Source organism: Oncorhynchus keta, chromosome 15 (genome assembly GCF_023373465.1).
Source record: "Oncorhynchus keta strain PuntledgeMale-10-30-2019 chromosome 15, Oket_V2, whole genome shotgun sequence".
Classification (NCBI taxonomy): Eukaryota; Metazoa; Chordata; class Actinopteri; order Salmoniformes; family Salmonidae; genus Oncorhynchus; species Oncorhynchus keta.
In genome coordinates, this window is record NC_068435.1 from 37,819,279 (window position 1) to 37,891,367 (window position 72,089).

Here is a 72,089-nt window from a genome sequence, read left to right on the forward strand (position 1 = left end):
TTCATACAGTATGCCATTTAGGTCAAGTCACCAAAAGTGGCAAAATGTTGTATGCATGAAAAGAGTTATAGCAGCGGAAAAATGTTTTGAGTAGATGGTGCTCAGTGCCGGGTCAGATTTTAAAAAAATCCTAATGTGATGAGTGGTTTAAGCATAGGACATGATTAGGTAACAGCTTAAAGTAAATTGAAATACATTTGCTAAAATTATAAAGTTACTGTATACAAAATCAATACAAGTCATTCATAATGCTTCACCAGAGATCATTATTAAGCCACAGAGGATCATTAGGTTCTTGTAAAGCTTCAAATCACAAGCATGTAGACCTCCCCCTCTCTGTTTTCTTTTGTAAATACTTTCTTAACACTTATTTTTCTTAAACTACATTGTTGGTTAAGGGCTTGTAAGTAAGCATTTCACTGTAAGGTCTAGCTAGACCTGTTGTATTCAGCACATGTGACAAATCAAATTTGATTGGATTTATTTTCAATTTGGGCAGCACGGGTGGCAATAGGCCTAGCTGATTATTGACTGAAAAGCAATGCATGTCAAATATGTGTGAAGATCATTTATTGTGTATAATTTTAAATGTTGAGACAAGAACAAGGGGAGGAGTGTGTGGTGAAGATATTGGCATGTTTTCTTTTCAGCGCTTAGCTCTCCCTAATATGCTCAGCTGTCTCACGCCAATTCTTGCAGATTCATTGTTTTATTGTACTAATTGTTTGCCCATTGATCCTTTATTTTGATCAACTCCCCATTACATTTGTCACCAGTAGTAGTACATTTACCATTAATTCCCATAATTTGGTTATGTACATTTCTGTTCATGCTTGGATTAATTAGGCCTGCAGTCATTTATGTTCTCATTCTCTGAGAGGATAAGTTGGTTGCAGAGTTCACAACCTGCTACACTTGTGAGAAACAAGTTTTGGTTTATTTCCTACCATCATTTTTTTATTTAGTCCATTTTGTCATTGTATTTTGTTTGAAGGACCCCATGTGAGCAATGAACATGTCTGGTTTCTCTGTCCTCTTAATGTTGACGGGGAGCACGCGCATGAGCACGCATGCAGGTAGGCTAACTGACCTGCTGCACGTATCACCACCACTAATAAACTGAGCTTCATTTTTTATTCACCTCACACAATAAGACAACACAATATTTTTTTGTATTCCATGTGAATGATAATAGTTCCTCACAGTAGCCTATTTGAAAGATCTTTCCAACACTCCTCCTCGATAATCAGCGGGCCTCGGCTTATTTTTTTGGTGGGGATGCTTGTTTTGCATGTTATTTTAACATTGATGCGTGTAACATACCAGCTTGCAAACATTGTTAAAAAATATATGTTTAAAAAGCCACATACAAACTTCGTCTCTTTTTTGCTTTCTTGCATATGGTAGCTCCAAAATGCAGGTGTTTCAGCCAAGCTCAGTCAGCCAGTAGAAAAAACAGCCAGTGGAAAAAACGGAGCGTAGGGGTTGGTAATGTTCTCTAGTTGCGCCGTGATTGGCTCAGTGTTCTGTCACTCATGGGCATACTACGTCACCGCCAAATCTAAGGTTAGAGCACGAAAATGTAAGCCGTCTTAGGTACTGCCATGGAGTTACATTAGAAGTGCCCATCCGAGAAGGCTCAAGGTCATTGGCCACAGAAAATGATGTCAATAACTACAGCAGTTTTGATTGGACTGATCTTAGCTAGCATGCTAGCAGTCATCATATTAAATCAAGTCGACAATCTACTGGCAAATCCTTTTTAATCCTTGTCATATGAAGATAATTAATGAAGAGAAATTATAGATAAAACGTATCGGTGCTCATCGGCCATTGGACATAAACATTACACAACAAGTTGGAAATCGCAAATTCAACAATGAGTGGTTTGTAAGGAGTCAGTGGCTAATTGCAAGCATTGCAAAGCAATCAATAGCCTGCTATTCAGTGGAGTGGGTGTGTGGTCCAAGTCTGGGTTTAAGGGTCTCTTTTCCAAGCTTAAAAGGATAAACATTCAACATTGGCCATGGTGTCAATCCAGCATGACATCCTCAAAACAACTGGAAACTCAGAACTGGGGAATCTGATTTCAGTGAGTTCAAGACAACTGGGAACTTCGGGAAAAAAACTAGTTCTGACTGGGAAAATACATTTTGAACGGTCATCCAACTCGGAATTGCAAGTCAGAAACGGTGGCCTCTTTCTAGAGCGCCAATCTGAAGATTACTGACGTCATCATGATTCAGCCTTGTTTTCTTCAGAGTTCCCAGTTGTCTTGAAAGCACCATAAATCCAGAGAATACCAGACTTTGATGACAAAGTTCGATGACAAAATTTGCCCATGAAGGACTGCCACGCCAGCTTCCTGCTCAAGTGAGTACAGCACAACAAGGTGAGTCCAAAAATGTCTTGCATAAATGTTATGCCAGGGAGATATGTACACTGTAGCAAAGAAAGTAATACTAAGTATATGTTGGGTAGTAAGCTGTTAGTAGCCCATATGCCCCACCCTAATAATTTGGTCCCGTTTCCCCTGCTAATTTTGCCTACTGTTCAGACTTGCTGGTGCACATGTAGCCTATAGCCTCTTTTAGAGAAATGTCATCATCGAATATTTTAAGAGCTTTCATTGTCTGCTTTATATGCCCCCTTTATTTATCCCGCAGTTATGACTTGGTGTACAGGGAGAATACTGTAAGAATGGCCCATGTTTTGAATTATGTCACTGTACATTTCAAAAGTACTGTACAAATAGTTATATTGACTACGTCCATCATAGCTCGCTCGTTATTGTCTTAATTGAAATGACTGATTGCCTCTTATTTGCTTGTCGTCCCCTTATGCCATATTTTGTACATCTCAATTGTCAGTAGAAACCACATTTGTTTAAGCAAGTCAGCCATATCAGCTATGTTTTTTTAAAAGGTAGTAAATGAGGCTGAATTAACTGTTTCACTGCCAGACAAGCCTCCGCTGATAGCCAGGTGTAACAGTGGTAAGGTGTTGGGACTTCTGTTGGGACTCTTTATGTCGGCCCTAACAGTTTGTGGGGACTGTTTTTTTAGATTTACATGCTAAAATCGTCACTGATAGTAACGTAGCACAAGGAATAATCAGAAGACCAGGGAGCCTTCTTCAAGTTGGTAAAGGTGTACAGTACAAAGCCTTGACCTATAGGCGTACTTAAATATATTCAGGATTTATAGCCGGGGATCTAGGGTACATCCCCCAGATCTTTGTTGTTGCAGATTTAGGCCTAAAGCCAATTAACTCAAATTCTACAGTTTGCATGGCTCATCATGGAATTAGACTTGTCATTGGCCCACATATTACATTTCCAATTCAAACCTGTTAGGCCGAGGGTTTTATCAGCATATTGATTTAGGCCTAGCCTCGGCAAATAGATTTTTTTACTGAAGCCCTGTGTCCAATGTTCCCTCAAAAACAATTTAGCTCTGAACATATTTCAGGTCTGCTGAGCACAAACTTGAACGCAAAAATTCTGTTCAACTTCTCGTGCACATTTACTGCTGTACCCACTCGTCACACCCTGATTGGTTTCACCTGTCTTTGTGCTTGTCTCCACCTCTTCTATTATCCCCTGTGTATTTATACCTGTGTTCTCTGTTTGTCTGTTGCTAGTTTGTCTTGTCTCCGTCAAGCCTACCAGCGGTTTTCCCCTACTCCTGTTCTCTCTAGTCCCTGTTTTCTAGTTTTCCTGGTTTTGACCATCTGCCTGCCCTGACCTGAGCCTGCCTGCTGCTCTGTACCTTGTAACACTGCCATGGATGACCGACCTCTGCCTGCCCTGACCCTGAGCCTGCCTGCTCCTGTTCTGTACCTTTCGGACTCTGCTCTGGATTACTGAGCTCTGTAATGAATCTCCTCTTCGTCTGATGAGGAGGAATAGGAATCATCGGACCAACACGCAGCGTGGTAAGTGTTCATTGTAAATTTAATGAAATAAACTGAACACTGAATGACAAAAAACAACAAAGAGCATGAACGACACGAAACAGTCCTGTAAGGTGAAAATACACAAAACAGGAAACAACTACTCACAAACACAGGTGGGAACAGGCTACCTAAGTATGGTTCTCAATCAGAGACAACGATTGACAGCTGCCTCTGATTGGGAACCATCCCAGGACAAACACATAGAAGTAAAAAACCTAGAATGCCCACCCCAACTCACGCCCTGACCAAACCAAAATAGAGACATAAAAAAGGAACTAAGGTCAGGACGTGACAACCTCTGGCTGCCCTTGACCTGTCGTATGCCTGCCCCCTGTTTTTGTAATACGTTTTTGTTATTTTGAACTGTCTGCATCTGGGGCTTAACCTGAGGTCTGATATCGCTTTAAGTTACAGTTTTAACAGTGGCCAGGTAGGTCTATCAGAGTGGCCTACCATTACAAACAACGGAGAAAAACACATTCCATAATATTTATATATGCAAATAGCTGTTCTATCATTCAGCCACAGTAGTGTTCAATGCCTACATTACATGAGACTTTTGAAAAAAAAAAACATGTTTATCAAGGAGGTTGTTTGATGCAAGAAACCACTTGACAAAATAAAAGTATTTATTTTTCCCATACCATTATTACAGAGAACCAGACCAATTATGCTAGAAATTAGCTATAACTAGGCTAATAACTCATTTTAACTTGCAAATAATATGAACAAATGTGCATACATGGCTACATGCAGCTCTCACTTTGATCTCAAAACAAGCACATCTACTCACCACCACTCATAATGTAGCCTAGTGGGGCGCTAATAACCCACCTCGACAACATCCGGTGAAATTGCAGAGCACGAAATTCAAAATACAAAAATTGTAATATTAAACATTCATGAACATACAAGTGTCCTACATCATAACTTAACTTCTTGTTAATCCAACCACGTTGTCAGATTTCAAAAAGGCTTTATGGCGAAAGGATACCATGCGATTATCTGAGGACAGCGCCCCGCATACAAAAGCATTAAAAACATTTTCCAAACCATCAGAGGCATCACAAAAGTCAGAAATAGCAATAAAATAAATCACTTACCTTTGAAGATCTTCCTCTGTTTGCAATCCCAAGGGTCCCAGCTACACAACAAATGGTTGTTTTGTTCGATTAAGTCCTCTTTATATCCCAAAAAAGTCTGCTTAGTTGGCGCGTTTGATTCAGTAATCCACCCGTTCCACTCGTTCAACATGCATACAAAGGAATCCCCAAAGTTACCAATAAACTTCGTCCAAACAAGTCAAACAACGTTTCTAATCAATCCTCAGGTACCCTAATATGTAAATAAATTATACAATTTATGACTGAATGTAGTATGTTCAATACCGGAGATAAATAATAAGGTGCATGCCCTCATCCGGGCCCTCATCCACGCCCTCATCCGCTCGCGCCACATGACTACAGTCCAAAATGAGAACCACCTTGAAAAACTACAATTACTAAGTCATTTTTCAAAAAACAAGCCCGGAAATATTTACGGATGGATTCTCCTCGGATATCCGCCTGCCATATCAGTTCAGTTCAGTTCAGTTCTAGAAACTTTAGAGTATTTCTATCCAATCCTAACAATTATATGCATATCCTAGCTTCTGGGCCTGAGTAACAGGCAGTTTACTTTGGGCACGTCAGTCAGCCGAACTTCCGAATCCTGCCCCCTAGCCTTAAGAAGAAAATGTCAGGATCCTGCTGGTGAAAGGCAAACTCGGCAGCCTGCAGTGAAGTTCTATCCACCACAATGGACTCTTCAGGAGCACCATTCAAACCCTCAACCCTTTTAATAGCTGCTGCATATGAAATTCTCTGGACAGCCCAGACTTTGGTCAGCTCATTTTCTTTTTTCTTCTTTCTTTTTTTAATTGAATATCCGAAACATACAATATACTTGCAGTAAAGCCACTCAGCAACTACAACATACCAGTCATCCAACAGACTCCCATTCAGAGTGACACACAGATTCATCCAGGGTCAATGCCCTGCTCAAGGGCACGTTGACAGATCTCCCACCAGTCCAAAAAAACGTGAACCCTAACCCTCCAAGATCCCCCCACAGTTCCCCAATAGCTGTCCCTCAACCATTCCAGACCCCTCCCACAGTCCCCCCCAAGAATAAAAAAATAAACAAATACAATGAATTCCATTCCCCACCCCCAAGAACCCCCCAATGCACCAACAACCAAGAGAAAGAACTAAAGAGAGAAAGACAGAAGAAAACAGCAAACAACAATGCAAAGAAATGTAATATGAAACTACAAAGGACATCAAGGACAACTAAAATCATAACATCAATGCCAACTGTTTATGTTTGTGTGCATGTCAGGCACTGTTACATGTATGTGTGTTCTTGTATGCATTTATTTGAATGAGAGTGTGTGTATATGCATGTGTACAAACACCTGGATGGCATCAACCTCAGGCAAACCGGCCTTAGCTGTAAAACAGTGTCATTCAAATGTACTTTTTATTATGTTTCATTTTTACTTTATTTATCTTTGACCATCATTCTATCTCCCGCACAGCAACTCCACTCCCACTTGTCTCTAGTTCCACATCCCAACCCTCAGTTTCCCTCAGCCCATTCCATCTATCTCTGCTGGCCACCCTCTTCGGATTTATACACATCTTTCAACTGTGCTGTGATGTTTAACGTACAATTTCAATCTATCTAATCGAATATAATCCAAAGATTGCGAGTTGACTGACCCGGTCTCTCCAGATCTCCTAACAATACTATTTCTAGGGTCAATTTTAGATCAATGCTATGCATTTTCAGCCATTCCTGAACCCGATACAAGAAACAGGCTACCTGAGGGCAAAACCAAAGTAAATAGTCTATTGATTCTGTATCCTCACAACAAAATCTTCAGAGCTTCGATGATTTTATGCCCCAAATATTCAACATTTTGTTGGTGGCAAGAATTGTGTATACAGTTGAAGTCGGAAGTTTACATACACTTAGGTTGGAGTCATTAAAACTCGTTTTTCAACCACTCCACAAATATCTTGTTAACATATAGTTTTGGCAAGTCGGTTAGGACATCTGCTTTGTGCATGACACAAGTCATTATTCCAACAATTGTTCACAGACAGATTATTTCACTTATAATTCATTGTATCACAATTCCAGTGGGTCAGAAGTTTACATACACTAAGTTGATTGTGCCTTTAAACAGCTTGGAAAATTCCAGAGAATAATGTCATGGCTTTAGAAGCTTCTGTTAGGCTAATTGACATCATTTGAGTCAATTGGATGTGTATCTGTGGATGTATTTCAAGGCCTACCTTCAAACTCAGTGCCTCTTTGCTTGACACCATGAGAAAATCAAAAGAAATCAGCCAAGACCTCAGAAAAAAATGGTAGACCTCCACAAGTCTGGTTCATCCTTGGTTCATCCTTGGGAGCAATATCCAAACGCCTGAAGGTACCACGTTCATCTCTACAAACAATATTAAGTATAAACACCATCGGACCACGCAGCCGTCATACCGCTCAGGAAGGAGAGGCGTTCTGTCTCCTAGCGATGAATGTACTTTGGTGCAAAAAGTGCAAATCAATCCCAGAACAACAGCAAAGGACCTTGTGAAGATGCTGGAGGAAACAGGTACAAAAGTATCTATATCCACAGTAAAATGAGTCCTATATCGACATAACCTGAAAGGCCGCTCACCAAGGAAGAAGCCACTGCTCCAAAACCGCCATAAAAAAAGCCAGACTACGGTTTGCAACTACACATGGGGACAAAGATCGTACTTTCTGGAGAAATGTCCTCTGGTATGATGAAACAAAAATAGAACTGTTTGGCCATAATGACCATCATTATGTTTGGAGGAAAAAGGGGGAGGCTTGCAAGCCGAAGAACACCATCCTAAACGTGAAGCACGGGGGTGGCAGCATCATGTTGTGGTGGTGCTTTGCTGCAGGGGGGACTGGTGTACTTCACAAAATAGATGGCATTATGAGGGAGTAAAATGATGTGGATATATTGAAGCAACATCTCAAGACATCAGTCAGGAAGTTAAAACTTGGTTGCAAATGGGTCTTCCAAATGGACAATGACCCCAAGTATACTTCCACAGTTTTGGAAAAATGGCTTAAGGACACCAAAGCCAAGGTATTGGAGTGGCCATCACAAAATTCACCCAACTTATTCTGGGAAGCTTGTGGAAGGCTCCCCAAAACGTTTGACCCAAGTTAAACCATTTAAAGACAATGCTACCAAATACTAATTGATAGTATGTAACTACCCCACTGGGAATGTGATGAAAGAAATAAAAGCTGAAATAATTCATTCTCTCTTCTATTATTCTGACATTTCACATTCTTAAAATAAAGTGCTGATCGTAACTGACCTTAGACAACACATTTTGGGGGGGATTAAACGTTAGTAATTGTGAAAAACTTAGTTTAAATGTACCTAGAGAGCTTTCATCTGTATTTTTCGTAGCTGTCTACATACCACCACAGACCGATTCTGGCACTATAACTGCACTCAATGAGCTGTATATCGCCTTAAGCAAACAAGAAAACGCTCATCCAAAGAAGGTGTTCCTAGTGGCCGGGGAATTTAATGCAGGGAAACTTAAATCAGTTTTACGTCATTTCTGTCAACATGTTAAGTGTGCCACCAGAGGGAACAAAATTCTAGACCACCTTTACTCCACACACAGAGACACGTACAAAGCTCTCCCTCATCCTCCATTTGGAAAATCTGACCATAATTCTATCCTCCTGATTCCAGGATACAAGAAAAAATGGCATTAGGGCTATGCCCCTTTTTTTCTCAATTTCTGCCTGAATGACGTGCCCAAAGTAAAATGCCTGTTGCTCAAGCCCTGAAGCCAGGACATGCATATAATTGGTACCATTAGAAAGAAAATACGTTGAAGTTAGTAGAAATGTCAAAATAATGTAGGAGACTATGAGACAATTGATATGGTAGGAGAAAATCCAAAGAAAAACCAACCAGATCATTTTGTTTTTGAGAGACCATGCTCTTACAATGGCAAGTATTACTGGGAATTGCTCCCAGGATGCAATTCCTATGGCTTCCACGGGGTGTCATCAATCTATGTTCAAGGTTTCAGTGACTTCCAAAATGAATAATAAATATCAGTTTTAGTACAGGGACATAGTCTTGGAAATCCGTGTTTGCGCACGCTATGTGTTTGCGCACCTGCTAAAATCGGTTTCCTATTGAACATACTTCTTTCCGTGAGAAATTGTATAGTTTGATTACATTTTAGGGTATCTTAAGATTAATCGAATCGTATTTTGACTAGTTGACAAAGTTTAGGGGTAGATTTTTGGGTTCCTTTTTCTGCATGTTGAGCGAGTGGATTACTCAAATCGATAGCGCCAACCAAACAGACTTTTCGGGATATAAAGAAGGATTTTTAAAAAAAAAATGACACTACATGTTATAGCTGGGACCCTGTGGATGACAAATCAGAGGAAGATTTTCAAAAAGTAAGTGAATATTTAATAGCTATTTGTGAATTTATGAAATCAAATATTTTCATGTGGGGCGCCGTCCTCAAACATGACATATGCTTTCACTGTAATAGCTACTGTAAATCAGACAGTGCAGTTAGATTAACAAGAATTTAAGCTTTCAGCCGATATAAGAAACTTATACGTACCTAACTGTTTAATATCCATAATTTTTGTGATTATTTATTTCACCTGAAATTGTCCCGCTAACAGGACACCTAGCCCTATTAAGCAGGAGGCACCAGTGACTCTCTCTATAAAAAAAGTGGTGAGATGAAGCAGATGCTAAACTACAGGACTGTTTTGCTAGCACAGACTGGAACATGTTCCGGGATTCTTCCAATGGCATTGACTACATCACATCAGACACTGGCTTTATCAGTGCATCGAAGACATCGTCCCCACAGTGACTGTACATACATACCCCAAACAGAAGCCACAGGCAAGATTTGCACTGAGCTAAAGGGTAGAGCTGCTGCTTTCAAGGAGCAGGACTCTAACCTGGAAGCTTATAACAAATCCCATTATGCCCTCCGACGAAACATTAAACAGGCAAAGCGTCAATACAGGACTAAGATCGAACCCTAGACCCACTCCAATTTGCATACCGCAACAACAGATCCACAGATGATGCAATCTCTATTGCACTCCACACTGCCCTTTCACACCTGAACAAAAGGAACAACTATGCGAGAAGGCTATTCATTGACTAAAGCTCAGCATTCAACACCATAGTACCCTCAAAACTCATCACTAAGCTAAGGAACCTGGGACTAAACACCTCCCTCTGCAACTGGATCCTGGACTTCCTGACTGCCACCCCCAGGTGGTAAGGGTAGGTAACAACACATCCGCCACACTGATCCTCAACACAGGGGCCCCTCAGGGGTGCGTGCTCAGTCCCCTCCTGTACTCCCTGTTCACTCATGACTGCATGGCCAGGCACGACTCCAACACCATCATTTAGTTTGCTGACGACACAACAGTGGCCTGATCACCGACAATGAAGAGACAACCTATAGGGAGGAGGTCAGAGACCTGACCGTGTGGTGCAAGGACAACAACCTCTCCCTCAACGTGAACAAGACAAAGGAGATGATTGTGGACTACAGGAAAAGGAGGACTGAGCATGCCCCCATTCTTATCGACGGGGCTGTAGTGGAGCATGTTGAGAGATTCAAGTTCCTTGGTGTCCACATCACCAACAAACTAACATGGTCCAAGCACACACCAAGACAGTCGTGAAGAGGGCACGAGAAAACCTATTCTCCCTCAGGAGACTGAAAAGATTTGGTCCTCAGATCCTCAAAAGGTTTTACAGCTGCACCATCGAGAGCACTGCCTGGTATTGCAACTGCTTGGCCTCAGACCACAAGGCACTACTACAGGGGGTAGTGCGTACGGCCCAGAACATCAAGCTTCTTGCCATCCAGGACCTCTATACCAGGCAGTGTCAGAGGAAGGCCCTAAAAATTGTCAAAGACTCCAGCCATCCTAGTCATAGACTGTTCTCTCTGCTACCGCATGGCAAGCGGAACCGGAGCGCCAAGTCTAGGTCCAAGAGGCTCCACTGTTGTGTCATCAGCAAACTAAATGATGGTGTTGGAGTCGTGCCTTCTTATTCTCCATGCCGTCCAGCTGGTGGCGGTAATGCACCAATAACATTGGATGCCAACCACCGTTAATCCCCATCGAATAAAAATAAGAACTTGTCAATGGTATTAAATAGCCCTAATGCTAATGCTAATGCTAATGCTAATGTTCCATGATCGAACGTTCTAAACACGCTTCCTTTCGGTGTGGCAATTTCCTGTCAGTCTAGTTGTTATCGACGATGTAACGTTACTACCACTATGTCGCAGCTTTTTACTAGGTGTCTTCAGGACTTGCCTCAAATTAATATTAATGATGTACATCGAATTGTTAAATCAGCCTCAGACTCCAGCTAGCAAGAATGAAAAGGGGTTCAAGATGTATATAGGAAGCTACATAGACAACTATGAAGGTGAGTACCAAGTCAGTGACAGATATAACGTTAGCTAGCTACAATCATTAACGTTAGCTAGCTAATTTAACTGTAGCTAGCTAGTTACTTCATAAAATGATGTAACATTGACAGAATCTACCTGAGAGTGTGTGCATTTTCGTTAGCTTGGTTAAGTTATGCTTGCTAGCTAAAAATGATTGTTATTCATGTCTTCTACACTGTATCAAACAAAGATACATTGACAGGGGAGATCGCCGTGAGGGCTGCCTGCCACAGGTCCATGAGGAAGAGTGAAAAGCCGCACAGCATGAGAGTAGGGAAAGGTTATAGATAGCTACTAGGGACCTTGTTTAACATCTCCTGTGGAACACTGTCATTATGGTGTGTTGGAGTCAGTGTAAACGTGTAATCTTACCAGTAGATAGATTTTAATGAAAGGTCCCAATTTAGAATTTCCCAGGTTATTTGGTAAAGATCTGTTGATGCCGTGTTTGGTAATTGTGTTACTGAGACACAATGTATTCCTGTATAGTTAAATGAGCCCCTATTTAAGAAGACTAGACACTACTATGTTTATTGTTATTTATGGGCCACATCATTCTTGTTTCTCATTTCAGTCTTTCACCACACTTATCTTCACAGATGGTGTTAAAGCACTCTGTACCAGTTATAGTGGCCCAAAGCCACTGCTCCTGTGTTGCAGGAAGTGTTCTGTGTATGAAGACCATGGAGATGAAGAGGGGGCTAGCCATGGATCCAGTGGCTGTACAGGAGTACTGCACACTGAAGAATGTTAACTTCTTTCCAGGTGGCTTTGTAGTGCACCCAGATGCTCTGTGGTTAGGATCCTCTCCAGATGAATCATATTTGATCCCAGTGTGAGACCACACTTTGGACTCTTTGAGGTCAAGTGCCCAAATGTACCAAGTTATGTTGACTGCCCTTACCTGAAGATACAGAATGGAGAGCTGAAGTTGAAGAGATCTCATGCTTACTACTGGCAGGTGCAAGGTCAAATCCTTCTCACAGATTGTAGCTGGTGTGATTTTCTCATCTGTACACAAGAGGACATCCTAGTTGAAAGGATATATAAAGATCTACAGGATTCAACAACTATAAGAGAGAAGGTTGACCACTTTTATTTGTACCACTACCTGCATCAGTGTCTCACACCTGAATGGATCCCCTGCACGGGTGCAAAGTTTAGTGGTTTTAAGAAAAATAAGTATTGATGTTCTTGTGAAGAAAACTACAGTAGAATAGATTTGTTTAAAAAAAATGTATTTCAGGAAATGTTCAACAGTTCAGTTAATCAATTACACATCTCTAACACTGTATTCAATCTTGCATTCTGGTTATTCTGTGTTACCTGTGTTTCCCCCACCCCTGTTACTCATTGCCTAATTAAAGCCAATACAAGCTCCACACAAACTGATATGCACTACAACACAAATGATTGACACATGTCATAGATAAACAAATTATTATTTTGCTGCTAGCAAACAAACACATGTACATTTACATTGGCTTTGCCCATGCTCTGACCAAAGGTCCATTTTGATAGTTAACCAACAGGCACGCCACGCCTGAGATGGTCAGGGGGATGACTGTCAGCCTGGCAATGGAACAACCTCCTGCTCAGCCTTTACTAACCTCCTGCCCTCTCAGCCTGGATCATTCTTTCAACCTGGCAATGGATTGGGTCTGCACCTCTCAGCCTGGCAATGGATTGGGTCTCCCTAACCTCCTGCCCTCTCAGCCTGGCAATGGATTGGGTCTCCCTAACCTCCTGCCCTCTCAGCCTGGCAATGGATTGGGTCTCCCTAACCTCCTGCCCTCTCAGCCTGGCAATGGATTGGGTCTCCCTAACCTCCTGCCCTCTCAGCCTGACAATGGATTGGGTCTCCCTAACCTCCTGCGCGCGTCTTGACAGAAAGGCTGGCCGGTAGACCTTGCACGGAACAATGTCATCTACGAGAAAGCCCTTATCCACCATAATGGCCATGTCAGAGGTGAGTAAGGAAATAATTCCAGACTGCTTGAAGATCTCCTTGTCACTCACAGATCCAGGACACAACCATGACACAGCAGTGACAGCTCCATGTGATGACGTTCCCAACATGCCCTTAAAGGTACAGTGTGACTTGTAGGAGGAAAACACCTCACTCTGCAGTAGTAGTGAAGATGGAGTTCAGTGCAGTCGTTCACTACCTGGGTGTCTGGATAGTCCTTGAACTCAGGTGGCAGGTGGGCTTTGATGGTTTCCTTGGGGATCCAAGCAGACAGTAGAGGAAGTTGGCCCAAGAGATGATAATCCGGCTCACTGTCGATTGGTGGATGCTGAACCGATGGGACCAAATCCTTCTGCTTCAGACCCAGTGACAGACGAGTCACAAACAAGAACTCATCGATTGATGGCAGTGTCTGAATGTAAAGAAACCCATTTTAGTACAATAGTCCTTATATTCGGTCCATAACAAAAAGTAAATGTTTAACAATTACAGTAAGATCAAATAATATACTCTTAAGTAGTTAATGAAGTTGTCCCTTACAGGTTGTCCTCGAGTAACACTTGTTTCAGAAGGATTGGTGCTTGTGACTCTTATAAACCTGGTCTCTGCTGCTCAATCAAGTGCCAAAAGGCCATCAGGTGGGTGTAGCTTGTGACTCAGAAATGCATCGACGATAGCTGGTAAGCTAATGATAAAAACAATAGCAGAACTCGCTCCGGAAGTCATCAACCCGGTCGGAAGTAAATGACAACATAGGAGGCGGTATAATGCATAGAGCCATTCTAACCCCGCAGCGGTGGTCCACCTCCACCTCCTCTCAAAAAAACGGTGTAGCTGACTCAGAGCCCTGCCTCGAACCCGGATAGGGCAGCCATTGGGGGAAGTGGACAGGCCCGTCGCTAACTGAGGTGGGGTCAGGGCCCGTCGCTAACTGAGGAGGGGTCAGGGCCCGTTGCTGACTGAGGAGGGGTCAGGGTCCGTCGCTTTACTGAGGAGGTGTCAGGGCCCGTCGCTGACTGAGGAGGGGTCAGGGCCCGTCGCTAACTGAGGAGGGGTCAGGGCCCGTCGCTAACTGAGGAGGGATCAGGGGGAAGTGAGGAGGGAACTGAGGAGGGCTAAGGGCTCGTCGCTAACTGAGGAGTCAGGGCCCGTCGCTAACTGAGGAGGGGTCAGGGCCCGGCGCTGACTGAGGAGGGGTCAGGGCCCGTCGCTAACTGAGGACGGATCAGGGGGAAGTGAGGAGGGAACTGAGGAGGGCTAAGAGCTCGTCGCTAACTGAGGAGTCAGGGCCCGTCACTAACTGAGGAGGGGTCAGGGCCCGTAGCTGACTGAGGAGGGGTCAGGGCCCTTCGCTAACTGAGGAGGGTGCAGGGCCCGTCGCTAACTGAGGAGGGATCAGGGGGAAGTGAGGAGGGAACTGAGGAGGGCTAAGAGCTCGTCGCTAACTGAGGAGGTGTCAGGGCCCGTCGCTGACTGAGGAGGGGTCAGGGCCCGTCGCTAACTGAGGAGGGGTCAGGGCCCGTCGCTGACTGAGGAGGGGATCAGGGCCCAGTGAGGAGCTAACTGAGGAGGGTGGGCCCGTCGCTAACTGAGGAGGGATCAGGGGAAGTAAGGAGGGAACTGAGGAGTGCTCAGGGCTCATCTCTACCTGAGGAATCAGGGCCCGTCGCTAACTGAGGAGGATCAGGGGGAAGTGAGGAGGGAACTGAGGAGGGCTAAGAGCCCGCCGCTAACTGAGGAGGGGTCAGGGCCCGTCACTAACTGAGGAGGGGTCAGGGCCCGTCGCTGACTGAGGAGGGGTCAGGGCCCGTCGCTGACTGAAGAGGGGTCAGGGCCCATCGCTAACTGAGGAGGGTGCAGGGCCCGTCGCTAACTGAGGAGGGATCAGGGGGAAGTAAGGAGGGAACTGAGAAGTGCTAAGGGCTCATCTCTACCTGAGGAGGGTCAGGGCCCGTCGCTAACTGAGGAGAGGTCAGGGAAGTGAGGCTGACTGAGGAGGGGTCAGGGCCTTCGCTAACTGAGGAGGGTCAGGGCCCGGCGCTAACTGAGGAGGGATCAGGGGAAGTGAGGAGGGACTGAGGAGGGTTCAGGGCCCGGCGCTGACTGAGGAGGGGTCAGGGCCCGGCGCTGACTGAGGAGGGGTCAGGGCCCGGCACTGACTGAGGAGGGGTCAGGGCCCGTCGCTAACTGAGGAGGGTGCAGGGCCCGTCGCTAACTGAGGAGGGATCAGGGGGAAGTGAGGAGGGAACTGAGGAGGGGTCAGGGCCTTCACTAACTGAGGAGGGTGCAGGGCCCGTCGCTAACTGAGGAGGGATCAGGGGGAAGTGAGGAGGGAACTGAGGAGTGCTAAGGGCTCATCGCTACCTGAGGAGTCAGGGCCCGTCGCTAACTGAGGAGAGGTCAGGGCCCGTCGCTAACTGAGGAGAGGTCAGGGCCCGTCGCTGACTGAGGAGAGGTCAGGGCCCGCCGCTGACTGAGGAGGGGTCAGGGCCCGTCGCTAACTGAGGAGAGGGTCAGGGCCCGTCGCTGACTGAGGAGGGGTCAGGGCCCGTCGCTAACTGAGGAGGGGTCAGGGCCCGCCGCTGACTGAGGAGGGGTCAGGGCCCGTCGCTAACTGAGGAGGGGTCAGGGCCCGTAGCTAACTGAGGAGGGGTCAGGGCCCGTCGTTAACTGAGGAGGGTCAGGGGGAAGGCCCGGAGCTAACTGAGGAGGGTTAAGGGCCGTCGCTAACTGAGGAGGGGTCAGGGCCCGTCGCTAACTGAGGAGGGATCAGGGGGAAGTGAGGAGGGAACTGAGGAGGGGTCAGGGCCCATCGCTAACTGAGGAGGGGTCAGGGCCCGCCGCTGACTGAGGAGGGGTCAGGGCCCGTCGCTGACTGAGGAGGGGTCAGGGCCCGTCGCTAACTGAGGAGGGGTCAGGGCCCGTCGCTAACTGAGGAGGGGTCAGGGCCCGCCGCTGACTGAGGAGGGGTCAGGGCCCGTCGCTAACTGAGGAGGGGTCAGGGCCCGTCGCTAACTGAGGAGGGGTCAGGGCCCGTCGCTAACTGAGGAGGGGTCAGGGCCCGTCGCTAACTGAGGAGGGGTCAGGGCCCGTCGCTAACTGAGGAGGGTGCAGGGCCCGTCGCTAACTGAGGAGGGGTCAGGGCCCGTCGCTGACTGAGGAGGGGTCAGGGCCCGTAGCTAACTGAGGAGGGGTCAGGGCCCGTCGCTAACTGAGGAGGGGTCAGGGCCCGTCGCTGACTGAGGAGGGGTCAGGGCCCGTCACTGACTGAGGAGGGGTCAGGGCCCGTAGCTAACTGAGGAGGGGTCAGGGCCCGTCGTTAACTGAGGAGGGGTCAGGGCCCATCGCTAACTGAGGAGGGGTCAAGGCCCGTCGCTAACTGAGTAGGGTGCAGGGCCCGTCGCTAACTGAGGAGGGATCAGGGGGAAGTGAGGAGGGAACTGAGGATGGCTAAGGGCTCGTCGCTAACTGAGGAGTCAGGGCCCGTCGCTAACTGAGGAGGGGTCAGGGCCCGTCGCTGACTGAGGAGGGGTCAGGGCCCGTCGCTGACTGAGGAGGGGTCAGGGCCCGGCGCTGACTGAGGAGGGGTCAGGGCCCGTTGCTAACTGAGGAGGGTGCAGGGCCCGTCGCTAACTGAGGACGGATCAGGGGGAAGTAAGGAGGGAACTGAGGAGTGCTAAGGGCTCATCTCTACCTGAGGAGTCACGGCCCGTCGCTAACTGAGGAGGTCAGGGCCCATCGCTGACTGAGGAGGGGTCTAACTGAGGAGGGGTCAGGGCCCGGCGCCAGGGCCCGGCGCTGACTGAGGAGGGTTCAGGCCCGGCGCTGACTGAGGAGGGGTCAGGGCCCGGCGCTGACTGAAGAGGGGTCAGGGCCCATCGCTAACTGAGGAGGGTGCAGGGCCCGTCGCTAACTGAGGAGGGATCAGGGGGAAGTAAGGAGGGAACTGAGGAGTGCTAAGGGCTCATCTCTACCTGAGGAGTCAGGGCCCGTCGCTAACTGAGGAGAGGTCAGGGCCCATCGCTGACTGAGGAGGGGTCAGGGCCCGCCGCTAACTGAGGAGGGGTCAGGGCCCGGCGCTGACTGAGGAGGGGTCAGGGCCCGGCGCTGACTGAGGAGGGTTCAGGGCCCGGCGCTGACTGAGGAGGGGTCAGGGCCCGGCACTGACTGAGGAGGGGTCAGGGCCCGTCGCTAACTGAGGAGGGATCAGGGGAAGTGAGGAGGGAACTGAGGAGTGTTAAGGGCTCATCGCTAACTGAGGAGTCAGGGCCCGTCGCTGACTGAGGAGGGGTCAGGGCCCGTCGCTGACTGAGGAGGGGTCAGGGCCCGTCGCTGACTGAGGAGGGGTCAGGGCCCGTCGCTGACTGAGGAGGGGTCAGGGCCCGTCGCTGACTGAGGAGGGATCTCTGGAGTAAAACAAAAGACGCAAAGGATTCAACAGTGGACAAGTATTTTACTGGATCCAATAACAACACTCTGTGGAGATGTGGAAATAATATCCGGACTTGTTTACCTTTGGACCGTATAAGACTGAGACTGTGGAAGTTGATCTGGGAATAGCTGACTGCGTGCAGCGGAAAAACACTTTAGCTAACGTTAACTGAGCTGAGAACAACCGGGGCCCAGAGACGTTACCGTGACTTGCTAGGCTCCGTGCGAATCCAGGGACTTGATTAATTATGTCTGCCGCAAGCCTTAACCCTCAGGTAGACAAGACTGATGTTAACTAGCTAACATTAGCTAGCTCTTTACGTTTCAGACTTATTTTATGTCTACCGTTAAGCTGGCCAACGCTTTGATTTTGCCAGGGAGTTTGTTGTCAAGCAAGCGAAGTTGTAGAGGTTGATACATTGTTTTTGAGGGAAAACAAGCTATTTGCTAGTGAACATTAGCTTGCTAGCTAACTTGTTAAGAAATCCAGTGTTTAATGTTAACTAACCTTGTTAAGTCACATGTAAATGGGTAATTTGTAAACATTTGAAGTTGGCTAAATGTATAACGAGCCATATCTAGCTTGGAAGCTAGCCGTCTTGCAACGTTTGCGTTGCTTGATTGTAAACTACCGCTAGCTAATTAGTCATAGTAAGTGTTTAGCCGGGAGGCTAAGCAGCAAATGGGATTCTCCCATAATGTTACACAGCCACAACTTTTAACTAGCTAATGTTAGCCTTATGATGGCTAACTAACCGGTCAGCTAACGCTAGTTAAGTTAGCATATCAGTTGGCTACTTAGTCATCTTGTCCATGTTTGGTGAAAGAAAGCCTAACATGTATGTTTGTTTCCCCCGGGCATGATGCAGAGGTCAAAGGGACAGGCTTCTAACGGTAAGAATCATTACATTTCACATAGGCCTGTTTGATTGAAAAGCCTATCGCTATCCTGAATTAAACTACCATGTAGATACTCTTAGAAAAAAGATTCTACCTAGAACCTAAAAGGCTTCTTCGGCTGTTCCTGCGGGGGAACACTTTAAAGAATCCCTTTGGGTCCATATAGAATCCCTTTGGGTCCATATAGAATCCCTTTGGGTCCATATAAAATCCCTTTGGGTCCATATAGAATCCCTTTGGGTCCATATAGAATCCCTTTGGGTCCATATAGAATCCCTTTGGGTCCATATAGAATCCCTTTGGGTCCATATAGAATCCCTTTGGGTCCATATAGAATCCCTTTGGGTCCATATAGAATCTCTTTGGGTCCATATAGAATCTCTTTGGGTCCATATAGAATCCCTTTGGGTCCATATAGAATCCCTTTGGGTCCATATAGAATCCCTTTGGGTCCATATAGAATCCCTTTGGGTCCATATAGAATCCCTTTGGGTCCATATAGAATCTCTTTGGGTCCATATAGAATCCCTTTGGGTCCATATAGAATCCCTTTGGGTCCATATAGAATCCCTTTGGGTCCATATAGAATCTCTTTGGGTCCATATAGAATCCCTTTGGGTCCATATAGAATCTCTTTGGGTCCATATAGAATCCCTTTGGGTCCATATAGAATCTCTTTGGGTCCATATAGAATCCCTTTGGGTCCATATAGAATCTCTTTGGGTCCATATAGAATCCCTTTGGGTCCATATAGAATCCCTTTGGGTCCATATAGAATCCCTTTGGGTCCATATAGAATCTCTTTGGGTCCATATAGAATCCCTTTGGGTCCATATAGAATCTCTTTGGGTCCATATAGAATCCCTTTGGGTCCATATAGAATCTCTTTGGGTCCATTTAGAATCCCTTTGGGTCCATATAGAATCCCTTTGGGTCCATATAAAATCCCTTTGGGTCCATATAGAATCCCTTTGGGTCCATATAGAATCCCTTTGGGTCCATATAGAATCCCTTTGGGTCCATATAGAATCCCTTTGGGTCCATATAGAATCCCTTTGGGTCCATATAGAATCCCTTTGGGTCCATATAGAATCCCTTTGGGTCCATATAGAATCCCTTTGGGTCCATAGCCACCACCACTGCACTGCTTTAGTTCAGATGTTTACGTTCTCTCCGTCATGTACTCTTTCTCGTCAGACTGGGTTGGTTTGGAAATTTCCTGCCCCCTTCCTCCCTTCTCTTGCTCAAATTGAATCAGGGTTTGACAGCACCAAGGAGAAGAGAACGTCTACCACTTTATATTTCTGTACAATCAGGAGCTGCCCTGTCCTGCCCCTGTTTGTCCATTAGGGGGTGGTGTTGCCATGCTTCAGAGGTTTAACTGTGCCTACAGGGTTGGAGGATCCCGAAGACAAAATTTTTTGGACTTGGAACTGTGTGCAATTAATAAGACTTCAATGGTTTATCTATTTTTCATTCAAGATCAACAAAGTCTATATTTTTTTCAGTTCAAAAAGCTGCTTTTCTGGAGCCTGAATGTGTTCTTTTCTAGTTATTGATGACATGTCAAAAGAACTGCTCTTTAACTGACCGTGCTGGAGAAATCAGGGATAGTGTGAAGTCACAGACTCTGGACATTTCACAGGAGGAAGTGCAAAGGCCTCTGGGAAGTAAGTAACTGATGTGTGTCCTCCAGGATGACGGAGCTCTCACCACCTGAAACCAAAAATGTACAATTTTACATCCCTCATACCCCCCCACTTTGGTTTGTTTTGATAAATGACGGTTTTGTATGTTTCATCATTGGTAGATTCTGTTCACGCATGTATTCAAGCCAGTCTGAGAGAAATGTAGCATTCACCATTTTAAAATGTTTTTTTTTTTTTAATTATGTGATGTAACTGCTACATATGATTAAATTGTTTGTTGCTCTTTTTGGGAAAATCACTTCGGTTAATTGTCCGTTGGCCATCATTTTGTCTTAATCCTTTGTTTTGTTTGACTTTTTTGTGCTTCTCAAAATGTGGTTTTGCTCTAAATCCAGGGCTCTACGCTGATTCTTTTTTACAAGGATCACGTGTGTGCTTTAGTTGAAAAATGTAGGAGTACACAAAGAAATTATTTAGGAGCACAATGAAAAAATGATTGAAATAACAAGCCGTTTTCTTTGTTGTAATGGTGCAAGCACGACGGTCTTGAATCTGCGCTCAGTGAGTTTTCCATAGCACCCAGGCGCTGCGGTATAGTGAAGTATCAGTGCAACAGCTATCATCTGGGTGGTTTTTCTTTTCTTAAGTCCACTGGTGCTCCTAAATACAATGTCCAGGTCGCTCAGTAAAATATTTAGGCGGCGTATGCGATTGAAATGGTTGCACTGTAGAGCTCTGAAATCTATCATTTCCTTTGTAATGCTAAGCTTTAACTTAGGAACATATAGTGATGGAGAAAGCCTACAATGTATAACCTGAAAATAATGTAACTGATTTACATGACCACGAAATATGGTTTCTGTGTTTTTCGTTGTTGCTGAAAAGGTGTGTGTGCTTTTAGAATGGAATCATTGATAATATATGAAAGTAAGTCATTGGTATCAGGAGTTATCTATCCATAGAGATTGATTGAGGGTTGAACATTGAAAGTATCTCTCAAATGAATAGACTACAATGTGTAATCATGCAGGCTGTCAACAGGTTCAAACTGGTATCTGCATTAGGTGAAACAGCGCCGCATTTGTTATTGTTTTGTTTATGAATGGAGGAGCGAAGCATCCAGCATCACATTGATATAATATATATCATCATAGAAGAGTGTACTCTTCTGGTCTATCGCTGGTGCAATGATGTGCATTGATATAATATATATCATCATAGAAGAGCGTACTCTTCTGGTCTATCGCTGGTGCAATGATGTGCATTGATATAATATATATATCATCATAGAAGAGTGTACTCTTCTGGTCTATCGCTGGTGCAATGATGTGCATTGATATAATATATATCATCATAGAAGAGCGTACTCTTCTGGTCTATCGCTGGTGCAATGATGTGCATTGATATAATATATATATCATCATAGAAGAGTGTACTCTTCTGGTCTATCGCGGGTGCAATGATGTGCATTGATGTATGAGGGGAAACAAACCGTGTTCATTGTTTGAAGTAATGTATTTGTTTTAGTATCGCAAAAGGATCTACGGATTCCAGCTTTAAATACCATACAATCCTTTGAGTAGTGCTGACTGCTTTTTAATGTTTTCTGTCATTTTATGCCATGTGTCTGTGAACACTTGGACAGGACAGAGTGCTAATGAAAGTAATGACATGGATGTGAATGCTGCCACTCACTGTACATGAGCGTGAACTCATCTCTTGTGTTCATGAAGTTGTGTAACTTGTGCGTGGATCAGATCCAGATTTGCTGGATGTGTGGTGCTCGATTGTGTCACCACAGTCCCTTCTGTTGGATTTGTCTGTACTCTGTAGTGTAGCTGCCCCTTTACCTGGACAGTGTCGTGTATAGTACTCGTTTGACTGGAGACGTGACCTTATACAGGGGACACCCTGGGTGCATCTCAATTTAGGGAGAATCTCAATTGCATACTCGTCCTCTTTTTGCCTCCTCAAAACCCATTGGAGAAGGTCAGAGGAGTGGGACCTATGGCTTTCTCGTCCAACCGGTTTTGAGAAGGAGATGACGAGAGGGGGCGCTAGAAGTATGCAATTGAGATTCTTCCCGTCTAAAGTGACTTCCTTCTTCTTCTTGATCTGCACTAATGTGAAAACACAGTGTTAAAGCCATATGGGTGGATGCCTTATGTGGTGTTTCTTTCATCAGTCCTCTTTCGCACCAGTATAGATAAAGGAAAGAAGACAAGTGGAAAAAGCTACTTTACCCTATAGACATGCATCACTGTTGTCTTTCTTTTGGTCAAGAAGCATGGAATGGTTGTGATGCCTATACTTTACCCTATAGACATGCATCACTGTTGTCTTGCTTTTGGTCAAGAAGCATGGAATGGTTGTGATGCCTATACTTTACCCTATAGACGTGCATCACTGTTGTCTTTCTTTTGGTCAAGAAGCATGGAATGGTTGTGATGCCTATACTTTACCCTATAGACGTGCATCACTGTTGTCTTTCTTTTGGTCAAGAAGCATGGAATGGTTGTGATGCCTATACTTTACCCTATAGACGTGCATCACTGTTGTCTTTCTTTTGGTCAAGAAGCATGGAATGGATGTGATGCCTATACTTTACCCTATAGACGTGCATCACTGTTGTCTTCTCTTTTGGTCAAGAAGCATGGAATGGTTGTGATGCCTATACTTTACCCTATAGACGTGCATCACTGTTGTCTTTCTTTTGGTCAAGAAGCATGGAATGGTTGTGATGCCTATAGTTTACCCTATAGACATGCATCACTGTTGTCTTTCTTTTGGTCAAGAAGCATGGAATGGTTGTGATGCCTATAGTTTACCCTATAGACACGCATCACTGTTGTCTTTCTTTTGGTCAAGAAGCATGGAATGGTTGTGATGCCTATAGTTTACCCTATAGACGTGCATCACTGTTGTCTTTCTTTTGGTCAAGAAGCATGGAATGGTTGTGATGCCTATACTTTACCCTATAGACGTGCATCACTGTTGTCTTTCTTTTGGTCAAGAAGCATGGAATGGTTGTGATGCCTATACTTTACCCTATAGACGTGCATCACTGTTGTCTTTCTTTTGGTCAAGAAGCATGGAATGGTTGTGATGCCTATACTTTACCCTATAGACGTGCATCACTGTTGTCTTTCTTTTGGTCAAGAAGCATGGAATGGATGTGATGCCTATACTTTACCCTATAGACGTGCATCACTGTTGTCTTTCTTTTGGTCAAGAAGCATGGAATGGTTGTGATGCCTATACTTTACCCTATAGACGTGCATCACTGTTGTCTTTCTTTTGGTCAAGAAGCATGGAATGGTTGTGATGCCTATACTTTACCCTATAGACATGCATCACTGTTGTCTTTCTTTTTGGTCAAGAAGCATGGAATGGTTGTGATGCCTATACTTTACCCTATAGACGTGCATCACTGTTGTCTTTCTTTTGGTCAAGAAGCATGGAATGGTTGTGATGCCTACACATCTATACTGTTGTTTTTTAACAGTTGAGAAAATAGAGTTTACCCACACTTCACTGTTGTCTTTCTTTTGGTCAAGAAGCATGGAATGGCTGTGATGCCTATAGTTTACCCTGAATAGACATGCATCACTGTTGTCTTTCTTTTGGTCAAGAAGCATGGAATGGTTGTGATGCCTATAGTGTGTTTACCCTATAGACATGCTTCACTGTTGTCTTTCTTTTGGTCAAGAATTGCATGGAATGGTTGTGATGCCTATAGTTTACCCTATAGACGTGCATCACTGTTGTCAATGTTTCAATGGTTTTGGTTAATTTAAAGCATGGAATGGAAAATTGTGATGCCTATACTTTACCCTCAGACATAGGACATGCCATCACTGTTGTCTTTCTTTTGGTCAGGAAGCATTGAATGTACATCTGTAGGTGCCTACTCAGCAAGTTTTTACCCTATAGCCATGTTGTCTGTATCAGAAAATGCATAAACTGTAGTGAACAGCCCCTGAATTGCTTTTACTGTTGTCTTTCTTTGGTCAAGAAGCATGGAATGGTTGTGATGCCTATACTTTACCCTATAGACATGCTTCACTGTTGTCTTTTCTTTTGGTCAAGAAGTTCATGGAATGGCATGTGATGCCTATACTTTACCCTTACCCTATAGATGGTTGTGCCATCACTGTTGTCTTTCTTTTGGTCAAGAAGCATGGAATGGTTGTGATGCCTATACTTTACCCTATAGACATGCTTCACTGTTGTCTTTCTTTTGGTCAAGAAGCATGGAATGGCTGTGATGCCTATGCAAACTTCTACCCTATAGACATGGATCACTGTTGTCTTTCTTTTGGTCAAGAAGCATGGAATGGTTGTGATGCCTATAGTTTACCCTATAGACATGCATCACTGTTGTCTTTCTTTTGGTCAAGAAGCATGGAATGGCTGTGATGCCTATTTTTTGATGCCTATAGTTTATAGACACGCATCACTGTTGTCTTTCTTTTGGTCAAGAAGCTATGAATGGACATGGTTGCATGATGCCTATACTTTACCCTATAGACATGCATCACTGTTGTCTTTCTTTTGGTCAAGAAGGCATGGAATGGTTGTGATTGCCTATACTTTACCCTATAGACATGCATCACTGGTTGAAGCATGGAATGGTTGTGATGCCTTTTGGTCAGGAAGCATGGAATCACTGTTGTCTTTCAATTTGTCAATTCTATACTTTACCCTATAGACATGCTTCACTGTTGTCTTTCTTTTGGTCAAGAAGCATGGAATGGTTGTAATGCCTATACTTTACCCTATAGACATGCATCACTGTTGTCTTTCTTTTGGTCAAGAAGCATGGAATGGTTGTGATGCCTATACTTTACCCTATAGACATGCTTCACTGTTGTCTTTCTTTTGGTCAAGAAGCATGGAATGGTTGTGATGCCTATAGTTTACCCTATAGACGTGCATCACTGTTGTCTTTCTTTTGGTCAAGAAGCATGGAATGGTTGTGATGCCTATACTTTACCCTATAGACATGCTTCACTGTTGTCTTTCTTTTGGTCAAGAAGCATGGAATGGTTGTGATGCCTATAGTTTACCCTATAGACGTGCATCACTGTTGTCTTTCTTTTGGTCAAGAAGCATGGAATGGTTGTGATGCCTATACTTTACCCTATAGACATGCTTCACTGTTGTCTTTCTTTTGGTCAAGAAGCATGGAATGGCTGTGATGCCTATACTTTACCCTATAGACGTGCATCACTGTTGTCTTTCTTTTGGTCAAGAAGCATGGAATGGTTGTGATGCCTATACTTTACCCTATAGACATGCATCACTGTTGTCTTTATTTTGGTCAAGAAGCATGGAATGGTTGTGATGCCTGTAGTTTAGTTTAGGACTTACATGCACGTGTCATATCATTTGATGTATGAGGGCCATGTTTGTGGTTTTAAAATAAATTACATCTACTACAGAATAATGAAATTATATAACAAATATTAAAAGGAATTATCATCGTATAGACTTGCAAGTAAACCACTATAGCTATATCAGTGGGAATAACCTGTAAGGTTTTTAAAACCCAATCTTGGTTTATTTTATTTTTTCCATTAGAAGAAATCAAGCCTTAATAAACTATTTAGCATCAAGCACTTTGTTTTCATCTCATTACTGTTGACCATTTTTTAGAGAGACATTGTTATTTAAAACATGACCGTGAATGTTTTTTTACAGAAAGGTCCTATCTTGGTCCTGTGTTGTATTGAACTGAAATCAACTGGGTGATGGATTTGAACTGGCCATTATAATGACCTAAGTGGCATCCTGGAATTGCATTTTCATTTCAGGCAAGAATGTTCCAGTATATTGAGTCATGTTCTTTTCTTGTTGGACAACTATGCCATGATCTGGGTGTCTACTTCATAACATTCTGATGCAGAACCATATGAAGACAATTTGACAAGACTAGAATGAGAAAATGTATGCAGAGCCAGGGTCAGTTCCATTTCAATTCCAGTTAATGCAGAAAGTAAAACAAATTCCAAATGTTCCTCATTGAAAAGCATTGTTGGTGATGGAATTGGAATTAAAGTGTATTTACTGGAAATGAAATTGAACCCCAAACCTGATGCAGAACTTGTGAAGGTAAGTAACTGCCTTGTTCGGGACAGTAGGCCTACATTTCCACGGACACTAATGTGCTATTTTGAATAGATCAGTAGGTGTTTCAGCCTAGCTAAGTGATTTCGGTGGTGGTGGGGCAAGCCCGCAGAAAACATGGAGCATTGCGCCGTGATTGGTTCAGTATTCTGTCACTCATGGGGACACTACGTCACCGCCAAGCGTAGAGCTCTAAAATTACATTCTAGCCCCTTGGGTGCTGCCATAGAGCTACATTAGAAGTGCACATCCACGAAGGCTCAAGGTCATTGGCCACAGATAAATTATGTCAAATCAAGTTATACGTACAGTAGCTTTGATTGGACTGATCACGTCAACATCACATTTTCAACATCTTAGCTAGCAGACGTCATCTTGAAGCAAGTCGACAATCTACTGGCAAATTATTTTTAATCCTTGTCATATGAAGAGAAATTATAGATAAAACGTATCGGTGGTCATCGGCCATTGGACATAAACATTACACAACAAGTTGGAAATTGCAAATTCAATAATGAGTGGTTTGGAAGGAATCAGTGGCTAACTGCAAGCATTGTAAAGCAATCACTAGCCTGATATTCTGTGGAGTGTCTGTGTGGTCCCAAGTCTAAGATTAAGGTTCTATTTTCCTAGATAAAAATCAATGAAGCATTATTTATGCTGCGCTCAAAACAACTGGTAACTCATTACTGCCAAATCTGGCTTTAGTGAGTTCAAGACAACTGGGAACTCAGGAAAAACGAGCTACTACTGGGAAAATACGTTTTGAACTTTCATCCAACTCGGAATTGTAAATCGGGAACTCCAGCCTCTTTCGAGAGCTACGACTTGAAGATCACTGACATGATTAAACTTTTTTTAACTTCCCAGTTGTCTTGAAAGCACCATAAATCCAGAGAATGCCAGACTTTGATGAGAAATTTGGATGACAAAATTTGCCCACGAAGGACCGCCTCGCCACCTTGCTGTTCAAGTGAGCACAGCACAACAAGGTGAGTCCAAAAAATGTATTGTATGCTGCTGCATAAATGATGTAATATGCCAGGGAGATATGTATACTGTAGCTAAGAAAGTAATACTAAGTGTATGTTGTGTAGTAAGCTGTTAGTTGCCCATGTGCCTCACCTTAAACATTTGGTTAATTTGTACCTCTTAATTTCACCTACTGTTCTGAGTTGATGGTGGACTTGTAGCATATAGTCTGTTTTAGAGAAATGTAATAATCTAATATTGTAAGAGCTTTCAATGTCTGCTTATATGCCCCCTTTATTTATCCTACTGTTATGACTTGGTGTACAGGGAGAATACTGTAAGAATGGCCCATGTTCTGAATTATGTCACTGTACATTTCAAAAGTGCTGAACAAATAGTTATATTGACTACGTCCATCCTAGCTCGATCATTGATGTGTTAATCTAAATTACACATTGCCTCTTATCCGCTTGTCGTTCCCTTATGCCATAGTTTGTACATCTCAATTGTCAGTAGAAACCACATTTGTTTAAACAAGTCAGCCATATCAGCTATGTTTTTTTAAAAGGTAGTAAATGAGGCTGAATGAACTGTTTCACTACCAGACAAGGGAAGGCTCTGCTTAATAGACAGGTGTAGCATTGGTAAGGTGTTGTGACTGCTGTTGGGACTCTGCAGATTTATGTAGGCCCTAACAGTTTGTGGGAACCGTTTGTCACCGTTATAGTGCAATTAATGTATTGTTTAGTGTTGTGAAGTGGCTTTGCTGGCATGCATCCCACATTTTTTCGGGGTTGCCCCACCAAGATTTAAATGCTAAAATCAACACTCTATTCACGAGATGTACGTTTATTTAGTTGCTGGTTCAAGAGGGACAATTAATTGTAGCCTAACATCAGCATGATATAGACACAGGTCTATGCCTACGTGAATGAATCTAAACAAGGCTTCTCCTGCTTTACAGATCCGCCATTGGGTGGGACGAGTTGAGAAGACCGCCCAGAACAGTGAGATTGAGAGGAGTCGTCGGCCTGTCTGCTCCCTGGACAGCGACGGGAATAAGTAGGCTATGTCTAAGTAAGTCTCCTAGCTGTCCAGCATGATCATAGGGTAGCTAACTGAAATACCTAAACGGGATGACTTTTTATCAGCCCTTTTATCATGTTAGTCCTAGGCTAGACCTATGGTAAACGTTCTATTGCTAAATTCATCCACGCAACCTGGCGGGAGCTCTCCATGGTCCTGATACACTATCGTTAGACCAGCCTACTGAGGAAATCTCAATTGGTTAGACATTCCTACTACGTGATCTTGATAGGCCTAATGTCTTGTGTTGCTCGAAATGTTGTCACATACGCACTTTATACCGGTATTCCTATTTTACATCATTATTTAACTGAAACCTTCCCCCTTTCCTAAGTTGTAACAAAATCACACAGACAATGAAATAATAGCCTATTGCACTCATTTATTGCTTATATCGAACAAAACATTCCACGTGTAGGCTACATATGGACCTAACATAGAAAACAATTAGAGCAACGTGACCTTGTAAAACATATTCGGACATTTTAATCAGAATATATATTTCACTATTGATACAACCAACTACTTACCTGAGCGATCTTGATAACACTCTCAATCATTCAGAATATCTAAAGTATCCATATCCTCGGAACTGTCTTCTCTATCAAACATGCCTATATGATATTGGGTCCAGTAGAGTTATTATTGGTGATTCGGAGGCCTGCTGCAATTATATAATAGATCTACATTGTGTGTATGTATATTTGTTGTTGTTTTGTTGCTGCTAAGCAATTGTTTTATAGAAAAACTTAAGGTCGGAGTCATTTTTGAATAGTCCGTATTTGAGTTGGCCTAGGCTACATAGCATTTATACAATCAAGCCTATAGCTCCCTCCAGTGATATTCCTTGTCAATGTGGTTCCTATAGGTGGCATTGCCTCGGGAACGCTCATGACAAGACGTTATGGCGGTAGCCTAACCACAAAGGCCCCGGGAAGTCGAAAACAATGTGGTTCCTATAGGTGGCATTGCCTCGGGAATGCTCATGACAAGACGTTATGGCGGTAGCCTAACCACAAAGGCCCCGGGAAGTCGAAAACAATGTGGTTCCTATAGGTGGTATTGCCTCGGGAATGCTCATGACAAGACGTTATGGCGGTAGCCTAACCACAAAGGCCCCGGGGAGTCGAAAACAATGTGTTGTTTTAATTCACTTCGTTGTCAGTTTAGCTATTTCATTGTGTGTTAAATATATGTTGAATCTGTTGTGTATTGTAATATTTTGGGACAGTGACAAGAATGTAAAAATATAAAAGTAAAGAAACGCCAACGCCTCATGAAGGCTTAGGATTGCAGTTCCATCAATGCTTCATCACTGCGGGGCCTTGTAGTTTTAGCCAAGAAACAGACCTGCGTCCGCAGACATTATTATATGCTCATTGAAATGTACCAACACATTATTTAAATGGAGTTGAGATTTAATAGGTCTGGTTTTGTATTCAGTCAGGTAATAAACTAAACGCAGGTCTGGTTTTGTATTCAGTCAGGTAATAAACTCAACGCAGGTCTTGTTTTGTATTCAGTCAGGTAATAAACTAAACGCAGGTCTGGTTTGGATGTAGATGTAAAATCTATGAATTTGCTAAGAGCCAGAAGCCACCAACACCACCCACTTTACGCATTGCGCATGCACTCAAGAGTGAACACGCACACGCACACAAACACCTGTAATCTCATCGCTCAAAGATGATGTCGATGCTTACATTATGAATATGGAAAGGTTAGTGTCGTCAACGCGTAATGCAGATTGAGTGAATGCATATATCAGTGAACTCGACGCTGTGTAGATTCCTCTCTTGGCATTCACCGCGTGCCTTAATTGTATGGACATTAAATCAAGGTCCGCCGTGAACACGCAGAGTGATAACCCTTCATGACGACACCACCCCGCAAAGATACGAAAACTGGTCACCCTCCGTGGATACGTAAACTGCAATGTCAAAACCCGAACCTACACCCAACTTCGTGGCACTGAAAGAAGCAAGGAGGACATGCAAAACTTGGACTTGGATCATAGCACGCCAAACACTATATGCACGAGCACACACGCACGCACAGACAGACATACAGACAGACACAGACAAACAAACAATCCTTAACCAACTCACTGCCCCGACCACTGTGATTGAAATCCTACACGACTTCAGTCGTATCCATGTTCTTCGTCGAAACGCACCATCACATTCCACTATAGCATTTATATGCACCCACTAACAAAGGCAACAGCGCAAAACCGACTCCATACGCCACTGCAGACTGGATAATGCTATCCATCTGTCATAAAGCTTAATAGCTCAGTGACATTTCTGCTCTAGTTTTTTTTTAGCAGCTGTTCGCCTTTACGCATCTGTTGTTGGCTGTCCATGTTCAAAACGACATCTCTCTGTATATCAAAAAACGACAAAAACAAAAGCCGCCTATGGCTTGTCCTCATAGACAAATGCTATTAGATGGTGTATCTCAAAGACGCTATTTGTTTCAACTGATGTACATCCCATTGTGCGGTGATGGAAATAGGAATGCGCTCGAAGCATAGCTGAGATGCACTTCCTCCACTTGTCCGTTACAAACGCACTCCGCTGAAACGCTGGATGGCTCTTCCCTCTCATTCTGTTGACAGGCTATATATATATATATATAGTATGATTACATACAAATATGAATCTTTAAGCATTTTGGTCGCATGCGTTACAAAGCTTTTCCCTATTTGGCCATCTCGGAATTCAAGAAAGCAATTTTCTTCACGTCTCTAAAAATACATAAAGTATTTTCTTCTCCATTGAAAAAAATAGGTTAGAACCCAGCGCGTGCCATCGGTGTCCTCTCTCACCGGCAAATCGGGCACTCTGTTGGTGCCTGTAGAGAACTGGAACCCGTTCTCTCTCTGTTACTTTTTTAATGTGGACCGTTCCTCGGCACTGCACGGAACCACTGGATGCATGCCTGCCCCACTAGTCTCGCGGATTAGAGCGCGCCTCTCTCTTCCCATCCCAGACAATCGTGAGCCTCTGCTGATTGGACTCAGCGCAAAAGGATTACATCGGCACACAATGACGTCATGGCCCGGGCCCAAGTTCTCTCCCCCCATTAACCAAATCCTCATCAGCAACAATGTCCTTGAAACCACGCGGCTGACATTCTGCACGGCAGCGTTAGCACACGTAGCCTGCCTACACAATGATTACGTCGGTGACGCATAGGCCTAGCCTACTGTCGTGTTCCCAATCTATTTATGTCTGCTGCATTAGATAACAATCACAACGTTGTCCTATCAACCACATATATAACACATTTACCATGGTCATTGTATTCCAACATGTAACACGCCTCTCTTTGGCCTTGAACTAAAATGGCTCCTTTTGAGATTAAACAGGGAATATAAACCTGACATTAGGAGGGGGTGATTAAGGTACCCTACTTCTACAGTAAGTGCAGGCCTATAGCCTATAGCCTTAATTCTGGATTTTATTTTTAGGTACCCAGGTACTTGGGAAAATGCCACTAAGAAAGTGTCAAGTGTAGCCGCTTATTTCCATTCATAAAATTGTTTGTTTGCCTAAGCAAGACCATTATCCACATAGCGTACTTAATTTTTTTTTACCAAACATTGCTTTTTTTGTGTCAGCAATTGGGCATTGTTCTTAAGCAGGGGGGGTAATTACCCCGAGTTACCCTATGCTAGTCTATTATTTTGATATTAAAAGAGGAGGAATACTATCATATAATATTAGCTACATCTGGTGTTTATACGGAGAAAAACTACGCTGGTGTTTGGACCGTGTATGAATATAAAGGCTCATTTTAGGCTTCGAATTCACGAATGTAGTTATTAGGCCTAACGAATTTTACTGTCCTTGATATAAGCCTGTGTGTTGTTTTTGTTTAAACACACAGCACTCCAGTCTCATTATCACCTAATGTATCACCTGATTTACACATCAGACCAACTCCTTGAAGTTTGCAGTAGTCTAAAAAAAACGCTATTTAAAAACGTATAAGTTTTAACTTTAAGTGAGTGTACATTACTGTAGCTCTATTTATATTTGGGATATTGTTGTTCAACAGAAAAAGTTAAAACAATATCCGGAATGCGTCTTTAAAGGTCTAGTTTGTAGGTCTATATATTAGCAAAGAGTAGCCTATAGGCCTATCTAAAGATAAAAGCCAAAGATGTCAAGATTTCGGCCCAATTTGAAAATCACATGTCTGAATGCAATTCTAAATCATTTGTCCCCATGCACACATATCCTTTTGATAATAGCCAAACTGATAAAAATTCGGCAATTCTTATGAATATTATAGACTCGTTTTTGAGTGCAGGATACAGCTATGTTCTTATTTCATAATGACACAATTTAGTGTAAGGTAATGATATTTCGTTTGAACAAAGCCGAATATGATACATTTTAATGTATAGCCTACCTCACCGAATCAAAATCCCCGGAATATATCGATTGCTAGCTATCACGGACGAAAATGTCATCCTGTATTCAAATGACCCCCCCCCCCACACACACACACACATCTCTCTCTCTCTCTTCTACCACCCACATTCGCTTGAACAAAGAGCGAAGCGCTTTACCATCAATTATCGAGGCTATATATTTGCAAATGTTGTATTTTCAAATGTTTGTTGTTAAGGATCTATTTCAGGCTACTGTTTCAACCACGACCGAATCAACATATCCTAACTTAAAACAGATTTCAAGTCCACTAATATCGTTACTGTTCTTTTGCAGTTTTGTGCCAGAATTTCGTCTCCAATCTAATTCAAATGCTGCATTTTTACCAATGCTTGGGAAAAGGCGGTATCCACAATAAAAACAATAAAATGTGTATTGGCTAGAGAGGAAAATAATAACGTCCTTTAAAAACAAGACTAATACTCCTGAGACGGGAATTTCAATCAGTCCACACAGATACTTCTCCGAGCTGCGAAGCTTCCCTCCAACAATCCTTCACGGCTCTTTTTTTACGCTCTTCATTTCGTTCAGCGACGATGTATCGCCATATCCCCTCCAGAAAGAAAAACAGCACACTGTTTTTGACAGTGTAAAAAAAAAACACTTGTTGTCTTCCGAACACGGCGAGGGGAAAATAGAGAGAGAGAGACGTCCAAATGTGGTCGGGAATGTTTTCTATCTCGTCTCTCTCGCTGCATGGCTGCTCGGCCTCCACATCCAAAGGCTGAATGAAGGGGGAGTTGTCCCGGTGCATTACAATGACATTCTGTCCTCATTCATTCAGCCTCTGCCTAACGGTCTTTGGATAGCAAATGCACCCCATCGGGGTGTCGCAGCCCCCTCATTACACCCCCAATCCCAACATGCAGCCCCCCGCAATAGCCCCCAACAAAAGAGAGAGGGGAGTCGGCCCCAGTTGCGCGCGCTGCGGCCCCTGCACTTCGAGAGTACGCTTGGAAAGTGTTCGCCTGTGTTTGAGATATTATGACATGGGTATGTTGAATTATTTGTAAGTATGTATCCCTTAAACTTAAGATTTAGGGTGAAAATATAAAATAATTTCTATAGTCCACATCCTTTGCGTATCCTCTCGTTCGTTTAACCTTTATTTGGTTCTAGGCAGTACGAAGATGCGCAGAGTAGACTACTACCGAATGAGTGGGTGTGGTGTAGGTGTGTGTGTTTTAGGCAAAGCCTGTTTTGTGGTTGAGCTGTTTGCCGGTATCAAATGTGTATTGTCTGTACACTGCCAGATCTACTTTATCCACTGTGGATGTCGACTCTCATGTCGCAGTAAAAGGTGTGCGCATACTGATACATATAGTAATGTTCACGAACATGGATTAGGCCTACAGCCAGCATCAAACTTTATTTTATTAACTCCAACTCTCAGTCTTTATTGTTTAGTTGTGTATTTGAGGTTAAAAAACCGCCAAAAAGGGTTTATCAATTCAGTAGACAGATGGAACTCCTGGATTTAGCATTACAGCGTAAATAAATACATATACGTCATATATATATTCATTAAACTGAGATTCATTTTGAAATAAACACAAAAGTAAAACATCTATTGACTAACCATTGATACGATATCACTTAAAGACACTGTATTGGAATAATATGGAATAATATGCCTGGGGCAACTTCAAAATTGACAATGTGAGAGGAAGACACAGGTCCAAAAGCATGGTCGCCATTTCTTTCCCATGTGTCTCTCTCGGGACACAGTAACGTTAACAGTATATAATGCCATTCGACGTCTTCTCTGATATACACCTGCTACGCTCCACGTGAAGAATGTGTCTACATAGCACAACATACTTTATACACGAAACCTGCTCTTTGAGAGTCTATTTCATGACATCAAAACAATGCGGGAAATCATTTGACTGTACAACTTTGAATATTCCTAAATATGCCTTGACAAGCTTGTTAATTGGGGATATTTCTGCAGCACTTTTCTCTAATGAGCAGCCGCACTGCTCGTTTAAAAGTAGGCTATGGCATAGCCTAGATCTATCACACGATAAACAAAGCTGTGAAAACAATGTTGGTAAAATATAAATGATGTTAACGACAAAATATGAGGATACTAATAATAGGCATAACAATAACAGACGCATAATAATAATAATAATAATAATAATAATAATAATAATAATAACGCATTCATTATAATCGCTTATAAACATTTGCGTTTATTATTATATACTCCAAATGTTCAGTGACATTTAGCTCTATCGGCCTACATATTGATTAAAAGAAAACCATAAACGAAATGTGGACGCTATGTTGAAGTTATCATGGAAGTCTTTGGGTCCCCCGGTGAAAGGCCTACTTTCCATGGAAATCATACCAATTTCCGACACTCTGTTGAAGGACCGGATAGGCACAGCTGGCTCCCTGCTTATGGGCCTTTTCAACCAGGGGAGGGAGAGGTCATCGTTACTCCCTGGTGTTCAGGACAACGCAGAAAAGCTCGTTACACGCAGCCTATAGTCCCTCATAGTCAACATATATACAGGCCTATACAGAGAGAGCAAGTCCAACGTCCTATTCCAACACATTTTCATTCATATGACAATCAGAAATACTTGTGCATGTTGATTATTTATGCGTGTTCACTTAGTTGAGTTCGTCTTTCTGCACCTGTAGACATTTACTTTGGATTTGATTTGCAGTACGTAAACAAGTCATTGTAAATGTAATCGAAAAATACATGACAAATGCACGGTCAAATCCCTAATAAATCGACAACACACATTTTTTTGCCACAGGGGTTTGTTACAGTGCGCTTATTCTACCACCAAAGAAACATTATACAATTAACACCTTTTCATAATTTTTATCTTAACCTTGAACTTGCACAGGACTCTGAACTTGTTTGGAGAGGCATATATAGAGAGGTATAATTTTTATCTTAACCTTGAACCTGCACAGGACTCTGAACTTGTTTGGAGAGGCATATATAGAGAGGTATAATTTTGCAAACATTAATAAAGTGCAGGCCAGAAGGGCCCTCTAATATTGTCCACGGATCGAAAGAGAAACACCTTCACAAAATAATCCATTGTTCAATGAACAATCCAAGGGGCCTAGTAAACTGTCCTTCAAGATCATGCAGCCAGCCGGTGATTTGAATGCAAGGGGCCCGGCCTCACTAACTCTCACTAACTCTCTCTGTCCTCACTGAGAAATAGTTGAAATGGTAATTGGCAAAATAACAAACACTTGGTCAAACCATGCACTCCAGTGGTGGGCTGAGCTGTGAGTGAACCTCACTCACTCTCTCTCTCTCACTCACTCACTCACTCACTCACTCACTCACTCACTCACTCACTCACTCACTCACTCACCACTCACTCACTCACTCACTCACTCACTCACTCACTCACTCACTCACTCACTCACTCACTCACTCACTCACTCACAGTAGCCGGTAATCCAGTGGTCATTTGTTGTGTGTATATTGATAGCGCTCCGTTTGAACCACTTGACTGACACATGTCAATATTAATGTTGGCCTCCTTCAGAAATGAATTGCAGTATGGAGATATTAATTTAGAGTGTTCTGATACCATTTGATAGCATTTGATTGGCTATTTATGCACTGCTATACCGCTGAAGTGGTTGAACAGGGTAAGACAGTGCATAGTGAATAATTGGGTACACTAAATGGCCTCATAGATAATCATTGCTGCTGGTTGTAAAAGAAGTCTTCCTGCAATTCTACACATTTTGCCATGGGGCCCAGAGAAGAATGTGCTCTATAGTTCATCTTATGCTATTCTATACTTTTTGTAGAATTTTTAATGCTACTTAAAGCTAAAATATGTGTTGACTGTGATAAAGGCACTGGATGAGGACCTGTTTTATTCGCTAAATGAACTAATGAAATCACCAGTGGCATGGTGCATATAGCCATAGAAGCACAGTGACATGCCTCAATGCATTCAAATTCATGGTTTATTGGGGGTGTGGCTTTCAGTTAGTTATTTTTGGCAACCCATCCCGTGAGAGTGAATGTCATTCCAGGTCATCTGTTCTGTTCAATGATTTATATATACAATAGATGACTGATAGGCGGCGCTGTGTTGAAGCCACCGTGCCTCCATCTTGACACTCCCCCACCATTGTGAAGCTATAGAAACGCATTTATTAATGTCTACATTCGATTTTGACACATTTATTCTATTATAAAAACCTTAATGCGTACTTTGAAATTATATTGTGAGTCAACACATAACAAGTTTCCTTAAAGTATCATTTTCTGAGATGACTAATGTTACTGTCCCCACTACAACAACAAAAAAATACTTAAATACATGTCATTTTGTCCTTGAAACATTTATTTGAAATACTGTAGAATTCCATACATTCCTGTGGTGGACTGCTCCTACAGGGGAATGCCAATATGGCAGACCAGTGGCTTTAAAGCCTCTCAAAGGCCAATACATAGCATCAGCAATCCAGTGTTTATATAGATCATTGGTTCTGTTATATTTAATCAAATCTGACTAACCCCGTGCACTGCTTGCTATGAATTAAATCTGAATGGTGTTTGCATGTTTAGGTAAAAATACAAATAATGTCCTGTTTGGAATACTGACAAGTAGAGAGCATAAAAATATAAGTACAAAAATAAATTGTATATGACATGTGTGGGGGGAGGGGATCATTCTGAGTGGGTGGACTTGGCTCCGCAGTAGGTGGTTTGTCATATGTTCATTCATATACTGTCATTGAGGCACACATCTCAGAATGATTCAAAACCTAAATGTGCAGGCAAAACCTTTGCTGTGGTTTTAGTGAAGGTAGAGGATGCAAACTAGCCACTTGCGAAATGCGCTCATTAAAAATAACCTCTGCGTTCTTCATATCGCTAGCTAGCTACTACAAGTGGATAGGCGGTGACATCACCGGATAAGATAATGACAGTCTTCCCTGTTCTGGCTCCTTCTCTCTGTTCCAACTGATACAGGTACCTGTACAGATGTGTATGCTGGAATATTGATTGGTACATTGTGGGAGTCAACACATCTGTCTAGACAGACTAGATAGCTTGTGATACTGATGCAGAAGCTAGGCCTATTTGAAACATTACCTGGCAGCATTTACCTGACGGATTCGGAAGCTTGAATTGTTTTTCATTTTTGCCCAATGTTTAGAAAAACTAAACGTAATTTATGATGGTTGTTATTTTATTGTAGTTATTGTAGAGGGAGTCCAAAATAATAGTATATTATAGTATAGTTTTTTAAGTTTTTCAAGCAGATTTATTTTTCAAATCAGTTTACAAAATATTTTTAACATGATTAGTTTTAGTTTGCAATAATAATAATTGATACACACACACATACACTGTTGTTTTCCTTCACATGCCATTCATGGGTAGTTATGTGGTTTTCAAAGCACAATGCACCCCACCACAGAGAAATAGAAAACGACTGAAAACATTGAAATGTTTGTTGATGCCATGTATTTTCTCTATATTCCACTGTCAGCCCAATCAGTGTATGTGTGTGTGCTATGTGTTACTGTATCAGTGTGTTTGTGACCGTGTGTTTGTTGTGTTTGCAGGCAAACTGAATTTGCAGCCTCCCTCTGTTTGTTGGCCTCCTGCTGATGTTGAGATGAGATCAGTAGAGAAGTTTTCAGGCTCTCCTACTCCTCTCCTGAAGTAAATAACAGCCATGCATATCTTAGCCCCCAGCACGTCTCTCTCTCTCTCTCTCTCTCTCTCTCAGTGTGTGTGCCCATTATGTCCAAAACATCAACATTCAGCCTATGAGTAAGAAGCGGGAATAGACAGATGACAAAGCCTGGCGAATGTTTACGTGATTATATGTTGCGATGAGGAGTGGCAAGGCACTAGAGGCGTTAGCACACACATCAGAAATATGGGGAAGGTTGTGTTCTTCAAGTTGCTTTTATGAAAAGTTCTCTGAAACCATACATTTTAGTACACATTTCCTTGGCATATGTGTGTTTTTCAGGGTTGTTTAAAAAATAAAAATAACATAGGTGAATACATGGTTGGGAGTTATGTTTGTTTCTAAGCTATTGTGAATAATACACACACACACACGCACATGGACCCGCACCCGCTGATTGGGTAGGGCCCCAGTTGAGAGGTCAGAGATGAGAGGTTTTGCATACAGCTGTGGTCAAGTTTGGGACAAGCTCCTCCTTTAGAGAGAGCAGCAAGAGACCGACAGAATGTGTGACTGTTGACAAGTGCTTGTTACACTGCATTGAAATCCACATTTTAAATAATGACATATAATGAATTTATACAATAATTTACATTATAGGTCTCTAAGCACCTCACATTGTTAGGGAAAACAAACCTATTCCTCTACAATTCAGTTACTATCACGTCTTCACATAGCAATGATTTTAAAATAAAGTTCATTTTTGCTTTCCATCCCCCAAATGATATGTAATGATAATATGTGATTGTTTTCCTCTATTTCCCACACACAATGTCCAGTTGGACCTGCTGCAGAGCAGGGAAACAGGGAGATGGAATACGAGGACCTACGTAAAGAAACAGGAAAAACCCTGTGTTACCCCAGTCTGTCCCAGTCTGGAATACGAGGACCTACGTAAAGAAACAGGAAAAACCCTGTGTTACCCCAGTCTGTCCCAGTCTGGAATATGAGGACCTACGTAAAGAAACAGGAAAAGCCCTGTGTTACCCCAGTCTGTCCCAGTCTGGAATACGAGGACGTAAAGAAACAGGAAAAACCCTGTGTTACCCCAGTCTGTCCCAGTCTGGAATACGAGGACCTACGTAAAGAAACAGGAAAAACCCTGTGTTACCCCAGTCTGTCCCAGTCTGGAATACGAGGACCTACGTAAAGAAACAGGAAAAGCCCTGTGTTACCCCAGTCTGTCCCAGTCTGGAATACGAGGACCTACGTAAAGAAACAGGAAAAGCCCTGTGTTACCCCAGTCTGTCCCAGTCTGGAATACGAGGACCTACGTAAAGAAACAGGAAAAGCCCTGTGTTACCCCAGTCTGTCCCAGTCTGGAATACGAGGACCTACGTAAAGAAACAGGAAAAACCCTGTGTTACCCCAGTCTGTCCCAGTCTGGAATACGAGGACCTACGTAAAGAAACAGGAAAAACCCTGTGTTACCCCAGTCTGTCCCAGTCTGGAATACGAGGACCTACGTAAAGAAACAGGAAAAACCCTGTGTTACCCCAGTCTGTCCCAGTCTGGAATACGAGGACCTACGTAAAGAAACAGGAAAAACCCTGTGTTACCCCAGTCTGTCCCAGTCTGGAATACGAGGACCTACGTAAAGAAACAGGAAAAGCCCTGTGTTACCCCAGTCTGTCCCAGTCTGGAATACGAGGACCTACGTAAAGAAACAGGAAAAACCCTGTGTTACCCCAGTCTGTCCCAGTCTGGAATACGAGGACCTACGTAAAGAAACAGGAAAAGCCCTGTGTTACCCCAGTCTGTCCCAGTCTGGAATACGAGGACCTACGTAAAGAAACAGGAAAAGCCCTCACTTGAGACATGGGAACATGAGGTCACAATAGAAATCGGTGCAATGAAAATCATGTGATTTATGTAAATTACACAATTAGATTGCACTAGTCCAATTCACCACTTTAATTTGTAGAATTTTAATTCATACGGGTATTTTTGAAACTGGCATGTGCTAGTAATGAAACATGGGTAAATCCTTGATAAAATGGCGAAATATGTACAGTATCATGTAAAGTAATTTTTTGGCCTTGAGTGGTTGTAAATACTGTGTGTGGAAAAAGCTAACATTTTACAAATACTTTGATTTAGGTGTATATTGTGTTGTGTTTAATCATATATATTTCAGAATTGTAAGCAGAGTAATTATATTAAATCACTTTTCACCTGCCCTCTACTTGTCAGTGTCCAAACAGGACATTGATGGCCACACCCCAATATGAACACATTGAGGCACGTCACTGTGGTTCTATGAATACATGCACCATCCCACTGCATCCTCTATTAGTTCACTTAGTAAACCAGACAGCTGTTCATCCAGGACCCTTACTGCAGTCAACACACCTACAGTTGAAGTCAGAAGTTTACACACACTTTGGTTGGAGTCATTAAAACTCTTTTTCAACCATTCCACAAATTTCTTGTTAACAAACTATAGTTTTGGCAAGTCGGTTAGGACATCTACTTTGTGCATGACACAAGTAATTTTTCCAACAATTGTTTATAGAGAGATCACAATTCCAGTGGGTCAGAACTTTACATACACTAAGTTGACTGTGCCTTTAAACAGCTTGGAAAATTCCAGAAAATGATGTCATAGCTTTAGAAGCTTCTGATAGGCTAATTGACATACTTTGAGTCAATTGGAGGTGTACCTGTGGATGTATTTCAAGGCCTACCTTCAAACTCAGTGCCTCTTTGCTTGACATCATGGAAAATCAAAAGAAATCAGCCAAGACCTCAGAGAATGTTATATAGACATCCACAAGTCTGGTTCATCCTTGATTGATGACTCAATTTCCAAACGCCTGAAGGTACCACGGTAATCTGTACAAGCAATAGTATGCAAGTATAAACACCCTGGGACCACGCAGCCATCATACCGCTTAGGAAGGAGACCCGTTCTGTCTCCTAGAGATGAATGTACTTTGGTGCAAAAAGTGCAAGTCAATCCCAGAGCAACAACAAAGGACCTTTTGAAGATGCTGGAGGAAACAGGTACAAAAGTAACTATATCCAAAGTAAAATGAGTCCGATATCTACATAACCTGAAAGGCCGCTCAGCAAGGAAGAAGCCACTTCTCCAAAACCGCCATAAAACAGCCAGACTACGGTTTGCAACTGCACGTGGGGACAAAGATCGTACTTTTTGGAGAAATGTCCTCTGGTCTGATGAACCAATAGTATAACTGTTTGGCCATAATGACCATCGTTATGTTTGGAGGAAAAAGGGGAAGGCTTGCAAGCCGAAGAACACCATCCTAACTGTGAAGCATGGGGGTGGCAGCATAATGTTGTGGGGGTGCTTTGCTGCTGGACGGACTGGTGCACTTAACAATATACATGGCTTCATGAGGGAGGAAAATTACGTGGATACATTGAAGCAACATCTCAAGACATCAGTCAGGAAGTTAAAGCTTGGTCGCAAATGGGTCTTCCAAATGGACAATGACCCCAAGCATACTTCCGAAGTTGTGGAAAAATGGTTTAACGACAACAAAGTCGAGATATTGGAGTGGCCATCACAAAGCCCTGACCTCGATACTATAGAACATTTGTGAGCAGAACTGAAGAAGCGTGTGCGAGCAAGGAGGCCTACAAACCTGAGTAATTTACACCAGCTCTGTCAGGAGGAATGGGCCAAAATTCACCCAACTGTCACGCCCTGGCCAGAGAGAGTCTTTTATTCTCTATTTTGGTTAGGCCAGGGTGTGACTAGGGTGGGCATTCTAGTTTCTTTATTTCTATGTTTTCTATTTCTATGTTTTTGCCGGGTATGGTTCTAAATCAGGGACAGCTGTCTATCGTTGTCTCTGATTGGGAATCATACTTAGGCAGCTTGTTTTGTCAGCTTAGTTGTGGGTAGTTGTCTGTGTTAGTTGCTTGTATTGCCCTAGTAAGCTTCACGTCGTTTTTGTTTCTTGTTTTTGTTGGCGACATTCAAAATAAAAAATAAATGTACACTCACCACGCTGCACCTTGGTCCGGTCATTTCCCTGATGATGTTCGTGACACCAACTTATTGTGGGAAGCTTGTGGAGGGCTACCCAAAACGTTTGACCCAAGTTAAACCATTTAAAGGCAATGCTACCAAATACTAATTGATAGTATCGAATCTTCTGACCCACTGGGAATGTGATTAACGAAATAAAACCTGAAATAAATAATTCTCTCTTCTCTCTCTATTATTCTGACATTTCACATTCTTAAAATAGTGGTGATCCTAACTGACCTAAAACAGGGAATTTCTTCTAGGATTAAATGTCAGGAATTGTGAAAAACTGAGTTTAAATATATTTGGCCAAGGTGTATGTAAACTTCCAACTTCAACGGTATATCATAACTTATCAAAAGTGCACACATTACAGATGTAACTCATTTTTACTAGGATTAAATGTCAGGAATTGTAAAAAAAAAAAAAAACGGAGTTTAAATGTATTTGGCTAAGGTATGTACACTTCTGACTTCAACTGTATATTATAGCTTTAATTAGCTTTTAAAATGCTGCATTTTCTCTCTGCCCAATGACAAAATGTGTAGAATTGCAGGAAGTGAGCTGTCCCCCCCACACACATTTCTGCAGGCCCACCCACTAATGAATTTCTGAATACTCTGCTGCTCTTCACATAAAAACATAGCTTTTTGTCCTAAAACGGCAGTATATAAAGTGGAGTGTCTGGGGGAGTGTTTATTTCTTGCACAAGGAGATTATAGTGGATGATTGGTTGTATTAACTGTGCTGTGCGGTTATCAGTCCTGCTCTCAGAGCTATAGATATCCCTCTATTGTCTGTTCTCCCATTGTTCCTCCCTGCCAGGCACACAGTGTAGATATAAACGTGATAGGACAACAAAGTGTCAATTATTATACCAGCAAGGGCCTGGACCCTTCACTAGAGATGAGAGAAAAATAGGAGGAGTCGTGAGGGAGTGGTGTGGGGGGAAGAAAAGGTAAATGGTGATAGAGATCTATGGATGTGAGGTTGGAAGAGGTTATTTGTTGTAATAATCTGTAATTATCATTCTCTGTAAAACACTTCTTAGTGATAGTGTTTACAGTATATTTACAGTATATTTACACATTTTTATATTTACTGCAATCTTCTAGCAATGTCAGTCATATTGACACTTTATTGATTTAGTTGTTGTGTGTGTGTGTGTGTGTGTGTGTGTGGGGGGTCTTGTGTGTGAGAGTAATGCTTTTTCAATGGCACGTGTGCAAATACATCCTTTTTTCTCCAGTCTTCTTTATTTCTCCCTCAGTCCTATGTTTTCTCCTCCTTTCTCTCCTCTCGTTTTATAAGTAGGTGTTAAATTATCCAAATTATTCCTGGCTATTATATTCAATTAATACCTCCTCGTGGTGTTTCATTGTGCTATAAACTGCTATTGTTTGTGGTTCAGTGGACAAACACAATAGGTGTGAGTACAGCCTGCCACCAGGGCTGGCTGTGGATCAGTTAGGGAGGGACGAAGGGGGACTTGGCAACTGCCCATGGGGGCCCAGCCCAGGCCACTCTAAATCGGTTAGTTTTGGAGGAGATCCTAGTACTCCCTTTAAGAGGGGGCATTATGGACTTGTTTAAAGACTCGTCTGAGAGGGAAACACTGCTAACAGCTACACTCAATTCTGTACGCTTTCGCTTTCTGTCGCTTTCTCGCTCTCTCTCGTTCTCTGTTTGCACTCTCGTTCTCTGGCTTCCTCTCTCTGTTTCTTCTCTCTCTGCCTGATCTTCCCTCTCTCCTGATTTGGCATGAATGTGTGTGGCGTGTGAAGCTTTAATGTTGCTTCATGTATAGGGTATTCCATCAGCTATAGTCACAGGCTCAGCTTTGTAGAGACTCTACTAAACTCTGGACATATAGAGTATCTCTCACACCTCAGACAGACAGAGCTCTCTGAGCCTTCTAACCATCCCTGTCTTTTTAAAACCCCAAATCCAGAAACTCTGAAGGGATTCGATAGATTGAAACTAGTTAAGTGGAGTTTGCCCTCTCCCCTTCTCTCTCCCTGTCGTGCTTACTGAAACAACTGCAAAAAAACGGTCACGTGACGTTGCTGGATGCAGGCCTTACTCTGCTCCGCTACCAGTGAATTCATTATTCAGAAACCTGCGAAGTGTGGACAAACCCCTTGTTTAATTTAAAGCGTACGGCTGAATTAGCTTTTTTTTGTTGTCACGAAATGGGTACTTTTCCACCTAAATCATTTGTAATTATTCATATCATCTAAAAATATATACATATTTATTTATTTAATATTTAATACATATACAAAGCCTTTGGTACTTTTCGTTGTTGGACGTAAAAGACTAATAACAACAAGAGATCAGCTCCAAGTGATTTACATTTAGGAAATCTGTTCCCAAGTATTCCCACGCATAATAGAGACACGTGATCATATACAAATGTAAGGAACGTTTCAAATGATTACATTTCACTCAAATATGATTTCTGTTTGGACTTCTTGCGGTCAATTTGGAGTCTACAAATAATTTTTTATTATGTTCTGGCCTCCCGACCAACCACTCAAGACAAAATCAGTCCGCGGCTGATCTGTGATCCGTCGTTAGTATTGTGGAATTATTCTAATGTTAAGGTAAGATTTGAATGAAGAAAGCTGATCTGAGAGCAGCGCTGCCTTTCTTTCGATCCTATCAGTACCGACACTATGTCTCAACGACGCACTTAGCGAAAGTTCTTTCTGCATGGTGTTTTCCTGTTTCAGGAAAGATGTATCTTTACAACATTAGTAAGCCTAAGTTCTATCGGGAAACCGGGCCCTGGGGCATAGTTATACTGTATAATGGTCAACGCTTTTTTTGTTTTTCTAGTTATTGAGTAATACCATTTATGAATCCAAGACCTTCATGTGTGATGCAATTTGTTTGTTTATTCACACACACACACACACACACACACACACACACACACACACACACACACACACACACACACACACACACACACACACACACACACACACACACACACACACACACACACACACACACACACACAACTGAGGTTACCTGTTGGCTTCTCTTTGATCTCCATGATGAGCTGTGGGCACCATGGCAATATTGCTGTGCCTGAGATGCAAGCTAATGGTTCATTCTGATCTGTGGTCAAGGAAAGGTGCCTCTCGGTCGCCCTGGAAATCATGCCTCCCAGGATCCTTTGTGTTAGTGACAGGAAGGTGTGTCTGGTCATGATGATGGGAGTCAGAGGGGACTGACAGGGAACAGACCACGGTAAAAATGACAAGGCACTGACTCATTTGGGCTCCTTTCCCCTCATTTTTAAAAATGTATTTTTATTTCACCTTTATTTAACCAGGTAGGCAAGTTGAGAACAAGTTCTCATTTACAACTGGGACCTGACCAAGATAAAGCAAAGCAGTGCGACACAAACAACACAGAGTTACACATGGAGTAAAACAAACATACAGTCAATAATACAGTAGAAAAATAAGTCTATATACGATAAAGGCAAAAATAAAAGGCCATGGTGGCAAAGTAAATACAATATAGCAAGTAAAACACTGGAATGGTAGATTTGCAGTGGAAGAATGTGCAAAGTAGAAATACAAATAATGGGGTGCAAAGGAGCAAAATAAATAAATAAATAAAATAAATACAGTAGGGAAAGAGGTAGTTGTTTGGGCTAAATTATAGGTGGGCTATGTACAGGTGCAGTAATCTGTGAGCTGCTCTGACAGCTGGTGCTTAAAGCTAGTGAGGGAGATAAGTGTTTCCAGTTTCAGAGATCTTTGTAGTTCGATCCAATCATTGGCAGCAAAGAACTGGAAGGAGAGGCGGCCAAAGGAAGACTTGGTTTTTGGGGTGATCAGAGAGATATACCTGCTGGAGCGCGTGCTATGGGTGGGTGTTGCTATGGTGACCAGTGAGCTGAGATAAGGCTGGGCTTTACCTAGCAAAGATTTATAGATGACCTGGAGCCAGTGGGTTTGGCGACGGATATGTAGTGAGGGCCATCCAACAAGAGCACACAGGTCGCAGTGGTGGGTAGTATATCGGGCTTTGGTGATAAAATGGATGGCACTGTGATAGACTGCATCCAGCTTGCTGAGTAGAGTGTTGGGGGCTATTTTGTAAATTACATCGTCGAGGATCGGTAGGATAGTCAGTTTTACAAGTGTATGTTTGGCAGTGTGAGTGAAGGATGCATAAGCGTTGATGTTATGAACTAATATGAACTAATAGATTATCCATATAATATATATAATCAAATGTTAGCTTTATGTTGGTGCAGCGTACTTTTCTTAGTACAAAATATCAAATATAGGATAGGCCATTGCTATGGTCAAGGAAGTGTATTGTAACCTGTCCATTCGGACTCGTACAGTGTATTGTAATCTGTCCATTCGGACTCGTACAGTGTATTGTAATCTGTCCATTCGGACTCGTACAGTGTATTGTAACCTGTCCATTCGGACTCGTACAGTGTATTGTAACCTGTCCATTCGGACTCGTACAGTGTATTGTAATCTGTCCATTCGGATTCGTACAGTGTATTGTAATCTGTCCATTCGGACTCGTACAGTGTATTGTAACCTGTCCATTCGGACTCCTACAGTGTATTGTAATCTGTCCATTCGGACTCGTACAGTGTATTGTAACCTGTCCATTCGGACTCGTACAGTGTATTGTAACCTGTCCATTCGGACTCCTACAGTGTATTGTAATCTGTCCATTCGGACTCGTACAGTGTATTGTAACCTGTCCATTCGGACTCGTACAGTGTATTGTAACCTATCCATTCGGACTCGTACAGTGTATTGTAACCTGTCCATTCGGACTCGTACAGTGTATTGTAACCTGTCCATTCGGACTCGTACAGTGTATTGTAATCTGTCCATTCGGACTCGTACAGTGTATTGTAACCTGTCCATTCGGACTCGTACAGTGTATTGTAACCTGTCCATTCGGACTCGTACAGTGTATTGTAATCTGTCCATTCGGACTCGTACAGTGTATTGTAATCTGTCCATTCGGACTCGTACAGTGTATTGTAATCTGTCCATTCGGACTCGTACAGTGTATTGTAATCTGTCATTCGGTCCAGTTATTGTAACCTATCCATTCGGACTCGTACAGTGTATTGTAACCTGTCCATTCGGACTCGTACAGTGTATTGTAATCTGTCCATTCGGACTCGTACAGTGTATTGTAATCTGTCCATTCGGACTCGTACAGTGTATTGTAACCTGTCCATTCGGACTCGTACAGTGTATTGTAACCTGTCCATTCGGACTCGTACAGTGTATTGTAATCTGTCCATTCGGATTCGTACAGTGTATTGTAATCTGTCCATTCGGACTCGTACAGTGTATTGTAACCTGTCCATTCGGACTCGTACAGTGTATTGTAACCTGTCCATTCGGACTCGTACAGTGTATTGTAACCTGTCCATTTGGACTCGTACAGTGTATTGTAATCTGTCCATTCGGATTCGTACAGTGTATTGTAATCTGTCCATTCTGACTCATACAGTATGTTAAGTATTATTACAGGAACAGTTGGAGGAAAAAAATTGAATATTCTTCTGCATTATCCAGTAATTCTAATTCTCTTGGTAAGAAAATGGAGGCCACACGGTATATTCTGGCCATAGAAAGGACTGATCAGGTTGCTGATGAACAACTGAGCCCTCTGTTCATCTCACTCCCCTCTGTGCTTGCTGAAGCGTGGACCTCGGAGTGTGTGTGTCATCTTTGAAGAGCGTGTGTGTGCGCCCTAAAAGTTTTGCTTGTGTTTTGACTGTGTGTACTTGTGTCTGTCTACGTCTGTGTATATCTCTGTCTCTGTGTGTCATCCTCAGTGTGTGTCACCCTGTATGTTGAGTGGAGAGCAGACACACTCTCTCCAGAAGATCGCCCTTGGGGGTCACCTCATGTCCCTGTTTCCGTGTGTGTTCTGGCCTACACATCAATCTCAGAAGCCTGATTTCAATCTATCAGATAGGGATTGGCAGCTGTGATGGAAACAGTGAATCCAATACCAGCTGTAGCAGACACATATATCAGACATCTGACCATGTTATTTTCTTGACATAACTAGAAATGCTCACCCTTTCTTTTGAGTTTTACAGTAACAGACATTAGAAAGTGTGTGTATGATGTGATGAGATTGATGTGATGAAAGGGGATTCCTTTGGGAAATTGTGCACTAATTAACAAGGCCTTGAACCAGTTTCCCCAAAGAGCGAGAAAAACCATGGAGCATCGCATGAGTTGAGTTCACATGTAGATCACATCATCTGATTAAATTATCTTAATGGTGTTGTTTCACTCGACCTCTCTGTGAAATTTGTTGTGAAATAGTTTAATAGAATATCATATTCTGAATCCCATGGAATATGTAGTCCTGCTTGCAGCCAGCACGAGTGGAATTGAGTAGTGTAGAGAGAAAAGTATGTGTGTGCAGCTCCTGTCCCTTCAGATGAACCAACCATGTGATTCCCCTCAGGCTTAGCTAGCCAAATCAGTCAAAACATTACCCTGCCTGCCATCCTCTTCATTCCCTGCCCCCATGCATACATACACCCATCACCCCTTCCTCCTCCACCCCCCCATGCACTCATCGGCCATCTCCTATCACCCGCACTTAACGCAGGACATGGATATCGTACTGTAGATAATGTCTCTCTAGTCACTAAAGAACAGCCACTCTACGTATGAAAATGAAATAACATCCTGTTGCTGTTTTTACCATGTACTTAACATGGAATTATTGAATTAATCTGCATTTCTCCTCTGGTGTAGTGCTCCTGATTTATTCTAGAAAGCCCCGATCTAAAGGGGAATAACTGTTGACCGACAGTTTTCCTTTTTTCATCCAGTCACTTCTTTTTCTATTTTCCTCTTCTCTTCTAGTCACCTCTATCCTCCTCTGTCCACAGGCCTTTCCTATTATATCCTCTTTTATCCTCCCCTGTCTCCTGCCCTGACCTTTATCTCTCTCTCTCTGTCCCTTTCTCACACTTTCTCTCATATGTACTATTTAGTCCTCATTTTATTCCTCACCATTCCTTACATCTCTTTTCCTGTATAGCCTGGCTTCTTTTTAGTCTGTTCTCGCTTGTCATAAATAGTCAAACATTTCCTCCCTTCTTCTCTATCATCCTCTTCTCGCTGTCATCCCCCCATCCTGCATTCCCCAGTCAGCAGTGTCTCTCTCCTTCCTGTGTGTGTTGGCATGAGTCTGGCTGGCTCTGCCCCCGCCTGCCCGCACTTTATGCTGATTGGACCAGCTGTTCCACTTAAATTCACCATGGCAACCACAACCCGTTGCCCGGCAACCACTCTTTTCCCTGAGTACTGGCCAATGCTCTCCACAGGCAGAAAGAGAGGATTGCAATTTCTGTTTGATTTTTTTTTTCCCTGTGTGTGCCTACGTCTGTGTATCTGTCTTGAGACCCTCCACTGGTGTGCAGAGAAATGTGTTGTGATGAGGCGGTTAAACGCAGACTGTGGTAGCGTAGGCTGCAGGAACCTCACAGTACATAGGGACGAAGGGCAAAATGTGTACAGTGTGTGTGTTATTTTAATGATCTATCATCCTATCATTCTGTCCCTCTCAATCTCTCTCTCCCGTCCAGTGCTGGGCATGTTCTGTCATGCAGAGTCAAAGTGTGGGTAGCTACATGCTAAAGTATTCATGTCTCTGCTGCTCTCTGAGGTCCCACTGTCGGTGCGGCCTCATAGCCAGAGAATACTAATAAAAAATTCCCTGCCCTTACAAAAAAAAACAAAAAAACACATGAAAAAAGTCCATGTGTAACGGCGTTCATTCGTCGAAAGAGAGTCGGACCGAAATGCAGCGTGGTGGTTACTCATGTCTTTAATAAAGAATAGCGATACATGAAATAACTTAAATAAATATACAAAACAACAAAACGAAACGTGAAACCTAATTACAGCCTATCTGGTGAAAACTACACAGAGACAGGAACAATCACCCACGAAATACACAGTGAAACCCAGGCTACCTAAATACGGTTCCCTATCAGAGACAACGAGAATCACCTGACTCTGATTGAGAACCGCCTCAGGCAGCCAAGCCTATACTAGACACACCCCTAATCAACCACAATCCCAATGCCTACAAAAACCCCAATACGACAATACAATAAACCCATGTCACACCCTGGCCTGAACAAATAATTAAAGAAAACACAAAATACTAAGACCAAGGCGTGACACCATGTCAGAAGAACAAAAATGGTTTTAGGACATATGTGTATATATCTTTTTTTGCATGTGGAATTTTCCCGAGTCAGGCACATGATTTCTGGACACGTGTGAATTTTTACATGGATTTTTCACATTAATTGTTCACATGACTCAGACACATGTTGTCACGTGATGTAAATTTCACATGTGTGCTTTTGTAACTGTCAGGATTAGAACTCGAGAATCCGAGGTCTTGACATTAATTTGACCAAGACCGCTATAACACAAATTTTTACAAGATCAACTTTTAAACCATAGCTCTCAGATTCTTTTCTCTTTCATGAGATACACACAGTTGTTTTGCATCATCTCTTGTTTCGTAGCTTTTTTGTGTGTAAAGAATTGCCTTTTTTTCATATTCAATTGGCCTATAATATTATATATTTTCACAAGTTCCTTGTGATCAAAAAAGGTGATAAACATCAATACAATACCTTACGCCACATTGAACGTTCAATTCTAAATGTGAAAGTTAGATTTTCACTTGTGAATGTTTCTTACATGTGAAACTGCAATTTAGATTTTTCATATGTGAACATTGTGATTTTTCACATGATGAAGTGCATATTTGATATTCACATGGAAAGCTTTTAACATTTGTAACCGCAATTGTGCAATTGCAATTCCCATGTGAAGTGAAAACATGTTTTTCTTCTCACATGTGAAAATGTGATGTTAACAGCCAGGTCACCCATGATACAAGACAGTATTTGACGTCCATGCCTGAGGACGTCGGGAGATGATGTGGAATCCGGCCACTAGGGACAACCGTGAGCGCTGTTAGCTTCAAGTAGGTTCAAGTTTGCTAGGGCGTTGTGGACAGGGATGGCAGATGGGCTTTAAGCATCTGCCTCTGGTGCAAGTTCGAATCCAGCGATAGCAAGTTGTTTTTGCGAATCTAGTTTTAAGCCTATCACCTTAACCTTTACCTTAACCATTCAGAGTTAATGCCTAACCTTAAGATTTCAGAGTCATGCCAGAACTTAGCCTTTTTAACCTAAAAAAAATCAGATTGAATGTCGAAACTTCACCTTAAACAATTCTAAATTTGATGTTTGAGAAACATGGATGAATGTATAATTCTGACGTGAGACTGTGAGAGCTAGTTGGGTGTAAACGGGAAATCTAAATTGAATACATGGGAAAATATGGTTTCACATGAGAAATTTAAGCTCAACATGTGAAAACAGCTATTTGTGTGTGTGTTAGTGCATGCATATCTGTGTCCACCCTTAAAATAAAAAAATAAAAATGTTCACCTCTTTTGTTTGCAAGGATTTAACCAATACATACACAAACACACACACAGTTGTCATCGGAAGTTTACATACACCTTAGCCAAATACATTTGAACTAAGTTTTTCACAATTCCTGACATTTAATCCAAGTAAAAAGTCCCTGTCTTAGGTCAGTTAGGATCACCACTTTATTTTAACAATGTGAAATGTCAGAAATGTCAGAATAGTAGAGAGATTGACTTATTTGATGAGTTTGGAGGGTACTATGCTGTTGAATGCTGAGTTGTAGTCAATGAACATCATTCGTACAGTGAGGGAAAAAGTATTTGATCCCCTGCTGATTTTGTACGTTTGCCCACTGACAAAGAAATGATCAGTCTATAATTTTAATGGTAGGTTTATTTGAACAGTGAGAGACAGAATAACATTTTAAAAAATCCAGAAAAAAACATGTTAAAAATGTTATAAATTGATTTGCACTTTAATGAGGGAAATAAGTATTTGACCCCCTCTCAATCAGAAAGATTTCTGGCTCCCGGGTGTCTTTTATACAGGTAACAAGCTGAGATTAGGAGCACACTCTTAAAGGGAGCTTGTTACCTGTATAAAAGACACCTGTCCACAGAAGCAATCAATCAATCAATCAATTGCTTAAATGTTTTACTCATGTCTGCCACGGAGAAGGAGGGGGGGCGCAGTCCTTTTTAGCAGGCCAGGACGGTGGCACAGTATTATCCTCAAAGCGGACAAAGAAGGTGTTTAGTTTGTCTAGAACCAAGATTTCGGTGTCCGTGACTTGGCTGGTTTTCTTTTTGTAGTCCGGGATTTCCTGTTGACCCTGCCACATACAGTGGGGCAAAAAAGTATTTAGTCAGCCACCAATTGTGCAAGTTCTCCCACTTAAAAAGATGAGAGAGGCCTGTAATTTTCATCATAGGTACACTTCAATTTATGACAGACAAAATGAGAAATAAAATCTAGAAAATCACATTGTAGGATTTTTTAATGAATTTATTTGCAAATTATGGTGGAAAATAAGTATTTGGTCAATAACAAAAGTTTATCTCAATACTTTGTTATATACCCTTTGTTGGCAATGACAGAGGTCAAATGTTTTCTGTAAGTATTCACAAGGTTTTCACACACTGTTGCTGGTATTTTGGCCAATTCCTCCATGCAGATCTCCTCTAGAGCAGTGATGTTTTGGGGCTGTTGCTGGGCAACATGGACTTTCAACTCCCTCCAAAGATGTTCTATGGGGTTGAGATCTGGAGACTGGCGAGGCCACTCCAGGACCTTGAAATGCTTCTTACGAAGCCACTCCTTTGTTGCCCGGGCAGTGTGTTTGGGATCATTGTCATGCTGAAAGACCCAGCCACATTTCATCTTCAATGCCCTTGCTGATGGAAGGAGGTTTTCACTCAAAATATCACGATACATGGCCCCATTCATTCTTTCCTTTGCACGGATCAGTCGTCCAGGTCCCTTTGCAGAAAAATAGCCCCAAAGCATGATGTTTCCACCCCCATGCTTCACAGTAGGTATGGTGTTCTTTGGATGCAACTCAGCATTCTTTGTCCTCCAAACACGACGAGTTGAGTTTTTACCAAAAAGTTAAATCCACAGGAAAGAGCGGTCATGACAACGCAGGCGGAAATTCCAAATAGTCTTCATAATGTCCACAGAAACATGTCAAACGTTTTTTATAATCATTCCTCAGGTAGTTTTTAAAATATATATTTGATAATATGTCAACCGAGTGTGTAGCTTTTTCCATAACAGCCTGAGGAACAATGGCTGGTTTACTCAATTGCGCACCAACTCACTCTGAGAGCCCCCACCTCTCCACTTACGCAATGTGATCCTTCACGCTCATTTTTCAAAATAAATGCCTGAAACTATGTCTAAAGACTGTTGACACCGTAGGGAAGCCACAGAAAAAGGAATCTGGTTGATATCCCTTTAAATGGAGGACAGGCACGCATAGGAACACAGACGTTTCAAAATAAGAGGCTCTTCCTGATTGGTTTAATCTCAGGCTTTCGCCTGCAATATCAGTTCTGTTATACCCACAGACAATATTTTTACAGGTTTGGAAACTTTAGAGTGTTTTCTATCCCAATCTGTCAATTATATGCGTATTCTAGCATCTGGTCATGAGACAGGCCATTTACTTTGGGAACTTTATTTTTACAAACATAAAAATAGTGCCCCCTAGCTTCAAGAGGTTAAAGAGAGGGGAGAACAGAGTTTTAAGGGGATAATTTACTCAGAAAATGTTGTGTGCGTGCGTGCATGTGTTATGACTCTTATTGTGATCTGACTTAAGAACTAATGTTTATTAATTCACGATATGGGAGCACTCATACCTTATCAGAATACATATTTTGCTTTGCCACTTAAAGAGCTGGGAGGAAAGAGGGGTGAGTGTGAGAGGCGTTTGAGAGAGAGGGATGAGTAGTAAGGGAGGAAGGGTAGATAAGGGAGGGGGAAGGGGGTTAGTGAGAGAGGAGTTGGAGTCCCAGAGCTGTATTTGTCTTGTGAGTGAGTGTGTTAGCAGACTGCAGGGCAGAGAGGGAAGGTCTGGGCCCTGCTTCAGTGTTCAGGGGTAATCGTAGCAGCTCATCCCTCTCAGATGAGCCCTTTACCTGGGGAGAGCAGCAGGAAATCTCCCCTGACCTCCAGTAATATGATCTGACAGGATATGAGGATCCCCTTTGCAGCTCCACTGTCTCTCCGTTAGTATATTTCTATTTTCCTCTCTCATACAGCCCTGTCCCTCATCTCGCTGGTTCTTTCTCGTCTAGCTTTTCTTCTCCTATGATGTATCTGCTCTCAGGGTCATCAGTTTCAATATATTTCCTCTGTTATTTTTTCATTCTCCTCCAGGCTCTATATTCAGGGACCTATTCTATAAGCCAAACCTCTGCAGAGCAAGCAGAAACGACCTTCTGACTTCACCTTATTTCAACTTCAAGCATTTTTATTTTGTGTTCCATAATACATTGATTCTTTTTGTTCCATAATACATTGATTCTGAGTGTTCCATAATACATTGATTCTGAGTGTTCCATAATACATTGATTCTGTTCCATAATACATTGAGTGTTCCATAATAATATCATTGATTACTGTTCCATAAGAGTGTTCCATAATACATTGATTGATTCTGAGTGTTCCATAATACATTGATTCTGAGTGTTCCATAATACATTGATTCTGAGTGTTCCATAATACATTGATTCTGAGTGTTCCATAATACATTGATTCTGAGTGTTCCATAATACATTGATTCTGAGTGTTCCATAATACATTGATTCTGAGTGTTCCATAATACATTGATTCTGAGTGTTCCATAATACATTGATTCTGAGTGTTCTAGAAAATGTTGTGGTTGGTGACATGCCAAAAAAAGAGACATGGAATCATGAGTGTTGAGGGCAACCACCTGCCTTTTTCATGAATACATGTATTCAGCACACACAGGTTCTCAGCGATCACTGCGATCACTGCCTCATTGCCCGTATCCGCTACGGGTCCGCGGTCAAACGACCATCCCTCATCACTGTCAAACGCTCCCTAAAACACTTCTGCGAGCAGGCCTTTCTAATCGACCTGGCCCGGGTATCCTGGAAGGATATTGACCTCATCCCGTCAGTTGAGGATGCCTGGTCATTTTTTTAAAGTAACTCCCTCACCATCTTAGACAAGCATGCTCCGTTCAAAAAATGCAGAACTAAGAACAGATATAGCCCTTGGTTCACTCCAGACCTGACTGCCCTCGACCAGCACAAAAACATCCTGTGGTGGACTGCAATAGCATCGAATAGTCCGCGCGATATGCAACTGTTCAGGGAAGTCAGGAACCAATACACGTAGTCAGTCAGGAGAGCAGAGGCCAGCTTTTTCAAGCAGAAATTTGCATCCTGTAGCTCTAACTCCAAAAAGTTCTGGGACACTGTAAAGTCCATGGAGAACAAGAGCACCTCCTCCCAGCTGCCCACTGCACTGAGGCTAGGTAACACCGTCACCACCGCCTTCCTCCTGGCTACTCCAACCTCGGCCAACAGCTCCGCCCTCCCCCCCTCCCGCAGCTACTCGACCAAGCCTCCCGAGCTTCTCCTTTACTCAAATCCAGATAGCAGATGTTCTGAAAGAGCTGCAAAACCTGGACCCATTCAAATCAGCTGGGCTTGACAATCTGGACCCTCTATTTCTGAAACTGTCCGCCGCCATTGTCACAAAACCTATTACCAGCCTGTTCAACCTCTCCTTCGTATCATCTGAGATCCCCAAGGACTGGAAAGCTGCCGCGGTCACCCTGGACCCAAACTGTTTACAGACCTATATCCATCCAGCCCTGCCTATCTAAGGTCTTCGAAAGCCAAGTCAACAAACAGATCACTGACCATCTCGAATCCCACCGTACCTTCTCCACTATGCAATCCGGTTTCCGAGCCGGTCACGGGTGCACCTCAGCCACACTCAAGGTACTAAACGATATCATAACCCCCATCGATAAAAGACAGTACTGTGCAGCCGTCTTCATCGACCTGGCCAAGGCTTTCGACTCTGTCAATCACCATATTCTTATCGGCAGACTCAGTAGCCTTGGTTTTTCTAATGTCTGCTCGCCTGGTTCACCAACTACTTTGCAGACAGAGTTCAGTGTGTCAAATCAGAGGGCATGTTGTCCGGTCCTCTGGCAGTCTCTATGGGGGTACCACAGGGTTCAATTCTCGGGCCGACTCTTTTCTCTGTATATATCAATGATGTTTCTCTTGCTGTGGGCGATTCCCTTATCCACCTCTACGCAGACGACACCATTCTGTATACTTCTGGCCCTTACTTGGACACTGTGCTATCTAACCTCCAAACGAGCTTCAATGCCATACAACACTCCTTCCGTGGCCTCCACCTGCTCTTAAATGCAAGTAAAACCAAATGCATGCTTTTCAACCGTTCGCTGCCTGCACCCACACGCCCGACTAGCAGCACCACCCTATCGTTGCTATGGGAACGACATATTCAACGCACGTTCTAATGAACTCGCACACCGAATCAGCGTATTCGTCAATATTTTTATCTGACGCAATTACGAAACATGTCCCAGTCCACGTGATGGAAGCAGTCTTGGAGTGTGGAGTCAGCTTGGTCGGACCAGCGTTGGACAGACCTCAGCGTGGGAGCCTCTTGTTTAAGTTTCTGTCTGTAGGCAGGGATCAACAAAATGGAGTCGTGGTCAGCTTTTCCGAAAGGGGGGCGGGGCAGGGCCTTATATGCGTCGCGGAAGTTAGAGTAACAATGATCCAAGGTTTTACCACCCCTGGTAGCGCAATCGATATGCTGATAAAATTTAGGGAGTCTTGTTTTCAGATTAGCTTTGTTAAAATCCCCAGCTACAATGAATGCAGCCTCCGGATAAATGGTTTCCAGTTTGCAAAGAGTTAAATAAAGTTCGTTCAGAGCCATCGATGTGTCTGCTTGGAGGGGGATATATACGGCTGTGATTATAATCGAAGAGAATTCTCTTGGTAGATAATGCGGTCTACATTTGATTGTGAGGAATTCTAAATCAGGTGAACAGAAGGATTTGAGTTCCTGTATGTTTCTTTCATCACACCACGTCTCGTTAGTCATGAGGCATACGCCCCCGCCACTCTTCTTACCAGAAAGATGTTTGTTTCTGTCGGCGCGATGCGTGGAGAAACCCGTTGGCTGAACCGCCCCGGATAGCGTCTTCCCAGTGAGCCATGTTTCTGTGAAGCAGAGAACGTTACAGTCTCTGATGTCCCTCTGGAATGCTACCCTTGCTCGGATTTCATCAACCTTGTTGTCAAGAGACTGGACATTGGCAAGAAGAATGCTAGGGAGTGGTGCGCGATGTGTCCGGAGTCTGACCAGAAGACCGCTACGTTTCCCTCTTTTACGAAGTCGTTTTTTTTGGGGTCGCTGCAAGGAATCAATTCCGTTGACCTGTTTGTAAGGCAGAACACAGGATCCACGTCGCGGAAAACATATTCTTGGTCGTACTGATGGTGAGTTGACGCTGATCTTATATTCAGTAGTTCTTCCCGACTGTATGTAATGAAACCTAAGATGACCTGGGGTACTAATGTAAGAAATAACACGTAAAAAAACAAAAAACTGCATAGTTTCCTAGGAACGCGAAGCGAGGCGTCAGTGTGGGACCAACAATTCCTCGTTTACCTCAGTCTTGAGGAATTTGTGGTTAGAAAGGTGTTTCTATCTCCGTTGTCCGGAAGAGAGGCTGCTCAAAAGCTTCTTCAACTGCATCAAGACTCCTGTAGTGTGGCAGACTATTTTTGCACTTTGGCCACCGAGAGTGCTTGGAAGCCGGAGTCTCTGTTCAACACGTTCCTTCATGGATTATCGGAGGTGGTTAAAGACGAGCTCACAACCCGGGAGCTTCCCATGGACATGGACTCTCTCACAGCCATACGGATTGATGGGTGGCTGTGAGAACAAGGAGGGAGAGGAGGTCTGTTCCCGGTCACACTCACTCATCCACGGCTCCCACCTCACCTCAGAGGAATCTTGGAAGTCCCCGGCGTCTACAACACCGGGTAAATTCGATGTCACCTGAGTTCCCTCGGATATCACAGTGGGCTGTTGACTCGCCTTCTCCGAAGCCTACTCGTACCCCTCTCCATGCCATCCTGTTGTGCGGTGACCTGTCCAATCTCTTTGGGTGCTCATTGACTCTAGGGCCAACAAGAGCTTTGTGGATGCTACCTTGGTGTCGGAGCTGGGAATCTCGACACAACCCCTTTCCATTCCCATGGATGTCATAGCGCTGGATTGGTGCTCTATTGGTGGAATCATCCACAGTACGGATCCGATTAACCTGCGAGTGTCAGGTAATCACAGTGAGTCGATGCAGTTCCTGCTGATTAAATCTCCTCATGTACCTGTGGTTTTGGGGTTTTCATGGCTTCAGAGGCACAATCCCCTGATCGACTGGGCTACTGGTTCTATCCTGGGTTGGAGCCAATTCTGCTACGCGCATTGTCTGAAATCAGCGCAACCTGCCCCAGGATGTCTTCCTGTAGGCATGGGAGAAGCTTCGGATCTCTCCGCCATGCCTGTGGAGTACCAAGACCTCCGGGAGGTTTTCAACAAGGCCCGCACTACTTCTCTCCCTCCGCATCGACCCTACGACTGCTCTATTGACCTTCTCCCAGGAACTATACTGCCTTGGGAACGGCTTTATTCCCTGTCAGGTCCGGAGACCAAGACTATGTAAAGGTACATTGAGGACTCTCTTGCTGCAGGGAGCATTCACCCACCTGCTTCCCCCACCGGTGCTGAGTTCTTCTTTGTGGAGACAAATTAAGGACAAAATCCTGCGCCCATGTATTGACTATCGTGGCCTGAATGACATCACGGTTAAAAACCGTTACCCTCTACCACTCATCTCCTCGGCTTTCGAGGCTCTCCAGTCTTCTCGAAGTTGGACTCAGAAGTTGGACTCAGAACAGCGACCATCTGGTTCGGATACGGGAAGGAGACGAGTGGAAGACAGCCTTTAAAATGGCTATCGGGCACTATGAGTACCTTGTTATGCCTTTCAGACTGACCAACACCCACGCCGTGTTCCAGGCCCTGATCAACGATGTGCTCCGTGTTGAACTAGTTAGTGTTTGTCTACCTTGATGACATCCTTGTTTTTTCCTGTTTAGCTCAAGAGTAAGTCCTCCACCCCTCCTGGAGAACCAGCTCCAGGAGAAGTGTGAGTTCCATCGCTCCACCATCTCCTTCCTAGGATATGTCATCACTGCAGGAACTTTTCAGATGGGTTCTGATAAGGTGTGAGCGGTGGTGGAGTGGCCTCAACCCACATCCAGAGTGCAGCTGCAACATTTCCTGGGGTTTGCTCATTTCTACCGCCGATTCATCCGGGGTTACAGCACCCTGCCTTCCCCTCTCTCAGCACTCACCTCTCCCAAGGTTCCATTCACATGGTCTCAGCTGACCGGGCGTTCTCGGACCTCAAGCATCGATTCGCTCCATAACTCTGCAATGTTGGGTTGTATTGGAGAGAATATTTTCATGCTAGTGAGGGCCGAGAATCCACTCTCACATTGGTACAAAGGACATCAGTGTCATAACAGTGTGATTTGCCAATACAGGATACTCTGAGTGCAGCCCAATCCAGAAATCTGTCAGCGGCTTCCGATTAAATTACATTTTCACAGAACTTCTTGTTGCAATTTCGACGAGGCTCTATTGTTCAGATTTTGGTAAGTGGACTGGAGGCAGGGCATGAAAGGGACAAGAAATCCAGTTGTTTGTGTCATCTGTTTTGGGAAAGTACCTGCGTAATTGCGCACCCATCTCACTCAGATGCTTCGCTTCATCCCATTTGACATTGTCTGTGAACTTGAGTTCATTTGCACACAGAAAATCATACAATGATGGTTAATGTTAATGCAGACAGAGAAGAGCTCTCAACTTCTTAATCATAGCCTCAATTTTGTTCCACACATTGAAAAGAGTTGCGGAGGGTCCCTGCAATCCTAGAAAAATAAAAAAACATCACCCAGATAGGCCAGTTGTGTGAGAAACTCGTCATCATACAAGCGGTCAGACATGTGCAAACTAAGGCCAGTAAAGAAAACTTTAAGCTCGTCTCTCAATAAAAAAAAAAACATGTCAATACATTGCCTCTTGATAACCAGCGCACTTCTTTCTGTATGTTGTAAAAGCGTTACATGGTCGCTGCCCATATCATTGCATAGTGCAGAAAATACACAAGAGTTTAGGAGCCTTACTTAAACAAAGTTAACCATTTTCACTGTAGTGTCCAAAATGTCCAAAACGCCTTCTTCTCCGGGTGCAATCCCCCCCCCACACACACACACACACTTTATCGGCCCTTTCCCCATCTCTAAAAAAATCATTATCCCAATTGCTTGTTCATCTTCTGTTGCTCCGCACTCTCCGAAAACATCCCACTTTTCATGTGTCTCACAGCCCTTTTGGCTCCTGTTTCAGAGTCAATACTTATTACAAGCACCTTTGGCAGCAATTACAACTGTGAGTCTTTCTGGGCAAGTGTCTGAGCTTTCCACACCTGGATTGTGCAACATTTGCCCATTAGTATTTAAATATTTCTTCAATCTCTGTCAAATTTGTTGTTCATTGCTAGACAGACATTTTTAGGTCTTGCCATAGATTTTCTAGAAGATTTAAGTCAAAACTGTAACTAGGCCTCTTAGGAACATTCACTGTCTTATTGGTAAGCAACTCCATTGTAGATTTGGCCTTGTGTTTTCATTTATTGTCCTTCTGAAAGGTGAATTAATCTCCCAGTGTCTGGTAGAAAGCAGTCCGAACCAGATTTTCTATTCCCTTTCCTTTTTATCCTGAAAAAAAACGAATTAGTCCCATGTTGCAAACAGGATGCAGTTTGGAAATATTTTTAAACTGTACAGACTTCCTTCTTTTCACTCTCTCAATTAGGTTACTATTGTGGAGTAACCACAATGTTGATGATCCGTCCTCAGTTTTCTCCTATCACATTAAACTCTGTAACTGTTTTAAAGTCACCATTGGTCCCATGGTGAAATCCCTGAGTGGTTTCCTTCCTTTCCAGCAACTGAGTTAGGAATGACGCCTGTAACTTTGTAGTGACTGGGTGTATTGGTACACTATCCAAAGTTTAATTAATAATTTCAGCATTCTCAAAGGGATATCCGATGTCTGTCTTTTTTGGACTAATAGGTGATTTCTTTGCACGTTTTTTGGGGAAAACCTCCCTGATCTTTGTGGTCGAACCAGTGTTTGAAATTCCCTGCTCGACTGAGGGCGACCTTGCAGATAATTCTATGTGTGGGGTACAGAGATGAGGTAGTCATTAAAAAATGATGTTAAACACTATTATTGCACACAGTTAGTCCATGCAACTTATTATGTGACTTGTTAAGCAGATTTTTAAACCTGAACTTAACGAGCGGTTGAATACTTATTGACTCAGATTTTCATTTTTAATTCATTAGTAAAATAGCTGCCCATGTATCATTGTCACAAAGAAAAATCCCCCCCATTCGCGTTAGAAGTTCCGAACGAGAAAGTATAGGCTATATAGCAATAATGACGCTCAAATTGAAAAATCATTCAACGAAATAAAGAATATTTATATCATCCTAATCAAAGTGTAGATGACGTAGACATTCCAGTGTTCCAACTTGTAATCAAGGTCTGCATGGGATTTCTCTTAATGCGACCAATGACAATGTCTGCAATGGAGCCACTTGTGGATTTATCAGCTCTAAAGCAGTTCCACCTCCAACACCTCGAAAACGACCGCTATGCAGATGTTGGCTAAGGTGGATATGATTGAATCGAGCCCATTGTGTCCTGTCTGTCAAGTAATATTCAAACCAATTGCATGACGCCTGAAAAGATTTGGCATGGGTCCTCAAATCCTCAAAAATTTCTACAGCTGCACCATCGAGAACATCCTGACTGGTTGCATCACTGCCTGGTATAGCAACGGCTCGGCCTCCGACCGCAAGGCACTACAGGGGGTAGTGCAAATGACCCAGTACATCAAGCTTTCTGCCATCCAGGACCTCTATACCAGGCAGTGTCAGAGGAAAGCCCTAACAATGATCAGACTCCAGCCACCTTAGTCATAGACTAGTCTCTCCGCTACCGCACGTCAAGCGGTACCGGAGCACCAAGGCTAGTTCCAAGAGGCTTCTAAACAACTTCTAAAAACAAAAACAAGCCATAAGACTCCTGAACATCGAATCAAATGGCTACCCAGACTCTTTGCATTGCCCCCCGCCCCCTCTTTACACTGCTGCTACTCTCGGTTGTTATCATCTATGCATAGTCACATAGTCACTGAAATTACTTTACCTACATGTACATATTACCTCTGCCCCCGCACATTGACTCTGTGGCTGTACACCCTGTATATAGCCTTGCTATTGTTATTTTACTGCTGCTCTTTAATTACTTGTTGCTTTTATCTCTTCTTCTTTTCCGTATTTTAAAAAACTGCATTGTTGTTTAGGAGCTCGTAAGTAAGCATTTCACTGTAAGGTGAATACACCTGTTGTATTCGGCTCATGTGACTAATACAATGTGATTTGACTTGATCCATACCGATTGCAGACAGTCTTTGAATCAATAAAGAGAACAGTATCGGAAGCGTTCGATAAGTCAACAGAGGGCAGTACATTGCTTCCTCCTGTCCTTACCCTTTTTACCACATCATTTAACACCAAGACTGAGACGATGTTTTGACCCGTCCTGAAACCAGACTTGTGAACACGAAGAATACAACTCGTAGCTGGGAATCATCTAAGCTGACTGGTGATTCATGATTCACAATAGTTTGCTAGGCTAGACAATTTCGAGATAGAGTGATAATTATTTAGGTCGGAGGGGTCACCTCCTTTGTGAAGAGGGAGCACTTGGGCCGCCTTCCGAACCCTGGGGACCCAAGATCATCGTCAGATGACTCCACAATCAAGAGAGAAGAACGCTGCAGCAAGAAAGGATGAAGCAAATCAGCGGTGCATGTTTTTCTACATCTTAAGCATGCATTTTATGTAACCATATCCTATGATCTACCCATATCTCTGTCTAGCTAGGTGCAGGCCTATATTAATCCAATTAGATTGACTTTGTTTAGTCATTCATCTTGTACTGCCTGTTTCTAAAGATTATTAACCCTCGCAGTAAATTTAAAGTGAAAATAAATGACAGTCCACTAGGTTAGGTGTCAGAGGTGAATGGCAGGGAGATAGGAGGAGATAGAGGAGAGGAGGGAGGGATGCATACAAAGCCACAGGGTCCCGGCATCACCTCCTTATAACCACATTACAGTGGAATGAACAAGCGGCAATGAGCGACACTGTCATTAACCTCTGTAGCGGTGATACATCACCGCCTGTAGACAGACACACTTCGGACATGCAAATTACCCCAATTCAGCCCAATCTCCATCTAAAGCCACTTGCCCGTTCATCGCGATGATAAATCACACCAGGGGGTGTTAGTTGCGGAAGGAGGGAGGAGGGGGATACACACACACACTTTTATTGGTGGTGTTGAACAGTAAATGGTCTCAGCTGAAGGAATCTGGCTGTTATAGCTGGTTAGGTATCACCACATGGTTCATCTATTTCCAGAGCATCCTTACCCATCCTTAATTACTGTCTCAAGGGGCATAACATTCTGGTAAATTGTCTCAATGTTTTTTCAAGTGTATTTTTGGATTCACTGAGCGTACAAATCCCTCAGCTTGAGGAGAGGATCCAGTATGAGGATGATACAGGTTATGTAACACCAGATCAGTATTCTGCACAGCGCGCCGTATGGATGCTTTTTTATGTTGATTATCAGCTATTGAAAGTAGTAGCAGTATGGTTGCCATTGCCACAGCTGTTTAAACATTAGGCCTATTTCATGTTGTTTATAGCAGTTACACCAGGACTCTATCATACCCGTTTTAAAATGTGTGTGCGTGTATGGGTGTGCGTGGGTATCTGTTCCACTCTTCCACTTCACCCCCATTTGTGAAGGATGGACAGATGCAGTGTCTTTGCAGTCAGTCGTATTTGGGGGTCACACAGCAAGGTAACACATTTCGCAGGCCAGCTAGGCCATCTGTTACTGCAGCTCTGCAATGCGTACTCGGACAATAGGACAGCTAGGCCTGCTATTGTCCTCCTGGCATCTGGGTAAACGCAGGCCCCGTATGACAACCACCATCACCCAACTGACTGCCTTCCTTCACATAATGCCTGGCTGAACAGAGGATAGTTCCACATCAAAGACCACACGGTTCCTGGTCAAGTAAAGGAAACTGTATCCCAAAAGTACAACTCTTCTTTTCACTTTCTTTGCCCAGCTTTAACACACTTCCTAAGTAATGTTATCTCCTATGGACTCCTTCCAACACACGCGCTCACACTCACACACACGCAAGCGTGCCACGTTAAGTTCCATCAGTGCTAGGGGAAAGGGTTGATTTTCCATTATGGAATTTTATAATAAAGATAAACTGTCATAAACTGTCAATCAAAGCCGTACTTAAAGCCCTCTGAAAGCTCAGCCAGGACCTCTGTCTTCATCCTCATCCCCAAGTAAGCATCTTCCCTGTCCTCCCAAACATCTCCACAAAAGCATCTTCCCCATCCCTTCTTCAGAGGAGAGAAGGAGACAAATAGGAAGGTCAAACGCCTGTCTGACAAGGATGAAGATGGATAACGGAAAGGAGAGATCGACCGTGAAATCAAAAAGGTTACCAACAAACCTAAGAATACTGTTCAAACGAGTGCTACAGTCTAGAGCTGTTTTTCCTCCTAAAATTAATTCCTCTTGTTATTTTCCAGTGCTGAGATGTATGCATTTTGTGTATGTGTATATGAAGCTTATTTTCAAAATGCTATATCCACAAATTTTTATTTCCTCTATATTTGACTGTCACCTAGCTATCTTAAGACGAATGCATAAGCTAAATGACTAAAATGTCAAATGTAAATATTTTATATAGGCTACATTTCTCAAATTACTGTGTTGATATATATATATATATTTGACATTTTTTAAATATAGATGACACAAATGCATAATTTGTTCAGTTCTACCATACAAATGCAGTTATTTGTTAAATTTGACAAATACATGTCTGTCATGGAATTACCCCAAGCAATGATTTGATAGTGAAAAACACACCAATCTCTTTTCATAATTTCTTTAAAAAATGTACGATAATTTACCACGTTTTCAGAAATGGATATATAGCGTTTTGGAATGAAACCCCTCATATATGCGCTTCAATGGTCAAGTAGTTCGTCAATGTCTGCATATTGCATGCATCTGCATTGGTATAGTGTGTATTCATCCTTGGTTGTTTGTTTGTGTGACGGACTGGTTATATAGGTATTTATACCATGGTATTGTTGAATACTCAGTTCTTATTGGCTTCAAGGGCACTCTAGGGTGTGCATTATTTCCCCATTAACGCACAGGATATCGGCATGGAAGAATTCGATGTCTATAGTTCATTCTTGCATGTTTTGTTTTAGCTGCTTTTTAAAGCAATAGTTGAGTTGAAAACATTATTGGTATTGTTCAATTTGATTGTCATAATAGCAAGTTAGGATGGTTTGGTTATTTGGTCACAAAGGCAACTACTGTAGATATCTAGTAAACTTGCTACTTCAGTGTTGAACACATTTCTCCCGGCAAAATGTGTTCAATTATAGCGATGGTATAAAAGGGATAATCAACTTGGGGCTCTACTGTCTTAGAAAAAAGGGTTCTTCAGCTGTCCCAATAAGAAAACCCTTTTTGGTTCCAGGTCAAACCCTTTTTGGTTTCAGGTAGAACCATTTTGGGTTCCATGTAAAACCATCTGTGGGAAGGGAGCTGGAACCAAAAAGGGTTCTACCTGGAACCAAAAAGGGTTCTTTAAAGGGTTATTCTATGGGGACAGCCAAAGAACCCCTTTAGGTTCCAGATAGCACCTTCTTTTCTAAGTGTGTATGTGTTCTCTGGAAAATAATGCAACCCCGTAGAAGGTTAGTTCCACTCCGATAACGCGTCGCGTAACACATCTTCCACATCGTTGATTATTTTCCACAGAACACATTGCCCCTCGATGATTATCCCTTAAGTGCATTCATTCTTATGTTGTGTATGTGAACCTGTGCATGTGTTTCTGTGTAAATATACATGCTCTGACCCCTCAAAGTCTCCTTATTGGATGGTAGCATGGACCAATCAGAGTCTGTGTCAGATTACCACTGTTAATCTGTGTGTAATCCCTGAGCTGCCCCACTGTGGTTAGCTACAACCTTTTGGAAGACACACACTCCGTTGTGAGTGTGTTTGTAATCCACTGTGGCTAGATATCACCCATTGGGAGGCCTTGTCTACATTAACCTCAAATCTAAAGGCTTCCAGAGTGGAACAGTGAAACAGATAACCTCATTCATTTCCTCTCCTTCCCTGCCTGAGCAAGATGTGGCAGAATCTGACGTCATTACTGAGAAAAATTAAACAAGTGATGCTTTTAATCAGTATTTTATATCGGGAAGGCTTTTTATTTGAAAATAATTATGGATTAATTGACCCTGAATTTAGTCAGTCAGTCAACTGCTCTTCCCTCTCCCAGCCTCCAGTTGGCTTGATAGAAGACCAGTCCACACGCACACGCGCACACACACTTAGAACCACTTTAGACCGAACACACTATACAGAAGAAACATCATTTATTTCCTTCATTTAAAGAACATTTTATACACTTGTCACTGAATATTATTCACAGCAGAACTGTGACAGAAGCAAACTAGCCTAATGTCAAGAAAGGAAAATGTCCAACATACATGTATGTACAAAACACCCATGGTGTGTGTCTGTCAAATCAGTTTTGCCATGCTACTAAAACACCGCCAAAGAGAATTCACTATTATTGTGTGTCGCCAGCTGGGTATTGCATTTTCGGCTTTTATCAAATGGAAAAATGTTGGTGTTTCTTCTCTCTCAAGAAAAGTCATGAATTTGAAATATTCCTCTCTCCCCGCTTGTCTCTCTCTCCCGCTTGTGCACTAACTCTCTTCCCCACTTTTTCTTCATTTCAATCACATTTTCAATGAAATACAAAACTTTGCAGAGATAACGTTGAAGCCAAATTTGTGTAAGATGAATAGAGAAAGGGATTGTACTCCAGAGAACCCCATCTCTCTCTCTTCCTCCTGTCCCTTGCTCCTCCACTTTTTTTAATCCTCTCTCTCTCTCTCCCTCCTGTCCTACATCCCCTTGCTCCTCCACTCTTGTTTTAATCAAATCTGTGTAAAATGAATAGAGAAAGGGATGTACTCCAGAGAACCCTCTCTCTCTCTCTCCCTCCTGTCCTACATCCCCTTGCTCCTCCACTCTTGTTTTAATCCTCTCTCTCTCTCTCCCTCCTGTCCTACATCCCCTTGCTCCTCCACTCTTGTTTTAATCCTCTCTCTCTCTCTCCCCCCTGTCCTACATCCCCTTGCTCCTCCACTCTTTTTTTAATCCTCTCTCTCTCTCTCCCTCCTGTCCTACATCCCCTTGCGCCTCCACTCTTGTTTTAATCCTCTCTCTTTTTGAATCATATTGGAAAATGTCAAAACTCTTGTAGTCATAGTCACAATTTTTTACAAGTCTAATAATAGGAAGTATATTCCAATATGATTGTCTACTAAAATCTTAATTCAGTATCTTCTTGTCTGCCATTACACACTCTGCATGGGTTACCCTCCATTTTGATTTCAATGATGAAATATGATTTTTATTGAAGGCCATACCCTAATCGGGTATTTCTTTCCTTAATCATATCACAATAATTTTTACCGGTGGAATGTGGACACAAATATAATACTTTTTGTATAAAAACAATCTGAAATATTATATATTTTTTGGGGGTGATATCTCATTAAATATGCACATATTTACATATCACATAAATACAGTTTTCTGGACACTGTATGAAGTCAGCCTAAATAGTTTGGTTTCATTTTGACACTTTCAGGACCGGATTTACAGCCGAATGTGGATACAATCTTTTTTATCATCTTTCCATCTGTAAAATATTAAAGAAAGGTGTGTCGTTCAGAAGAAAATGCCATCTATAATTTTTTGGGGACAACATATCAACAATTCCCTATGTATAATTCTGGAGAATACGCCTAAGGATAACCACACAAAATGTGGTGGCATGTTGGAAGAGACGGACTTTCGGGAAATGGCAGTTAAACACAAGGATTATGAATTAGACTACCAAACACCGATTTAATCCCAATCACCATATCTTCAAAGTAAGCTATTACATAGAGTCCAGTTTGTAACGTTCTCCATGAATTGGGCAATTAAAAGATGTGTGAATCAATGTATTGAGCTTTTGAAATGATGGATGTATGTCCATTTTAAAAGTGGTTACACTTCATGACATTTTAATGATGGTAGTATGATAAAGTAACAAAAATATAGATTTTCATCAAGTTTTTGACATTAAAAAAAATACTAATGTTAATTGACCAAAATACCCCAAATTGCATTTTAGCCTGTGGCCACTGGCCTTCATTTTGATTGCACCTATGGAACAAAAAAAAGTGAAATAGGCAATAGAGTTGTATGGAGAGAGCCATTGAAAATAGAAGATTAGAAAGAGAGCTAGTGCAGTAGCAGTTGGCATGATGTAGTAGAGAGAGAACAGGATTCGGTCAATGCTAGACACTGTGGAGGACTTTCTGTACTTACCATCTGTCACACACTGCAGAGCTAGTGCAGGTCCTGGACACCTACAGCACATGCAGCACACTGGGAAATAATACTATTATATAGCACCAGGACACTTTCACAAAAAATAAAAAGAGACAAATATTATTTTATGTACAGTACCAGTCAATGGTTTTGACACACCTTCTCATTCCAGGGTTTTATTGTTATTATTGTCTACATTATTATTGTTATTATTGTCTATTATTGTCTACATTGTAGAATAATAGTGAAGACATCAAAACTATGAAATAACACATATGGAATCATGTAGTAACCAAAAAAGTGTTAAACAAATCAAAACATATTTTATATTTGAGATTCTTCAAAGTAGCCACCCTTTGCCTTGATGACAACTTTGCACACTCTTGGCATTCTCTCAACCAGTTTCATGAGGAATGCTTTTCCAACAGTCTTGAAGGAGTTCCCACATATGCAGAACACTTGTTGGCTGATTGTCCTTCACTCTGCAGTCCAACTCATCCCAAACCATCTCAATTAGGTTGAGGCTGGGTTATTGTGGAGGCTTTAATGAACATCTCAACAATTTTCTATTAAAATGCCCGAGTAAAACAGAATGAAAGACACTTGCTGACAGCATGTCTGGGTATTATCGTATTGAGGAGAGCAAGAAATTCATATTGACTGAACAGAGATCCTTTCATTCACTGCACAACACACACACATTAAATTATTAGTACACCTTTATAACTAATGCAGTGAGAATGTTATAGCAGGGAAAAAATGGATGAATTCATATATTCTTGAGAAATATCTAAACATTTGAAGGAATATGCTCTCTACTACAGCCTGCATACATTACATTACATTTAAGTCATTTAGCAGACGCTCTTATCCAGAGCGATTTACAAATTGGTGCATACACCTTATGACATCCCTGGTGCTCATACTCAATTGTATCACCAGAAATCCCCCATTAATTTCAAGAACATATATCTTGTGGAATGAAAGAAAATGCTTAATTACCTGAAAATACATTAGCATAATCATATGTGTTCTATTTGCATATGCATTATTTCATGGTGCTGGTTTTCTGCTTTGAGTGATTACTGCAGCGTTTCATTGTGTGCGTGTGCAAATTGCAGCCTATGTTTGGGGGATTTGTGTAGTTAGGGTGGAGGGTATGGGTTAGAGATTGGGCTTAGGTTCAGTCATGCTGTGTTGACTGTCTTTGTTGAATAATCAGCTGCCTTCTGTTGGGGTCAAGGTCGGTTAAGGTGAGGGGTCGCCAACAATAGAGGGAGTCGTATAAGGCAAAGTGGTGTGGTGCGTCTGCCTGCTACGTCACAGACACAGACATACACACAGACACGCACGCGCAGGGGTACACACACACACACACACACACACACACACACACACACACACACACACACACACACACACACACACACACACACACACACACACACACACACACACACACACACACACACACACACACACACACGCAAATGCAAACCCCCTCTCCGACTGGTGCAGACAGACATAGCAGTCTGGTGTCTGCTTAGGGTGTATAGCTCGTGTTTAAACTGCTACACTTATGCATGTCATCTCCATACCTAATATTCCCTCCCCCGTGTTTAGAGACATTGTTATAGAACTTGACACTTCAAAACCATGCCACTTCATGGTTTTGTGGCATGCAGGGCTATGGGCCAGAAGGGTTTGCCAACCACCACGGATGAGCACACTCTCCCTGTCTGTTTCATTACACTACGATCAGAGCCAGCTGCAGACCATGATCAACAAGCGAAATCTGATTTTCAACATTTTCATGCAATATTTAGAATTATATAAAATATATATGTCACCTGGTGATAAAGAGTTTCCTTCTTTCCTCTCATATTTGTTGTGTTCACGTTTTGAAATATTTTGCTGTGCAAACCTATTCATGAGAGTTGTGTGTTTAACACATTTGAAGGTAAGACCCAGGTGCAGTCAATGTCGAAGTAACAAAAGTTTATTAACTCTGAGCAGGCAGGTTCAGGGTCAGGGCAGGACGAGGTCGGTGATCCAGAGTGGTGGGGAAAAGGTACAGGACGGCAGACAGGTTCAGGCTCAGGGTCAGGGCAGGACGAGGTCGGTAATCCAGAGTGGTGGGGAAAAGGTACAGGACGGCAGACAGGTTCAGGCTCAGGGTCAGGGCAGGACGAGGTCGGTAATCCAGAGTAGCGGGGGAAAGGTACAGGACGGCAGACAGGTTCAGGCTCAGGGTCAGGGCAGGACGAGGTCGGTAATCCAGAGTGGTGGGGAAAATGTACAGGACGGCAGGCAGGCTCAGGGTCAGGGCAGGACGAGGTCGGTAATCCAGAGTGGTGGGGAAAATGTACAGGACGGCAGGCAGGCTCAGGGTCAGGGTCAGGGCAGGACGAGGTCGGTAATCCAGAGTGGTGGGGAAAATGTACAGGACGGCAGACA